This window comes from Pinus tabuliformis, chromosome 5_2, assembly GCF_031772625.1.
Source record: "Pinus tabuliformis cultivar Carrire ecotype Pingquan chromosome 5_2, CPIR1, whole genome shotgun sequence".
NCBI lineage: Eukaryota > Viridiplantae > Streptophyta > Pinopsida > Pinales > Pinaceae > Pinus > Pinus tabuliformis.
Window position 1 is genome coordinate 657,320,993 of NC_142306.1, and position 72,089 is coordinate 657,393,081.

The following is a 72,089-nucleotide window of genomic DNA, read 5'->3' on the forward strand; positions in this document are numbered from 1 at the left end:
TCTGCCCAGATCCTTTAGTACCCTGTCAAGAATTCTCACCTGAACTAGTTTTGTGAGCTTTGAGTGTTTTAGTGGTTTTCAACGAAGTTTAGACCTAGGGTTTGATTTTTGGAAAGGCTTTGTAGTGACTTTGAGCTTAGAAAGTTGTCCAGCCTTAGATATCTCTGGTTAGTCAACCTTCTTAGAAGTTGAGCCTGTCGTAAAGTCTCCTTGTTTGAGCAACTTGTCATTTGAGTTGTTTTGGGTCAAATTTCGCATTGCTTGTTTTTAAAGTATTGATTTCCATTTTCAAAAAGGACAAAAAGATTAGAATTTTGTTTTGACTAGTTTTTGATTCTGCAATAAGCTAGTCCTTGATTTGATTGTGATCAAGTAAAACACCTTAGAAATAATCATTGTTAGTTTTGGCCTCGTTAAGATTGCTTAGAGTAAATTTGCCTTTAGTTTGCTTATGAGTGCATTTTCATAGATTTTAAGAGTTGTTAAGATTGATTTTTGGTTATATTAGATTTATTTGCTTTATTAAAAGAAAAATACAAAAACATCTTCTTAAAAAGTCTTGTTTCAAGTAGCTTTTTGTTTTCAAAAGAAGAAAAGAGTTTTTTCGTGCATGTAAAGAGAAGTTATGTTTTTATGCTTGGAAAAGAAAAACGAATTGTTTCTTTGATTGTCTTCAATTAAGAAGTTGCTTTTATAAAGATTGCATTCTCTCAACTTTTTAGTTAAGCAATTCATCGAAAAAGTAAAGTAGTGGATAAATCATTTTAGGTGCATTTTGTAGTGGTTTCGAGTCGAGTCAACACACCACTAGTTTCACTTCCATCACCTTTTGACTTAAGAAACAACCTTAAAAGTAACGCTTAAATTAAAATCAATCTAGTAATCTTTATTTTTCTAGGGCTCTGAAGCACCAACATAGCTTAGGCTAGGGTCTTGGAGTAGGTGAGTACTTAACTCTCCAAGACTACAAAACCAAACAGATAGTCTATCTTGAGTAGAACAAATCCAATTGTTTCAGTTACATTCTGGGAAAGCTCCTCTTAAAGGAGAAACACGAGCTCGTGTCCGAACCAGTGAGGGGATCATTCCTCCCTCGTTGGGAACGACGCCAGGCAGTACGTATTACAAACGGTAAACCTCGGATTAACCATTGTCGAGGAGCCAGGGGTCACTTATCGGTAAACCTTGGATTGTTGTCAAGGAGCCGGTAAGGGGATTGGAGCTTGCTACTCTGCCCTTGCGTGCTGTCGGAGTTTAGACTGTTCCCCCAGGTGTAATTGTTGTGATTGGTAACCTTAGTGGCCATAATATCTAGGATTCTACCCAAGGTGACGGTGGAGGGAAGGTCCCACTGTACCTGGAGCAGACGTCGGTTATACTCACTTGGATTTTCTGGGGGGTTCGCTTCACTTCGAGACGGTTAAAGTGGAGGAACTTGGTCCAGTCTATTCATTAAGCAGGTTGCCGGGGTAACTGTTCCACCCACTATTTCTGTACTGAATCCTGCGAGGTTGGGCCTAATCACCAACTAGCGCTTTTGGTCCGGAAGACTACTGTTTGTGTGTGGTTTGACGCTCTAGATTATTTAGGCGTGTGCTTCAAATTTGATTGGTTCTTTAGAAGACTTTAGGTGGTTTGATTTGAAATTTTTTACTTTGATTTCGTGTGTTGTAGTTAAAATCTTTAATTGTGGCGGAATTACCGAGACAGTCCCGTAGACTTCGGGGCAAGTCTCCTGAGATTGTTACCGGAATAGATTTGTTAAGAAAACTCCGTAAATCGCGGGGTGAATCTCCTGAAGACATTCCGGGTCATTTAGAAGGGTTAAAGGTCCTTGTAACTCCTCCTAGTGGCAGTAGAGTAGGTTCACCTGAAGAAGGAGAATCTTCTTTGGTAGTCCATCCAGATTACCAAAGATTAGAAACAGGTTACAATCCCGAAGCTGTTACAGTTTCCGAGCTTGCTGGTAGTTTTTCATCTGCCAGTGAAACAGGCGAAGAACCTGAAATTTCAGAACCTGTTACTCCAACTCCTAGTGTTCCTGATTCACCAAGAATAGAAAGAATTATCACCGAAAATCTTCCTGTTGGATTAATTGCTATAGAAGAACTTGTTCCAGAGGAAGAAATAGGCGTTTCTGATTCTGAAGATCTAATTACCCTTGATCTAAGGGAGCGTGAATCCATCTTTTACAGTCCTCCTAGAAGTGAATCTTGGTACCTTGCATTAACCAATTTTTTAGACAACTCAGTAGGTTTTTCTACACCTCGTACTCCGGTTCCACCTAGAGGAATTCATTCTCCTGTAAATATGTCTGGTCAGTCATCTGTGTTTTCACAAAGTCCTGAATCATTTTTACATGGCGGTCCTTCTGTTCCTACTGGGTATCAATCACTTTCTGGTACCTTTGCGGGAGCATCTCCTCAACCTGTTGATCATGGGTTATTAGTTGGAAACAGTGGTAATGTACCATTGAGTATAGGTGAAGTTTATATGATGTCAGGTTCAACTCCCATTAACCAACCTCAAGGTGGCCAATTACCGCCTGGGGGGCAACCTTCGTTAATGCCTGGGGGGCAACCTCAAGGTACTTCATTTGTGACTGGGGGGCAACCTCAAGGGTATCAACCCCAAGGGTATCAACCCCAGCCTCAATATGTACCCCAAAGTCAACCTCAGTATCAGTATCAACCTCAAGGATGGCAACCTCAAGGATGGCAACCCCAAGGGTATCAACCCCAAGGGTATCAACCTCAAGGATACCAACCTCAAGGTCAAGGTCAACCCCAGTATTCGTATTTACCTCAAGGTTATCAACCTACGGGTCAATACCCTGGTCAAGGTTATCAACCACCTCAAGGGCAATCATATGGGACTACACCTTACAGTTATCAACCCTATCCTCAATACGGCTATGGATCTCAGTATCCTCAACCTGTTACGAGTCAATACCCTGGAATGTTAACATGGGATCCGTCACAGGGTCAACAGATGTCGCAACCAAGTATACAGTCGGTACCTCAAGCAGGACAACCTGCAGTTCCTGGTCCACCCCAGCAACCGCAACCTGTCCAGTCAAGTGTTCAGACCCCTGTAACTTCTGTAGTTACTCAGCCGCCAATTGCACCGAGTACTCCACCTCACACGGCTGCAGCAACTACCGCTTCATCTACCATGCTTACTTCTGGAGTATCGGCAGCTCCGGTTTCTACTGTCCCTGTAACCGCTCCTCAGACATCTGTACCGTTGTCTGGACCCACGGTTCAAACCACAGTCCAGATGCCTGCAGGTCAACCTGGTACAAGTACGGTTGTTACTACTCAACCTCAATTTGTTCAACCTCCGTACCAGGGACAGTATCAACCTGGGCAAGCTGCCCAACAACCGGTTTACCAGTATCAACCGTATCCTGGGTACACTTATCAACCACCTCAACAACCCCAGTACGGTCCGGTTAATCCTGGTTTTCCAGGAGGATATAATATCCCCAATGCGAATCCTGTTCCTAGTTATCCTGGATATCCTCCTCCTGGGGCTGGTATTGTGACTCAGAGTTTCAGAGATCCTAACCGGCAGTTACCATTTATTGCGACTTTAGATTTACCCGACTTGACGCGCCTAACGAACGATCCAATTCAATATCTTCCGTTCTGGCCGCCAATGCCAAATAAGTTGCCCAGCGATATACCCAAGTTCGAAGGTAAGTCTGGAGAGGATCCGTCTAATCACGTGATGACTTACCACCTCTGGTGTGCATCAAATTCCATCTCAGATGATTCTATCCGCTTACGTCTTTTCCAGCGTACACTCATTGGTCTCGCAGCCAAGTGGTACATTGAGTTGCCACGGGCTTCTTTTTACAACTTTAGCCAGTTAGCTACTTCATTCTTAACTCATTTTCAGTTACCAGTCAGATACGATAATGGTACAGAATTATTAACTTCGCTAAAACAATCGACATCCACGTACATTTCTGATCACATCCATGAGTGGAGACGTCGAAGGAGATTAGTGAAAGTTTTTATCCCGGACCAAATTTTAGCTGAATGGTTTGTAAAATCATTATTACCAAGAATTACTGAAGATGTAGCTAAGGCCGGCGTAGTTACTGAGGAGCAAGTCATTGCTCAGGCACAATACCTTGACTTAGTTTACACTCAGTCGGGTACGTTACACGAGAAAATTCCGGATCTTCCAAAGTCAAACCAAATCGCTGCTGCTCCTTCGGGATCTCATGCCGCTGATGGTATGATCGGTATCGTGACTACGAAGAGTAAGAAGAAGTCTTCCAAGACCTCCAATACTCCAATTATCACTTTGCCTGATTCTCCGACAGGAGAGTCTTCTCCTCCTGAACTTACCGCCGACATTCACGCTGTAGAGTCATCTACGGCCAAATCCAAAAACGGTGGAAAGAAGAAAGGAAAGAAGAAGGCTAAAGCAGACAAGGCTCCAAAGGAGAAAACGGAAAAGTCGGAAACCAATGACGAAAAGCGCAAACCTCGTTATCCTTGTCTCATTTGTGAAGAAGATCATTTTACGAGAGACTGCCCTCATCGGGCCGAGGTAGTGAAAATAGTTAAAGGTTCTCCGACTCCTGCTGTGTTAAAGAATCCATTCCCCGAGCAGGAAAATAAGATGATAGGTTCTTCTTCGAATGCCAGTGAAGAACCCATTTTGATGATGTCTCATGTCAGGATTGCGACTCGATCGCAAGATTATGGTAGTAAGGCTCCTGTTGATGGTAAAGAAGCAGAATCTTCTCACTCTAACCCATCAACCTCAGCTCCTGGTTCCGATCCACTACAGATCGAAAAACCTAACCCAGACTTAGTGATTAAGCCGCCCGCCAAGGGTGTACTTCGAAGGTCTGCTTTCAATCCACATGCGAGAGCAGCCCAGAATTACAACATTGTTGAAGACTTAGCTGTTTCACCTTCAGCAATGTCGGCACTCGAAGTGCTGCAATCATGTCCAGCGCAACGAAAATTGCTTTTGTCGGCTATTGGAGCTGTCGATGTTCAGGACCCGAACCTAATGATCTTTGATCTAGAAAGTAGTACACCGCGTCTCCCCCATCAAATGGCTTTCCAAATTCCAGTGATAGTCAAAAACAGGCCTATTCATCGGACTGTGATTGATGAGGGAGCTTCTACGTGTATTATGTCGATTCAATGTTGGAGATCGCTTGGTTCTCCTTCGTTGAACCAATCCCCCACCATCCTTAAGGCCTTTGATGGCCGTGGGTTCCGTCCGTTTGGTATTCTACAAGAATTGCCTATAGGGGTCGAAGGTAAAACCGTTAGTCTGGATGTGGAAGTGGTTGATGCCCCTCTAGACTACAACCTTCTTTTGGGTCGAAGTTGGTCATATGCTATGACAGCGGTCGTTTCATCGGTCTTCAGAGTCATTAAGTTTCCACATAACGGTAAGATCGTGACTATTGATCAGCTGACATACTTTTCATCCGACCCAACCTCTTTAGAAACTATCCAGCATGTTGGTAAAACGACAATCCCTTATAGGGACATTGGTGTAGGTTTAGTTAAGGATTCCGGTTTACTGGGAACTTTTCCTCTCCCTCCACTCAATGCAGACCCTTCGTTCGCAACAATTCATATGATCACGTCAGAAAACATTATTTATGATGATCCTTGGTATGTTCCCTCTGACTCTGAGCTAGACTCACTCGGTGATGTTATGCCGTTGAGTCCGTATGAGATTGCTTATGAAGCTCTTATGTCTTTTACCGACTTTCATTCAACCGACCAAATGAATGTGGTCAGTGAAGAGTCACTTTTCACCTCACCCTTAGAACGGATAACGTTTCCCGAAGAAGTGTCATCTGACGAACAACTTCGCGAAATCCTAAGTGTAGATGATCTACCATGGGAAGATCTCCATCACAGATCTTCGTTTTTACCTAAGGATGATGCATTTGAAAATGATTTTTCATCTATCTTTACCGCTGAATATGTCAAAGACGCTCAGGATCCAACGAAACATTCTGATTCAGAGCTGAATTTAGGGAATATTTCTCGTACTATTCCCATTGATATTTCAGTGAAGCCCGGAATCGAGGAGAACATTCATATAGGTGCCGCATGTACTGAAAAGAAATTGAAACTTACAAGGCCCTATTCCAAGAATTCCGCGACGTGTTTGCCTGGTCCTACGAAGAAATGCCAGGAATCGATCCTGCCATTGTTGTTCATGAAATCAAAACCTACCCGGATGCTAAACCCATTCGGCAACGGTTGCGTCAGATTCACCCTCGAAAAGCAGCTGCAATCAAAGCCGAAGTCGAAAAGCTGTTGAAAGCAGGTTTCATTTATCCGATCCCGTTAACGGATTGGGTATCGAATATTGTTCCCGTCAATAAAAAACAAGGAACAATAAGAATCTGTATCGATTATAGGGATATCAATCGAGCTTGTCCAAAAGACAACTATCCTACGCCTTATATCGATCAAATTATTGATGATTGTGCCGGAAGTGAGATGTTTTCCTTCATGGATGGTTTCTCAGGTTATAATCAAATCAATATTCTACCTGCCGATCAACCAAAAACGGCATTCATTTGTCCATGGGGGACATTTGCTTATTGCAAATTACCTTTTGGCCTTAAGAATGCCGGTGCTACTTTTCAACGGGCCATGTCTTATGCATTTCATGACATCAAGCACATTGTGCAACCCTATCTCGATGATTTGCCTGCTCATTCTTTACACCGAGCTGATCACCTTGTCCATTTACGAGCAATCTTTATGAGGTGTAGGCATTATCGAATTCGGTTGAATCCCCACAAGTGTGTTTTCTGTATAGAAACAGGTCGATTGCTGGGATTTGTTGTTTCCAAAACCGGCATTCGCGTCGATCCCTCGAAAGTCGAGGCTATCATCCAATTGCCTCCTCCTTCGAGTTTGCGCCAACTCCAAAGTTTGCAAGGGAAAGCGAACTTTTTACGCCGATTCATCCCTAACTACGCCGAGGTCACTAAAGGTTTTACACGGTTGTTGAAACAGAACGTACAATTCTTTTGGGACGAGATTGCTCAACAATCTTTTGATGCACTGAAACACGCGTTGACCCATGCACCGTTATTGCATCCTCCCAACTACAACCAGGACTACTTCTTATACCTCGCAGCTTCGCATTCCACCATTGGAATGGTGTTAGTTCAAGAAGATGAATTCAAGGCAGAGCATGTGATATATTACCTTAGCAGAACCTTAAATCCAACTGAGTTAAAATATTCGCATGTGGAGAAATTGGCCCTGGCAGCCGTTCAAGCTGTCCAGCGTTTTCGTCACTACATTCTTCTCCGCAAAACTACTGTTATTTCGGATTGCAACCCTATGATTTATATCTTGACAAAACAACTGCTAGGGGGCAAGTACTCTAAATGGATCGTCATCCTGCAAGAGTTCGACTTGGAGTTTGAGAAGTCCAAGTCTAAGAAATCTTTAGTCTTCGCGGAATTGATGTGTGATTTCCCGAGTGCTGACACAGAGACTGTGGCAGAGGAGTCCATTGCGGACGAATCTTTGTTTCTTATTAGCACTGTAGATCCGTGGTATGGGGATATAATCATCTATCTCCAAACCCAAACCTTTCGGCCTGAAGCTTCCAAGGAAAACCGTCGAAAAATTCGGTTTCAATCCCAGCAATACAGAATTATTGGAGATACACTTTATCGCCTGGGGGCAGACTTAGTTTTTCGACGTTGTTTAACTCACGATGAGGCTGAGAGAGTTTTGAATGATTGTCACTCTGGAGCATGTGGCGGTCATATGTCTGGGTATGCCACAGCTCAGAAGGTGTTGCGCGCTGGCTATTTCTGGCCGTCTATGTTTAAAGATTGTATCCTTGCCGTCAGAAAATGCCACAACTGTCAAGTGTTTGATCGCAAGATGCGCGCTCCACCTGCTCCTCTCCACCCTATAATTGCCGCTGGTCCATTCGCCAAATGGGGCATTGACTTTATTACTTGTAACCCTCACTCGGCCGGGGGGCATGCGTATATCATCCTTGCGGTTGATTATTTTACTAAGTGGGCCGAGGCGATGCCTACATTCGACGCAAGCGGCAAGACAGCTGCACTTTTCGTATTCAATCATATCATAACTAGGTTTGGTGTCCCACAAGCAATCATTACGGACCATGGAAGCCATTTTCGAAATGTCATGATGACTGAGCTTACAAGCCAGCTTGGTTTGCGCCACGATAGCTCTACACCTTATTATCCGCAAGCCAACGGTTTGGTTGAGTCAATCAACAAAGTTCTAGTCGTCATGATTCGACGGATCATTGGTATCCATCGAACGAATTGGCATAACATGTTATTTTCGGCGCTATGGGCATATCGAACTTCAGTGAAAAATTCAACAGGTTTCACCCCTTTTCAGCTAGTTTATGGCTTAGAAGCTGTGTTACCTATTGAGTGCGAAATCCCATCACTTCAAATGGCTGTCGAATTACTTCCAGCTACTTCCGAAGAGGAGAAACGGTTGTTATACTTAGCTAAATTAGATGAGACTCGACGTGACGCTACTTTAGCTATCGAGACTCACGCGAAACGAATGAAAGCTCAGTACGATAAAAATGTAACCCCTCGAAGTTTTTCGGAAGGAGACCTAGTACTATTATATGATCAAGCTAACGATAAGCTAGGTGCCGGAAAATTCGTTCCCATGTGGCATGGGCCCTACATTGTAAAGCGAAAGCTAGCAAAAGGGGCTTATGAGTTAGTTGATTTTGATGGGGACTCTTTGGGCAAACCCAGAAATGGACTTTACCTAAAGAGGTATTATGCTTAAAATGATGGATGGAGAAATTTTTAGATAGGTTAGATTTCCTTTCTAGCTAGCAAGTGTGTTAGTTTAGTCAGTGTGCTTAGCTTAGCAAGTGTGGTTTTTCGTCATTATTTTGGCTCATCTTGGTTTTACTCTTGATATTGTAGATGTCGACGCCTCTCCAAACATACATTGGATTTGCTGATGGTGCTTGTCGTAGTACACGGAATATCTCTTCCGCAGCTTGGGTTATCTATTCGCCCTCTGACGAGTTAGTTTCTATGCATGGGGTAAGCCTCGGTCAAACAACGAATAACATTGCAGAATACAGTGCAGTGGTTGAATTATTATCCGAATCTATTTCATTTGGAATTCGACGTTTGATAGTGAGGTTAGATTCTGAACTTGTTGTATTACAGCTTAATAGAGTTTATGCCATTAGAAATCCTGTGTTATTAAGGTTGTTTTTGAGAGTGCGTCTCTTGGAACGTGAATTTGATTACATTGAATATCAACATATTCCAAGGTCTTTGAATACATTAGCAGATGCAATTGCTTCTCGAGTGTTGGACAGACATTTATAATAATCATGCAAGTAAATTTAAAGACATTTCATCATACATGTTAAACAAGATAAGCCGGTAATAGTGATATATAGATATAGATAGAAGTGTGTCCAAAAATATATACATCGTCTTCGATCATAGGTTTAACACACCTTATGATCGGCAAAATGATAGTGCAAAAAGTCAAAAATGTCACATGTGACTACAAAAGTGACTAGTCAATCACTGGTGGTGCTCTCTGTACGACACCACTGCGCGGGCTACCTTGCGCAGAAATCTCCTAAACGGTCCAGGGACCGCGACCACGAAGCGCTGAAGCCTCATTGGAATATCATCCATAGTAGTCTCAGGTATATCTGCCGTGAGACGCTCTAGATCATGCTCCAAATCGGCTAGTACTTCTGCTGTCGCATCCTGTAGGGCCGGTGCCGGTGCAGCTGGATGTCGTCTGTCGTAAGGCCGGAGATTGGCTGGACGCTGTGGTCCAACATCTGCATTTTTAAAATTTTACTGTTACTTTGAGACGATATATATAAAAAATATAAAAAAATACATAATTAGAAAACTTGTGAAAATGAAAGTACCTCTGTCATCCCATTGTTCTCCCTGTGGAAGAACCATGTCCGGATCACCTCTGAAATCCATTCCGGCATATGGAAAGTCTTGTATCACAAAAAGCTGGCCCTCTAGCCAGTCGAAGTAACTGTCTGAGAATCGAACCACTGCAGCACCCTCGTCAGGATGCCGGGCCATCACCGCAACCCATCGAACAAGCTTTGGCTCCCGAGGACCCAAGTCATCAACAGTGAGTTGCTGAGGGATCAGCATAGGAACTCTCTCCAAGGCAAAGCTCACGACTAGAGGCCCATATCCAAAAGTCTTTAGTCGTCCGTTCTTTGCCTTGGTTAGTTGGCTCTTCATATGAGCCGACACAGCTTCGCACCAGTTGAAGATGGTGCCTTGGTAACAGTCAACTGCCATCCGCATTTGGGATCCGGAAGCAATGTGCAAGGCGGCCGCGCCACAAATCCTAGTGACCGTAAATGCAATAACTCTAAGTTCCGCCAGAGCGATGTGTTTTATCTCCACGCCTTTTTTATGGCGAGTCCCTGGTCTGCACCACTCCTCGCGGAGATCATCAAGGGATTGGCCACCCGGCCTGGTCCCCGCAAGGTTGAGTTGCTCACCTCTGTTTGGCAAGCCAGTGAGAAAGTATACATCCGAGGGCTCTATCTCGAGCTGGTGCCCTCCAATGTAAAAGCATTGATCTTGAACGTTCCATCGCTCAACCAGCCATTCCAAAAATCTTACCTGGCCCCTCATGCCCGGTATGGTCCAATATTTGTACAATCCACATGTTCTTAAGGCATCCAGAGAGGGTTGGTGGTTAATCGCAGCTTCATCGTCTTCTACGTGCTCTCTCTCTCTCCAGTCTAACATGTTTTGGGCCCTGCACATCAAAAGAGTCAATTAGAAATTAATTTGAGAAAATTTGGTGGTTTTTTGAGAGAGTTAGGGTTTTGAAATGCGCCCTTTGCGGAAGACGCACCCCGGCTTTTTAGCACAGGGCGTCCGGACGCAGCTCGCCTGAAGGCGGACTGCGTCCCCCGACCTTTTTCCCGTGTGAGAAAAAGTCGGGGGACGCAGGTCACCCGAAGGGCACCTGCGTCCGCCGAGGGGCGCATTTTGAACCCAAAACCCCCCCAAAAAATGAAACAGAGACCAAAAACAAAAAACTAAACGGATAAAAATGAAGAGTGGGATGTGTAAAATACCTCGGTGAAACGGCGTTCGATTCCGACGGTCAGATTTTCCGCAGCAACCACGGGAAGTTTCTTGTCAAAAGCTCCTTTTTCAACCTCAACAGTGAAACGGTAAAAATGACATGGTAAAAGGTCTTTTTATAGGTTTTTTGGATGAATTAGTTCATTTTTTACCATGAAAAGATGTTTTCGAATGTATTTTTGCCTATTTTAAACAGGTATGAGTAATGTGTCGCTTTTGTGCAGGACGAAGGGATTTCGAGGGAAATTGTAATTTTTCACAAACAAAATTTCAGAGTCATCTTTTAAGCCCTTTTCTGACTCCTAAAACATGAAAAGATCGCCGAGTGTTTCTTTTTCACTCGTTAAAACGGAATTAAAAGACGGTCCCCTTTTAGCTCTTTTCTGACCGCAAAATCAGGAAAAGATTGCCGGGTTTTTGTCGTTTCAAACTCGATAAGGAAATAAAACGACGTGTCTTTGATCGCTTTTTACTTTTCAGGTCAACGATACTATTATGAAAGTACTCCTTGGTCGCAAGATCAAGCGGTTCCCCCAGGTATTATTTTATACTTTTTCGGGCTTGAGGGACACAAATATACGAAAAAGTTCAACGTGGAGTTTCCTTAAGTTTTTCAGACTCTCTAAAATTGAAAAACGCCGAGTTTCTCCTATACTGGGCTCGTTAAACTTTTACAGTAAAGGACCTGTTCAATTACAAACAGGAACGAACCACTCCTTCCTAGGGTTCGCATTTAAACTAGGTTGGACTCGTCCGAAGGATGAGCTTATAATCAAGCATATGTTATCCTCCTCAAGCTTGTTAAAAATAAAGAGGTACTTGCCAGAAATGGTGGGGGAAAAAAGAGAAGAATGAACCTATTTGTCACCTTTTGCCTCAGAAGAAACTTTATTACCGCTCTTGAACACGACACTTTTCATTCACCTGGGTTGGGAAATCTTTTACCTCACAGTTGACTAAATCACTTTGAAAATCTTTAACCGGGTTCAGGGATCAACTTTGAGTTATTCGTCACCAAACCATCTGTTGTGTCGTTATGTGTTCAAGAGGTCTGCAAGCAAAACTTTCATCTGCAAAATACTTGTCATCCATTTGACCATCCCTGAGTCAGTCCTTACAGCAACATTTCTTCAACTTGAACAATGATTTCGTGTTGCGGGCTTGCCTGCAACGGGTCGCTTTCTATCGACATCGACACATTATCTAGAAAGATGACTTAGGAATCGACAGTACCTTGAAGTCTGCATGCATCAATGGCAGGTTTCTCGCCTTTGACGTCAGTTTACATCATTGACTTTCGATCAGAGGATTCCGTGAAGTGTTCGACATCAAAACATCTATTCACATTTCACGGGTTGTGCTTGGTACTTTGAGGACCATTGACATTACTGGTGGTTTCTCTCACGCTTGTTAACAGTTTACATCATTGACTGGTAATCAAGTGGTTTCTACCATGTTCGACATCGAATCATTTAATCACATGGCTAGAATCGTACCAATTCGGGAAGTAGAAGTGAAGACCCTGGATCTAGTTTCTACCATCCAGGCTGCGAGGAGTTTTGTATTCATTGTCTATGTAGACTATCATAAACAGATGGCTGCGTCCATACTGTGTCTACAAAAGTCTATAAAAATGATGTACTGCAAGATCATTCCTGTATCAGAATAGTTAGTCCATTAGTTAAAGTTTTGAATCTGAGTATGGGAATGCCTACCTCAGTGATGATATAATCTTATCCATGTATTTTGTGTTGAAAATTGCAGGTTCCAACCAGGCCATCCACAAGGCAATCCTTGAAATGATAAAGCGCTTCACCCTTCCTAGAATTACAAAACCCTATTCTATTCCAGGCTTCGCACTTTAGGGGGCAATCTGTTACACTAAAAAATGTCACCTTGACTACTTACAGTTAGTATGGCTCAAATCAACAGTCATGCTACCCTCTTAGGCAAGTCTCATGCCTCTGTTATCCATCTCAAACTCAAAGAAGAGAGAAAGTCTTGTAAAAATCATGTTTATCTCTGGGGTCGCAGGTTCTCTCTAGCCTTACCTGCGGGGACGCTGACCATGTTCACAAAATCTGCGTCCATGGACGCTCTGTATGTTAAGGGACAGGTGCGTCCCTCTGTAAAAGGCAAAATGCGCGAGTTTTATCTTGAAAAAGTTACTTGTGGTTACTTCTAGAACATTCTAGAGGTCGGTTTGATGAAATGGATGCGCCTCCAGTTGGTTCATGTATCTCTATTAAGGGGGAACTTATCCCATCAATAAGGGAGCTATCCCACCCATAGAGGGGGATGATCCCATTGATAGTGGACCTGAATAACCTCTTTACAGCACTATAAATAAAGGCATTGAGCCAGAAGGAAAGGAGGTTGGAGCTATACATTTTCTTTGGGTAAATGCTGCAGGATTTAGGTCTTCCATTAGAGCCTTTGTGAGGAGAGATTGTCTTCACTTGATTCTACTTGGGAGAGGGTGAGCTTTGTCAAAGTAGAGGAAAACCCTTGATGGACCCTGGGAGGAACTTGCACAACACCAAGGCCAGGTTGTAAGAGTTTCTTTGTTTCGTTATTAATACAAACTGGTTTATTTTTCTCAATAGCTTGTGTTAATGAGTTATTTCATGTGTTCCTTGGTCTGCATGTTGAATATATGTTTTATTATATGAAATGCAAGTGCTTGGTAATTGTTTGATTGTTTGTGGTTGCAGGAATTGACTTGAAGGAGGAGCTCATCCGGATCGTCAAGAACGGACTTCAACAACAGCGTTTTGGAATAAGGTAAGCCTAAACACTTGTAGTTTTCATGTTGTAAAAGGTGTATTTAGAGAAAGATCACTCCATTTTGTCTTGTTTGTCATTAGAATGTCTTAGACTTCTAGGAAGGTCAGTCGTGTCCGCACCCTTGACAGATTCCGTGTGACACATAGACCATAATCTTGAGTGCCTTGCAGATACTTGAAAACTCTCTTTACTTCTTGAAGATGAGTTTCCTTTGGATTTGCTTGAAACTGTGAAACTATCCCAAAAACATGCATAATGTTAGGTCCTTTACTAGTAAGATAATGCAAGTTGTCGATCATAAATCTGTATTTGGGTTGATTAACTAAAGGAGAGTCATCATTTTGAATAAGATTGCATCATGTTTCCATTGGTGTGAGTACACGTTTACAGTCTTCCATTCCATTCTTCCTCATAATTTTCTTGAGGTACCTAGTTTGAAAAATAAAGATACCATCTTTTGTTTGATGAACTTGAATACCAAGAAAATATGTGAGCTTACCAAGTAATGACATTTCAAATTCCTGTTGCATAGTTGAAGCAAATTCTTGACTCATAGATTCAATATCACTTCCATATATGATGTCATCAACATAAACCACTACCACCAAAATTTTGTCATTGTCATATTTGATATATAAGTTGTTGTCAATGGACCCTTTCTTGAATTCTTATTGTTGAATATACCTTTCAAGACGATAATATGATGCACGAGGAGCCTATTTTAACCCATATAATTCCTTCTTAAGTATGTAAACAAGATTTTTATCATTGCCAAGTATGAACCCTTAAAGTTGTTCAACATAAAGTTCTTCTTCTAGGTCCCCATTCAAAAATTCATATTTAGCATCCATTTGATTTACTCTAAAGTTACAAAAGGTGGAAAATTAAAGAAACATTCTTATGGCTTCAAGTCTAGCTATAGGTGAAAATGTCTCTTCAAAGTCTATCCCTTATTATTGAGTATAGCCGTTTCATACAAGTCTTTCTTTGTTTCGAATTACTTCTCCATTTTCATTTAGTTTTTTCTTGAACACCAACTTTTTCCCAATTACATTTTTGTCATGAGGCCTTGGTACAAATTCCCATGTATGGTTCTTTTCTATTTGATCAAGTTATTCATGAATTCCCTTAACCAAACATTCATATTTGCTTGCTTGATTCACACTTTTAGGTTCAATTATGGATAGTAAGGCTAAGTGACTAGATGTTCCAAGAAAAGTTCTTCAAGTTTGTATTTTTTCTTCCTTATCACCTAGAATTTCATATTTAGGATGATTTTTCTGAACAAACCTAGATGGAATCTTTTTTGACATACTTGTACTTTCATTTCCTTCTTCTGATGCTTCTCTTTCTTCTTCTCCTACAACTTCTTAGATTTGAGTAAGGAGAGGTTCTTCATATGCTTGTGCTTCCCTTTTGGTACTTGTGGATGCTTCATTAATCATAACATCTATACTTTCAACAATATTTTGGAGCCTTTTATTGTAACATTTATATCCTTTTCTTCTGGAAGAGTATCCAAGGAGGATTCCTTCATTAGTTCTGGATTCAAACTTTCCAAGCTTATCACCATTCCTCTTTATGAAACATTTGCTTCAAAATATTCTAAAGTGTTTGAAATTTGCAAACTTACCATTCTAGAGTTCATATGGAGATTTCTCCTTATTTACTCGAACATGATATTTATTAAGTATATATGTTGTCATATGTACTACTTATCCCCATAAGGTGTGCGATGTTCTTGACTCATCAAGCATGTCACATGCCCTTCGATGAAATATGTTGTTCATTCTTTCTGCAACTCCATTTTGTTGAGGAGTTTTAGCTATGGAATATTGTCTTTTAATGCCATGTTCACAAAAATTGAAAAATTCATATAATATAAACTCACCTCCTCTATCAGATCTAAGACATTTGATTTTTAGTTCTAATTCATTTCTAACAAAAATTTGAATATTTTAAATTGTTCAAATGCCTCATATTTATACTTAAGTAAACTAACACAATGCATTCTTGTAAATTCATCAATCAATAATATGGAGTATTGTTCACCACAAGGATACTTCTTTCTCATAGGTCCACATAAATCAATGTGAACAAGTTCAGGGGGTTTGATTGAATTACCTTTTTTACCTTTAAAGTGAACTTTGGATTTCTTACCAAATTGGTATGATTTGCAAAGGTTATTTTCAGGTGGAAAAATGTTGGGTAAGTCATGAAAAGCTCCCATCTTGATTGATTTGTATAATTGGGAAAATTGAGGTGCCCCAACATTCTGTGCCAAAGCCAACTTTCTCCATATTTGTTTAAAAAATAGTGCTCTTTTTTGCCCTTTAGGATGTAGACAATGCCTAGAGTTTTGGTTCTCTTGATTATTATCTTACCTATATTCAAATTTCTTACCATGCAATTATTTGATCTGAAAATAACTCCATGCCCATAATCACACATTTGACCAACACCTAACAAGTTATGGTTTATCCCATCAACAAATAATACATTTTTCGGCTTGACCTTTTCCTTTAATGGTAGCAGGTGAGTTATTACAAAAAATCACATTCTTTTATTTTTTAATTTCATTAATGGAAACAAACTTATATCTGCCACCTGTCATATGCTTCGAACATCCACTCTCAATGTACGATAGATTATCTTGATCTCCTACATACAATGCTAGAGAAAAACTTTCAGAAGAGGGAATTTTCTTTTTCCATACCTTGGGAGGTTCTATCTTCTGCTCATGTTGATAAGATGAATTCATCCTTATTTTGCATTCAGTTTCTTCATGACCAAATTTATTGCAAATAGAACATTCACTTTCATTCTGAAGAGGGGATAAAGCATTATAAGAAGACTTATTTGTCCTTTTTCATTATGTTGTTTTCTTGCTTCTCTAGTCATAATCATTTTATAAGCAACACAATCAACTTCTTTGTGACCAAATTTGTGACAAATTAAGCATTGACCATTGAAGTAAGAGTATGTGGGAGTATAATACCTTTTTTTTAAAACTTAACCTTTGTTCATGGAGAGATTGTTTTTCCTGAGAATAGTTAAACCCTTTATTCGTTTGTAGAGTCCTGTAATTTTGATGATTGCTTCCTTTTACTGCATTAACGAAGCTTTTTGTACATGTCCCAAAAGATTTCATAGGTTCTTATGTTTCACCTTATTGATTTGAGTTGTACCCAAGAGCCATCTTGATTAGAGGAGAACACTTAAATTTAATTATTTCTTCTAAAGCTTCAGATCCTTTAGAAAATATAATATTTAGAGGTTTTTTTTCTCAAGTTCCTTTCTCAGACCCACAATTTCGAGTTCCAAGGTTTCACAATTCTTTTCGCTTTCTTGGTCTTGTTTCTTCAAGTTTTCTTCTATTAATTTAGCCTCTTCTAGACAGATCTTCAACTTAGTTATTTCTTCAACAAGGGTGTTTTCTAGAGCATCCATAAATTAATCATTATCATACTTGTCTACACATTGTTCTTCAAATGCCATAAGTAATTGATGATCTTGATTTGATTCATCATCCTCATTATTGGAAGAACATTCACTATATTCATGAGTATAAACACTTTGTTTTCTATTAAAACCTTTTCTAACATTCTTGTTTGAAACACTCTTTCCTTTTTCATGATTTTATTTATAAGGAAACTTAGCAGCAAAGTGACCTACTCTTCCACATACAAAAAATTTAAAAGGAATCTTACCTTTGAACCCACAAGATCCTACTTGAAGCTTCTTCACAAAATTTGTTTCTTCTTCATTTGAAATGTAACTTTTTTCCTTAGGCTCTTCCTTTTCATTCCCTTTGTTTGTGGCTTTGAATGCTACTTCCCTAATACCTGATGTACCCGCTTTTCTCATTTTAGAAGTTGTCAAGATCCCATGGAGTCGTTCAATAATGAGATTCTTCAAATCTTTCATTTCATCAATGGTGTAGAGTTTGGAATCAAACTTTGGAGTTAGTGATCTCAAAATCTTTTCAACAACAATAGTATCCTTTATTTAGTCACCAAGATTTTTTATTGAGTTAACATTTTTTTCTACTCTAAGTAAAAATATTACAATGCTTTCATCATCATGCATTCTAAGAATCTCATATTGAATTCTATATGTTTTAAGTTTAACAGTTTTTACCTTAGTGTCTCCCTCATAGATTTGAACAAGCTTGTCCCATATAGTTTTTGTAGTGTTTAGCTGCATGACTTTCACAAACTCAGATTCAACCAAACTTCCCAAAATAACATTTACAACCTTTGCATTGATCTCATATTGTTTATTCCCTGCATCATCTGTGGGAATGGAGGTCGGGTATTGATATCCACTTTCAACAATTTCCCATACATATGCTCCTAGTGCCTGCAAATATGCTCTCATTATGATTTTCCAAAATACAAGGTTATTTCCATTAAACAAAGGTGGCATGATAGAAGATACTCCCTATTGGATTCTCATATTGATAGATATCCCTTTAAGCAATCAATATTCTTCGGAAGGGCCTACTTTGATACCAATTGCTAGGAAAAATACTAAGAAGGGGCCTACATACGTGACTTTAGTGAAGGAAACCAAGATATATCCAGATCATTAATTTTTCATATGTTACATAAGATGTTTATCTTTAATCATTGTATCATTAACTCAATAAATATCCATTATGTAGTAAAGGACAAGAAAATAAATCACAGCATATAAACAACACACATAGAACACCAGGATTTTAGGTGGAAACCTAATGTGGGAGAAAACCACTACTACCACTATTTGTTTCTTCTTCCTTATTATATAAATAAAATATCCATTACATTTATTATTAGTGCAGACTCTTAACAGCACGCAGGAACACACCTTCACGAATCAATGACCTCCACTCATTCCCTAGTACCCACTAGAAGGGAGCTACAACCCCTTAAAATTGTTTACCAGCTCCTAGTGGAAGGAAGCTCCTACCCCCTCACTGAAGGCTGCAACCCTGAACACCTTGTGGACTAGTTTTTAGAATGTTTGAAATTAGATCCACTTATCAAATAATCATAAAAAATCTTGTAGGACATCTTTTATCATATTTTCAAACTAGACCCATATCAACAATAAACCCAAACTGACATGAAAAACTGAAATACTGAATCTGGATCATTGAAGTACTAGAAATCAACTGAGTTTCTGAAGGATCAAACCACTGAATGTAGAACCCAACTAGAACAAATAAATATCATAATATGTACGTGACTATACTGAATAAAAATCATGTATGTCCATGCTTCCTCTATATAACACCTATGTATAGATCTTAAACTATTGAAAATTGAATCTTGAATAACTTTAATAAGAAATAAATCACTGGTAAATACATAGATCAATCAAATATTACTAAACTAATTACATATCCCCACACTGTAGCATCATTTCCAATCACCCAATCATTGTTAGACATGGAACATCAAGATAGAGACATCATCGATAGACAACAGAAAATAGTGCAAGACTCATCAAGTATCATCATCAAGGTGCACTGCAAACCCTAACATATATACATGATTTCCATAGAACAAATTAGTGTATGTACACGACTACCATGCTTGACACTAATGTATATATTTCAGTATACTGGGTAAATTGTCGCAGAATTTATAAACTTCCTTACTGAACTAGGCATGCGTATGTACGTGACAAATCAGAAGCTAAAAAGTGTATAGATCTTGAAATTACTGAATCAAACCCTTAATGAAATTCACAACATCTGTTAAACCTAGATATCGACATGCATCACTATATTTAGATCAAACCATCATCATTGCTACAAATCTAACATTACAAGAATAAATAGATCAAGCAAGTATTTTCATTAGTCTTCACAACAATTTCAGATCTATCATATCTTAATCATCTCCTTATTTCCTGGTGCACAACTATTCGAGATCAAATGACACAAAGATAGATCATTTAATTTCCTCCTTAAAACCTTGATCTCAAGCTACTTATATAGATTTACCCTTAGCCAATACCTTATGTAAATCCCTTGGAAATTTTGTTACTATTCTTTGATGGGATCAAATAATTGTTATCTCTTTAATTACTACGGGCCAATACCATGGTAAAAGCCCCAGGTATCTAGATGACCATGGTTAAAATTTTATACACAACTTTTACTTATAGGACCTACGTATGTACGCAACCCTTCTTTAGAGGACCCGCATATACTTTCTCAAGCTTCACCTTTAACATCCATCTATCTGAAATTTCTTTGTGCATGGCATATATAGCTTCTGTACCAATCTATATTAATTCCATAATCATCAATGTTGACATTAAATACATATTTATTAAGTGGGTTTCCATCAAGGACAACACATGATCCATAATTCCAACATAAATATTTATAATATGCCATCACTTTAACCTTGCCTTATTACTGTTTAATATTTGTAATGACTTGTATTACCTATACACTATTTGCAATATTGGTTCATAACTAGATTATGAACATGTGCTCTCTCATGTTTTAATAACATAATAGTTGGTGAGAGAAACTAAGGGTGAGTTCATCCATATCTTAACGCGAGAAGGAAGAACAAAATGCAATATTTGTTAGCTTACATTTAAATATGTATAAAGTGGTTGGATTTAATAGTGAAAAATAAGGAGTTGGTTATTGGACAAGGTTTAATTCTTGTAAGGGTTTAATTTAGAGTGAGTGTTTACATTGAGGTAATGGTCAAGTGTGTGATTGTAATAAAAAATGTTATATTAAATTATATCCTGATCAATGCATATATAACTAAAACAAAGTTTACTCTTACGCCCTTCAAATTTTAAGTTAAATTCTAATATCACAATCGATCTCGAAGGAACTTGTTCTATAAGGTGACCCTAACTAAATTTCAAAAATTCATTATATTTGTGAGAAGAGACCTAAAATCCAACCATGTTAGCCCATTAGATTTGGTTGAATGGTGGATGTCCCACACTAGAAAGTGTTCACTTACCAATATTGGGGCCTCACCGAAGTTCAAAAATCAATTAACCTACCTAGTGTGCTTATGGGTGATTTTGTTAGGCCCATCCATATAGGGGAAATGCCTTTGACTCAGCCTTGAGCCTTATTAGTGAGAAGAGGCAAGTCTACCAATTCTCCTTATACACTCAAAAAAGAAAAAGGAAAAAAAATCCCAAACATGTTAAGGGTTGGTGTGACCCATAATAAGTGGAATTCCTAGATGATTTTAACAACTTAAATTACCTTATATAGTTCTTTATGAAACCAAAATCTAATCGTACAAATTAGGAACACAGAAAATTCCTATATATATATTTATATATTAAAAATTTTAATGATTGAAATTATTATAAAATGGATAAAAAATTTATGACTAAAATTTTATTGATTAAATAAAAATAAATTTTTAAAATATTTATTAACATGTATAATCATTATTATTTATAATCCTCAACTCACTTCATTGTTCTCATCATTTTGCACATTTACATTTTTATTCAAATAAGGTCGCACATTGTAGCATAGTCCCTTCATATATGAGTCATACATTTGATAGTGTTATTAAATGAATAAACAATATATGTTGAAGGCAAGGAGTCTTTGACATGATCTGAAATGATTTTGTAATCTTTGGTAAAGTATATATATGTAACCTACAAGTATGATTGTGACTATTAGGTGTTGGCATTATGGCTAGTGTGTTGGCCTTGATGTCAACTTGGGTCATGATCATGTCACATTATGTCAACCTAGATATTATGATGACATTATTGGTGATTGGTATTAAAATTGATGTACCTAGCTACGTTATGACTTATGATGACATCTTAATGCTAGTAGAAGAGGGTCAACAGGTTTTGGGATGATTGCAGAGGATCTAGAAGAGGTTGGACAAGGTTTAAAGAAGTTGCAGAAGATTGGACATAGTTTAGATAATCTTAATTGTGAAATTTTGAGCAGAAGGCTAGGTAACACGAGTTTCTAAGAAACCAAACCTTTATAGTGCACCCCATAGAATATGTTACTAGAGTTATAATGCACTTCCCTAACAGAAAGGGTGTGTTTCTACTGTAAAGGAAGGAAAAACAAAAAAACCTCAAGCAGAACCATGGATTTGCACAAGGCATTCATGCGTGGAAGGTTGTCTAACATCATTTTGATCCCATAAAGCATTACCACCAACAAATCCTTGGGGTTTCTCATGGTATTGTGACAGAAGGAAAATTATAAGAATGTAGGAATTGGATCAGCTAGGTTGTGCTTTTTTTTTTTGAACAAGCAGCTACACTAGGGTGAAAGGGATCTTAAAGTATGTAATTGTGATAGGAAGGATGCCATAGAAATATTTGGAGCATGATTAGAGGAGAATTTCTTAGCAACTATTTTGTCTTTATTCTCTTTATGTTCTAGCTTAGAGTGATGATTATTGATTGATTTCCTTACTTGTCTCTAGTATGTTAAAAATTGACTCGAATATAGTTTGGAAACGAGATCTGATAAAGATATATATTGATACGATCTGATTTGGAAAAAGAGATAGAAATGCGAGGCATTTTGGTTCAGACATATTTGTTGCATTGACTAACAAATGCTAAAGAAATGAGTTGCATGGATGATCTAAATTCATTGTTCACATGAAAGAATGCATATCTAAAGACTAATAACAATAGATGAACCTTTTCTCATGGTTGGTTGTAGAGTATGAATGAAGGTTGAATGGACATGGACAAAGGTTTTTCTCAGTTTTATTATGATCATTTTGTTTAGGGTTTTGCAGAGACTAATAGTTGCTTGATTCCCATTGTGTGTTTGTCTTACTGAATATGTATTTGGTTGATATTCTTGATCTACTATTGCTAGATTTGAGATACTTTTGTATGATAAAGACTAAATTTTTATAGGCTTAATGTTACAGGATCAAGGAAGAGGATGATATACAATATTTTTTTAAGAGGTTATTATATGTTACTGCTTGTTCACTAATGTTTGATTTGCTGGATTGAGAGGTCAAGTGCACATTGAAGAGATCTATATGAAGAAGGTCTAGAATGTAATGTATGCAAGCTTGAAACTAGACTTAAACTTATTAATAGTTCTTTGAAGTTGGAATGCACAATGTAGTGGACAAAGATTATATTAAGATCATTTTTTTATTAATTTGATGTTGTATTAGACAAAGATATATATTGAATTAATATCAACAACTTGGTAAAGGAAGAAGTTAATTTGTTGTAGTGACATAAGTGTTGTGCCTTGTGTTCAGACTATCTTTTTCCGGGGAAAGAAAATTCATAATTTCATAAATAGAAATTACATGTTGTGGATGCCTGAAGGCATACGCTGTAAGCGTGGCAATGAAGTCCACTATCAAAAATCAAAAAATAAATATTCAGGTAACCCAGGGGGGTGTACTGTTTTGACGCATATATCCGCTATGTATAAAAACCAAAAATAACCCACGCAGGGGCAGTCAATCATAAGCTGATTCGCTTTGTACAGAGAAAAAACTAAAAAGATTCAGATTCATATAGCTGTAAATTAGAGGCCATTGCCCCTCAGTAATCCCTCATCTATGTATGGTCTGTGGAAATAATGATAGATCCCTACCGGTGAAAGTTCTGTGATCATCCATTCCCCTAGAGGACGATGCGTTGCTTCTTTTGATAACCTGTCAGCAATTTCATTTCTTTCCCTGTAGATGTGAGAAACAGAAATCTGATCAAAGAAGTTTTGAAAAAAAACAATTTCTTCAAATATAGATCTCAGTGAGTATGTAGTGCAAACAGCTGAATTGTTAAACCAATTAGTCACTATCTTTGAGTCGCCAAAAATTTGTATATTTCTGCATTGTTTCAGGATAGCAAAGCATAGCAGGTGGTGGAGTGTAATCACTTCAGCGTGGTTGTTAGTGCCAGGCCCCAGTCCCAAGCTTATCTGGTAGAAGTGTGTTTCAGAAAGGTAGAGGCAGATGCCGCCCCCACAGCCGTGTTGTTGGGCAGCCCCGTAACAGTAGGCCCACGTGATAGCTTTGTTGATCTGTTCCTGATGTATAATCCCTTGTCTCTTTTGACTGTCATCATTTGGGAGCTCTTCGTATGCTGCACAAATTTTTGGGGGGAGGAGGTTCCAGTTTACCAAAGTGTCATCAAATATCTTTTTATTTCTTTTGAGCCAAATATACCATGATACGAGGAGAGGCACGTTTCTTGATTTTGTGACAGCTGATGTATTCCACCAGTTCTCCCAAGCCGAAATAATATCAACCCCCTGCCAGTTTCTAGTCATATTAAGAGATCTAAGAACTTCAGTCCATATGCTTCTGGTGGTAGTGCAGGTGAGAAAAAGATGCTGGGTTGTTTCTTCTTCTTGGAGGCAGAGTACACATCAGGTAGGCCCCATGAAAGCCCACCTTTTCAGATAGGAGCCCGTGGGAACCTTATCTTCTAATATATTCCACATCAACAGCCTGGTACGTGGAGGAGCTTGTAATTTCCATAGGCTAATCCACCAGCTTCTAGTGATCTCTGGCTTCATGTTTGCTATGATTATGTTATACCCCTGCTTCAGTGTGTATTGCCCAGTTTTTGAGTGAGCCCAGATGAGTTCATCTTCAGCATTCCGTAATCTTATATGTGTTTCTGTGAGAGCCTGTAGGTAGAGGTGCCAACTTCTACTCCATTCATCTGGAATGTGCCAGTGCAGATCAGTTAGCCATGCTTGAGTATGGAAAGTGGTATTATGCTGATCCCCAATCTGTCCCAGATACTTGATACCTCTGTTGTTTAGGAGCTGAATCAGTCCGTCAGGTAGTATATGTGAGTTACCACATCCAATCCAAGGATCAATGCCAATACAAACAGAAGCACCATTGCCAATCTTCCATATTAAGCCATCCTTAATGTTATAGACATTTTTGGGCACTACAACCCCAAGCATGAAATGTCCATAAATCAAGGGCTCCTAAGTCCCTAAAAGTGTTGTTATAACCCCTAAAGGAACAAGGTCAACAGATTACAGCTTCTCCCAGAAGTTCTCCATTAAAAATTGCTCAGAATTGGTCAAAACAGGATCATTTCAGCTGCTCCACTGGCCAAGTGCGTTGCATCTCACCTAAATACACTGTGTGGGTGGATTGCATTTCAAAAATCCCTTCTATGGGGTGCAATGGGCGAGAAATGACAAATGGCAGTGTCATTCCGCGAGGTGGAGAGGCAATGGAAACTTCCAAAATCTTCTCCTGTGACACTTGCCTCACTTAATTCGACCAAGGATGAGTAAGAGATCATCAATCTCCAAGTGGAAGCAAGAACTATCAGAGGGAAGTCACTAATCAAATCATGAGCTGACTCATCTCCATTACAGATATCTATATATGGATCCCTCATCCCAGAGATCCAGAGGCTGGAATTTTTCATATTGTAAGGAATTGTTGTTGGTTTCTTGAGACAAACATCATATTGTTGGGTGATCTAAGCTTTGTTTGAGGTGAAGAGGGGCTTCTTAGCTGGGAGGTTGATGCTAGGTCAGAACAACTGGTTGTAACTCCTCTTGGCTCTTTCTTGTTTATCAATAAAAGCTATTCAAGTTTTCCTCCATGCTCTTGTGTCATTGATGCTTGCTACATTTGTATGGTCAATTTACATATGATCCTAGATTGTTTATGATTATAGATCCATGTCTTTGTATAGTGCTATGCTACTGTGATCTTACAGGTACTTTGTGAAGCTGGGCGTACAAGGGAGTAGGTAGCTAAAGACTATCAAAGAAGAGAGGAATCAAATTAGGAGTTTAGCGCAAGACAGAGGTTGGTCTTTCTGTTCCTCTCTATCTATAATTCTTAAAGGAAAAACGAAAGTAGCTTTTCTCTGTTTGTTTCTAAGGCAGCTGTCACACCTTAGTGGGATAGAGCAGTTCTATATAGACACTTTTCCCTGTAACAAAATGGCGACTCTGCTGGGGAGTAATTAGTTTGTTTGTTTATCATTCTTTGTTGTCTGTTTCATAAAATTACAGATAGCATTCGAACTGCATTTGCCATAACAAATGCAAAGTAGATAAATGCTACTTCAATCCCTCTACTAGATCTGTTTATGATTCAAACAACTAATTCAAAAACTATCTGATTGCCCTTGTGATAGCTCTTAGATCCTCCTTAGATCTACCCCTGATTGTTGCATTACTGATTGCTTTTTGCTCGGCCAAAACCCAAGAACTGAACTGCAAACTGTGACCCAGAACCCAAACAGAATCTCGTTTCTAGCCCAGCGCAGGTACTGTTTAGAGAATCTGAACTTCAGCGCACTTCCCGAGTGGACAAGGTGCGCTACATTTCAAATTCTCTGTGTTACAGGTGCGCTGATCAGACTAGGCTCTATGCAGTTTTGGTTTCTGTGATTCATTCTTTCCAGTTCTATTCCTGAATTTTGCTGCCTGTGATCAGCAAATTTCTGTTTGAAACCCTTTTTCCTTACTGTTATTCTGCCTCCTTTGTACAAAAGAACTGTAAATGTTTTTGTGTGTTTGTTGAGTCATTTTCAGTTCTCCTTTGCAAAAGTAGCATAATCGTACTGTCATCCTTTGATTTGAAACTGTCGCAAGTGTCGATTTCAATCGTAGGAAAGAGTTTAATTGTTGTTGATGGTCGATTATCCTATTACTATTGATTTTTGGTCTGAATTTGTAATTTTCCAGTGTCAAGAACAAGTATTCATTTCAAAATCGTAAGGTGTTGTGATCGTCTCCATTTTTTATTTCAAAAAGAAACTTGTTGATATTTGTCGCTTGAAAAGAAATTCAGATTTGTGCATCAACTTTCTTTTTATCATTCATATACTAAGAAAGTCGAAAACAAATACATGCATGTGCATTTACATATAGACAGTCCGATTGGCTTGATTTAGGAAAGTGCATTTAGAGTGTGCTCTTTACTCTTTGTGAAAAGATTATGTCTTTCTTTCCTTAGTAGCTAGGATTTTCATTGCACAAAGAAGATAAAAGTTTGTTTATCATCTTAGATTGCATTTTAGGAATTACATCTACATCTCGCGGTGAACCTGAAAGGCAAACTTCATAAACAAGATCAACTTAAAATAAATTCAATGAATCTAACAACGCTTTGGAACTTAACGCACAACATTTAGAAGTCTAGGCTAGAGACGTATTCCGGCATCCTAAAGCCTGGTAATTTTTGTTCTCATTGATGTTTGGGTGATTCCTCCACTTTGAAGCAATAAGTGCCAGTACGGACTTGTGCTCCCATGTACCGTCGAGTATATTTTGGGAGACCCCAATAGGCTTAATCCTTTATCCATAGGAAGCTGTGTCTGCCACCCTATCGATCGCAATGCACTGAACACAGCATTCGGGAAGATTGACTGCCGTACCGTAAAAAGTATTCTGCAGTTTTGCGATTGGTTTGGTAATCCCTCTATCTAGATTTCCAGAGCAGTCGCTTTTGTTCCTTTTCAGATTCCTTAACAGAAAAGGTCCATCTGAGCACTTGTCACTTCAGGCTCATTAAAAATCGAAGGAGACTAGAGTCATCTTTTGTTTTTTCTCGACTCTTAAAAATTGAAAAAACAAGTTGTGTCAAAGCGTCTAAAATTTATTTTAAACAGAATACTCATTACCCTTTCCTACGTTGATCTTGGGTTGAGAAAATGGAATCCACCAACCAAGGAATTCCCCTTGGAGGAAATCCTAGTCCCTTCTCCTCTTGGGGAGATGTTGGTGCACCCCATATGGCCACATTGTCGCTTCCAGGACTGACAATCAGCTTTCCTGTATGGCTCTTCTCAACCTCTGTCGTTCAGAACACCGCAATTCCTGAACAATCGAACCAAGAACTAGACGAGTCGAGAGTTACCCACCAACCTTCTACTTCCTCTAATTCCTCCTCTCCTCCCTCTTCTTCGCTTGATGGGGCTGGTAAAGCCAAAAGTCAAGTACCTAAGAAGAAGAAGGAAAAGAAGAAGAAAGTGAAGAAGAAAGAGAAGAAGAAGAAGGAGCCAAAAGTGAATGGGGACAAACGAGTGTCGTCTAGCGAAAATCCACACACTACACTGACCAGGCCTAAATCGCCATGTGTCATTTGCAAGGGAGACCACTCTCATAGAGATTGTCCTTGCATCCCTCGGATCTTAAGGGACTAGTCTCCTCGTTTGCACAACCCGGTGTCGTCAACCTCTGATGATCATGTTGAAAACACACCGTCGACTAGTGAAAGTGAAGCCCCAGGACAAAAAGGAAAATATAGATTTCCTTGTAAACTGTGCGAAGGCAATCATGCCGTCCACCATTGTCCCGTCTTAGATGAGGCTAAAAGAGTTTTGGATGATCGTCCGGTTTCACCGCTACGACTTCCTCCTGGATATAAAAACTCTTGCCGAGTCCATCACTAGTTGAAAATCCAGCTGGCCCACCCAGGTGGTCGGCTGAAGCACCTATCATTGAAGACAAACCATCTGAGCCCATACCAGACAAAAGTCAAAAGGTCAAAGTGGAAGTTGTCCCGGTCTTGCCTTCAGAGGTTCCATCTTCAGATGATACAGTCACCGAAGAGAATAAGGATAACACCGTCCAAATTCTTTTCATAAACACAGACTCCAATGAACATGGGGGCAATTTACCCGTTCCTTTACCGCAGGAAGGAAGTTCGTCAAAGTCATACCCAGCCATCTATTCGGTCCCACCTCCAAGCAACCTAGTTGTCTCCTTCGACTGGAATCAACTAGGCAGACCCTGTTTACCAGCTAGTGTACCATTCCGAATCATTGTTCAAATATATAGAATGGTTATGGTTGGTACCATCATAGATGAGGGGGCTTCTGTGAGTATCCTTTCCTCGACTGCTTGGAAAGCGCTTGGTTCACCATCGCTTTTGCCTGAGATGAGAAATCTAACAGGTTTTGATAAAGGACCCAGTCGACCGTTAGGGATCCTTCCCAATGTGCCCATAACATTGAGGGGGAAAACCGTTCACATGAACGTAATGGTAGTTCAAGGACCCCTAGATTATAATCTACTCCTTTGATGAGACTATATTTATTGCATGGGAGCAATTGTCTCCTCACTCTTTAGAATAATGTGTTCTCCGCATGAAGGAAGAGTGGTCAATCTCGTAGACCAGCTTTCATTTCCCAGATCATACAGAGCAAATAGTCATATACCATCCCTAAGTGGTCTTTTCACGGAGGAAATGTCTCAATCTCCAGTCCGCCCGCCTGATGAGCGCGAGTGATTCAGGGGACATGACTGAAACCCAGGGGGCATGCACCCTGGTCTGCTTCGGCAGGAAAACTTCGGGTATAGGGTAGGTTTCCGCGAGAGAATATGACTAGTCTGTACTCCCGTCCGTGATTGGAAGAGGGGGTTATTCTAGAACAAGATTCTCTTGTCAAAGTTACGTGAGTGGAGTAGCCTCCTTCACTCACCTTTGTCTATTTCGGTAAACATCGCTGAAGAAGTGTTTTGTTTGTGCTGTGAATAAAACAATCTTTGGGTAACATGTAAGAGGTAGGCCTCTCCCGATAAAACAAATGTTTTAACGGAAAAAAGAAGGCGTAACCTTGAAATTCTGTTTTATACCTAGGGGCATGCAAGCCTTTTGGCGTGCAAGCGAAGAGCGACTATTTTTTTTTAAATTTGTAGGTCCTCTAACCCTTTAAACTCATAGGATTGGTTGTTTCCTAACTTGCATAAAGAAAGGATGTGGGGCAAAACTCTAAAAATTGCCGATTTTATATGGGACATTCTTATTATACGACTGGATTAATCGAGCAGTGTTACCGCAAGGTTCAAGCTCATTAAAAAATAAACCCGCATCGAGCGGTTTTAGCACATAGTTCAGGCTCATTAAAAAATAAACATAAAACATGAGCAAATGTTTCCCCCCGCGTTTAAGCTCATTAAAAAATGAACTATTCACCGGTAAATAACCATCGTGAATGTAGTACTTCAGCCATTAAAGCCTTGGTCGTGTTTGCACCATCACCTCCACTTTTGCATTGGCCGATCATTCACCTCCATTTGATTGTTTACCCATTTTGAGGAACAGCTGCGAAGAGTGATTTCACTAGCCATCCTTGTAACACTGCCGTGATTGGAAAATTCCAAACCTTACCTGGAATCAGTTGCTATCCATTTTATCACTCGTTCCTCAAAAGACGAGTCTCCTTTAAGCTCTTTTCAACTGACTCGTAAAATATGAAAAGATTGCCGAGCCATTGGCCTCTCCAGCTCGTTAAAGGGACCGGAAGTGCTATCTCTCCTCTAGATTTTAATCTTTTTGGACCTGAGAGATTATTACACAAAAAGATCGAGCGCTTGTTTTGTTCGGCTCGTTAAAAGTATCGAAAATTCATCCCTTCTGTATTGTTTTATACTTTTTCGGACTTAAGGGATTAGATGACGAAAAAGGAATTTTGGAGTTACCTTTACGTTCCTTTTCAGACTCTCTAAAATTGAAAAGGACCGAGTTATCTTTGTCGTTAAACTCGTTAAAATTTTAATAGCGACAAACTTGTCTATAGACGAGAATGTGATTCACTATCGCTAGGCTCGTTAAAACATAGCGATGGGTTTGCTCGAAGGGCAAATTATAGAACAAGCATATGTTATCCTCCTCAAGCTTGACCAAAATAAAGAGGTACTGGTCAGCAATGACTGGGGAAAATTGGGAAGAAAACTTGAAGAAACTTTGTTGGTAGCAAGTCGCTCTTGAACATGACACTTCCACTCTGTGTCCGAGTTGGGTTGGGTTGTTTCATTCACCGGTCACATCACCATGGTCCCATCATACCATCCACATTTGGGGTTAATGCTACCAATCCATCACATCAGTGTCGCCGATATGTTCAAGAGAAGTCATTCAGAGAATTCACCTGTGTCTCACCCACTACCATACATTTATACTCCATTCTTTCATGACCACCACCCTAAACCTTATATCACCAGATCGTTTTCACCTCCATTAAAATCATTTGCTCTGTTCCGTGTCATTGATGTGGGATTCATTAAGGCCCTCCTGTGATGGATTGCTTCTTGTCGACATCAGCTCATTATCCAAGAAGTTGATCTAGGAACACCCCATTAAGTACTTTGAAGCTTGCATGCCTCAATGGCAAGTTTCTCACTTCCGGCGACAGGTTTACATCAATGGCCTTCGACTGCAAGATTTTGCGTGGTGTTCGATGCCAAGTCCTTTATTCACACCACATGAATTGTACTGCAGTACCTTGAGGGTCACTATCATTATCAGTGATTCCTCTCGCGCTTGTTAACAGTTTACATCATTGGCTGGTAATCAAGCGATGTCTTTCCATGTTTGACTTCAGAACATTTCTCACATGGATCGACTTGTACTTCGAGTGAAGATTGAACGAGATTGAAGACCCTAGGTCTAGTTTCATCCATCTGGGCTGCGATATATATTCAGGGAAATAAAGACATCAAATGTACATCATTTCCGCACAGATAATCATCCAATCAAAAGGATGATGGCTCTATCAGAATCATCAGTCTACACTCAGACGATTGTCTGTCCTATGTACATGAAAATGAATTTATAGAGCTGAGCATGGGAATGCCCACCTTAGCTAGATCATGAAAATATTAAGAAGATAATGTATTGTATTGTATCTTATTACAGATCTCCTCCCAGCTTGAAAGAACTTCGGATCCTTATAATAAAGCATTTCACCCGACATCAAAAGATTAATGAACTAATGCTTTAGGGGGGAATTGTTATAGAAATTTTTGGGCACTACAACCCCAAGCATGAAATGTCCATAAATCAAGGGCTCCTAAGTCCCTAAAAGTGTTGTTCTAACCCCTAAAGAAACAAGGTCAACAGATTACAGCTTCTCCCAGAAGTTCTCCATGAAAAACTGCTCAGAATTGGTCAAAACAGGATCATTTCAGCTGCTCCACTGGCCAAGTGCATTGCATCTCACCTAAATACACTGTGTGGGTGCGTTGCATTTCAAAAATCCCTTCTATGGGGTGCGATGGGTGAGAAATGACAAATGGGAGTGTCATTCCGCGAGGTGGAGAGGCAATGGAAACTTCCAGAATCTTCTCCTGTGACACTTGCCTCACTGAATTCAACCAAGGATGAGTAAGAGATCATCAATCTCCAAGTGGAAGCAAGAACTATCAGAGGGAAGACACTAATCAAACCATGAGCTGACTCATCTCCATTACAGATATCTATATATGGATCCCTCATCCCAGAGATCCAGAGGCTGGAATTTTGCATATTGTAAGGAATTGCTGTTGGTTTCTTGAGACAAACATCAGATTGTTGGGTGATCTAAGCTTTGTTTGAGGTGAAGAGGGGCTTCTTAGTTGGGAGGTTGATGTTGGGTCAGAACAACTGGTTGTAACTCCTCTTGGCTCTTTCTTGTTTATCAATAAAAGCTATTCAAGTTTTCCTCCATGCTCTTGTGTCATTGATGCTTGCTACATTTGTATGGTCAATTTACATCTGATCCTAGATTGTTTATGATTATAGATCCATGTCTTTGTATAGTGCTATGCTACTGTGATCTTACAGGTAGTTTGTGAAGCTGGGCGTGCAAGGGAGCAGGTACCTAAAGACTATCAAAGAAGTGAGGAATCAAATCAGGAAATTAGCGCAATACAGAGGTTGGTCTTTCTGTTCCTCTCTATCTATAATTCGTAAAGGAAAAATGAAAGTAGATTTTCTCTGTTTGTTTCTAAGGCAGCTGTCACACCTTAGTGGGATAGAGCAGTTCTATATAGACACTTTTCCCTGTAACACTTAATGATAGAAATAGAATTTAGAATGGCTCTCCAAATCACTGATATGCCTTTCCTGTGCCAAGATGGGCTTCTGATCCAGTCAATGATAGTCAATGGCCAGATGTATTTATGTTGAATAACCTCAGCCCAGAGGTTGTTTTGTTTGAGGAGGAGCCAACTCTGTTTGGCTGCCAAGGCTTGAGAAAATTCCGGAAGAAGTTTAAGTCCCCAGCCTCCCCACTGCTTCGGTATAGCAATTCTTGTCCATTTAACCCAGGCAAACGGTATGCCCTCCTTACTACCATTCCATAGGAATCTACAACATATTTGTTGTATTCTATGAAGTATTCCTCTAGGAATCCAGGCGAGCGACATCCAGTACACCGGGGTGGCTTCAAGGACTATTTTGATAAGGACAAGTCTGCCTGCCCTAGACAGGAAATTCTGACACCAACAACCAATTCTCTTCTCCACTTTTGTAATCAGCCAAGTCTAGTTTGCAATCTTGTAGCCATCTGGTTTTAGTCTGAAGCCCAAATATTTTAATCCCCCCATTAGATCAGTAGCCTGAAGGGGAAAATATTGAGTGGACAACTGAGATTCCTGTAGGGTGCATTCAGATAGAGAGATGGTGGATTTTTCTCTATTGATCTCCATGCCCATGGCTCTGCAGAATAAGTTTAGAATCTCATTCAAAGAAGTCGAGTCTCGGATACTACCATTTAGGAAGATTAATATGTCATCTACAAAAAGTAGATGTGTCAGGTAGAATTGTTCCATGATTTTTAGGCCTTGTAGGCCTCCCCTTCTTTTTTCTGTAGCTATAAGTCTGCTCAGTCCTTCCACGACTAGTAAGAAAAGAAGTGGTGATAAAGGGCATCCCTTCCTGATCCCCCGATCAATATTGAAGGAGGGAAATGCCGAACCATTTGTGAGAATAGAAAAAGAGATAGAGGATATGCATCCCATGATCCAGCTGATGAGTACTGGGGGAAACCCCAAATGAGTAATAATCATCTTGATGTATAACCAATTTACTTTGCCAAAGGCCTTTTCCAGATCAATTTTAAGAGTGAGTCCCTTGAGATTTATGAGTTTGATGGAGTGGAGGGCTTCTTGGGCTGTACCAATGGCATCCTAAATATGTCTATGGTGGAGGAAGGCAAATTTCTCCTGAGAGATATGATTGGATAGTATGGGCTTGATGCGGTTGGCGATGATTTTTGAGATGATTTTGTACAGACAGTTTCAAAGGGATATAGCCCTAAATTCATTAAAAGAGGGTGGCGAATCAGTCTTAGGGATCAAGGCCAAGTAAGTGAAGTTGATGAGGGGGTGGATGTATCCCGATGTTCTTCTTTCTTCGATGACAGCAAGTAGATCCCCTCCCAGAAGCTCCAAAAAAGCCAAATAGAACTCCACTAGACAGCCATCAGGGCCAGGACTCTTATCCTTTTTGAACCACTTGAGGGTTCCTTCCAATTTTTCCAGAGTGTCCGGTTGATTTAAGTCTTTTGCCTCTTCCTGATCCACAAACCTTGGAAAGTGGCCAGCTAGATTGATGAGATCCGGGAGGTTGATGGCTATCGGTGTAGTGAATTGCCTCTTGAAATGTGTAATCCCCAATCTAGCTAATTGTGGGTGAGTAGAGGCCCAACCCCCAGACTCACAGGGCATCTGCCAGATAGTATTAGTGGCATTTCTTCCATTTACAAAATTGTGGAAGAATTTCGTATTACCATCACCCGCTTGGAGCCAGGTGGCTCTACTTTTCAATCTCCATTGTTCTTCTTTTTCTAGAAGCATCTCGTTTTTCTAGTTCTCCAACGTAACAAGATTCATTTTAGTCTCCTCTGATAGGAACCCTAGCCCCGGATCATCCATTAACTATGCAATCTATAATTCAATATCAGCAAGATTCTAATCATCTCTCGTCTTCTTCCTCTTAGACCACTCCTTTGTCATTGTCCTGAGTTTATTTAGCTAGTAACAGAAGTCCGTAGCCAACCTCTGAGCCCTCAAGGGTGGTTGAGCTCTCCAGAACTCAATCAACATGTTAACGTATTCAGGATCTTTTAGATGCCCAGCAAAGAATTTGAAGGGGGATTGTGGCTTTCTTGATGGTTCAGTAATTTGTAGAAAAATGGGTAGATGATCAGAAGAGCCCCTAGTTCCCACCCATTGTCGATACAAGGGAGGTAACGGATAAGGTTTTCATGAATCAAGAACCGATCCAATCTTCAGCCCAGGGCGACCTCCCCAGTCCGTCTATTGTGCTAGGTGGGCAGCTTCTTATTCATAGGAACGTCAACTAAATTGCAGGAATCCAGTAGAGTACACATCTGATCAGAAATAGGATCGAGTTGAGCTTGGTGTCCCCAGGATTCTTCCATGCCCAATGAAAAGTTTAGATCCAACCCTATGATGGTGGAGTTTGTGACAAGATCATGTTCCAACAAATGGTGCCAAAATTCCATTCTGTTCCGATTAGGAGCATATATGTTAATCACTTTTAATTGTAGTCCCAGCTCCCCAACGAAAATGTCCATGCCCATGAACCCCATGCCCCCCCAGGTGGATATATGCTTAACTGTTTTAGGGTTGATTCCAATTGTGAGTCCACCAGATCTGCCAATGGCATCCATCCCCTGAAATTTCTAGCCTGGTAGGATAGAGTGAAGGGTTCAGATAGTATCTTCAGAAGAGCCAAGAGTTTCTTGAAGGAAGAGTATGTCACAGAATGTATCCTTTAACATTCTTTTGAGAGCCAATTTCTTTTTGGGGTTGGCTAGTCCTTAGCAATTGTAGGAGAGCCAAATCATGAGGGACCATGGGCAGTGGGCTCCAATGCTCTAAGCGCCCTCTCAATGGTATGTTTTCGGCCCCTTGCAACATCCGCCACCGCAGACTTGATGGCAGATTTGATCTTTGATGGGCGCCCTCTGACAGGTTTGTGGAGCTTGGTCTTTCCAGGGGATCGACCCAACCCAAGGTGCGAGTTTTTAGATCGAAGACTGGAGCGGAGGTTGTAGGGATGGGGATCCTGCCTAGATGAGGAGGAATTGTGAGAAGGGAGTGTGGATAAATCTCGGTGGGTGGTGGGAGTGATGGAAAAAGTGGGCGGGGGCACTGATAAAGAACAGGGGATGGATGGAATAGTGCAAAATGCAGATGAGGGGGAATACAGAGATGTATGCAATACATTTAACATAACATCTGAAAAAAGAGCAGTGGATATGGGGATAGTCTCATTACCCGGCATAGGAGTAGCTTCCGCTGCAGATTTGGAGCGTGTTCTGGGAGGAGATGGTGGAGCTTTTCATCGGCTCCTAGTCTTCTTTGAAGTCTCCACCGCGGTTTTAGCCGGTTCCCCTCCATGTTCCTGTCCACCCTTGTTCTGCTCCATAGAGGCCTAATGCTTCGTCCACTTTGAGTTTTCCGTGGTCACCAAAGAATTTAGGGGGAAATCCTTGAATAGCTGACCCACTTTGTGGCACCTCTTACAATGAAAAGGGACTCCTTCATAGTCTAGAAGTTATTTGCGAGAGAAGTGTCTTCTGTGGAGAGTGATTTTTTCCTCCAACCCATCCCTGGTGTCGAGATGAACCAAAATCCTTGCCATTGTCATGATTCCCGTTTTCTCAAAAGACTTTTCATACTCTAGGTAAGTCACCAGTGCATCTCCGATACGTTTGAAAACCTGTGGAGTCAAAAACTGCATAGGTAGTCTGGGAAGTCTGACCCAGATGGGTCCAGCGCCGAGTTGCTCGCGTTCAGGATCGAAAAGAGGATCCCATCATTTTAACGAAATAGGTGCGAGCTCAATGTGCCAGTAACATGACAAGATCCATTCGGTGTATTCCTCCCTACGAAAGCGGAGGGAGAATAATCCTCTGGCCAGCACCCAGATGAGAGAGAGTTCTTTCAGCAAGGAACCCCATATCTCCACCATCCATTGACGCAATCTCTCCACTGAGTAGTTCCTGCCTTGAACACGGCCAACCAGGACTTTTCTCACCATATCCATTCCGTCTGCCATTTTCACGTCCTCTCCATAGGTCAGGTTGATATCAGTGTCGACCACTCTGAGACACCGACCCCTTTTCAGCTTTTCTGAGCGCCGTCCCATAGGGTATTCTTTTAGAAGGTCCCTGCACAGTTCTGAAGAGCTATGCTGCACCGAAATAGTGGGTCTAGGGTTATGGATAGGAGTGTTAAAACAACCAAATAAATATGGGGAGAGTGGATTGAGACTGCACTCTCGCGGGTGAGTAAAAGCATGCGCCGGTTGCGAGGGGTTTGACGGGCCAGCCTGAGCCAGGGAGATGGAGGGAGGGTACATAGGCAGTGGGAGCTGTGGGGAAGGGGGGGTTGCTGCAGATGGTAAGGCGAGGGGGAGTCGAAAGTAGGGGAGGTGTGTAAGTAGGAGTCGAGAAGGTTCAGAGTAGCCAGGGAAAGGGGGGGACATTCCAAGCCTGGAAGGTTCGCGAAATTTACTGCAAGGTGTTGACGCTTCCCGGAGACGGGCGGGTGTGTCTTCGATTGTTTGGCATTTTTCGACCATTCTAGATTATTCTGCAAGGGGCCCTTGACCGATGTGGAATTGTGCGCCCATATTTTCTATTCCAGCATGGGGTCCTCCTCATAGTTCACAAGGTCCTCTTCCACCATTTTAGCCAGTTGCAAGCCTGTCAACCATGACCAGGGGGGAGCGGGCAAAGTTGAACATGGGTAAACAGTCGTAGAACCGGATGTGTGAAAAACCCACGGCACAGTCACGCGAATGAAACAAAAGGAAACTCCGACCGGCTCGACAGTAGAGAGCAGGGACCATTAAAAAATGATGCATGAAAAAGACCGCGTTCAGAACTGCGAGCATATCCATGCTGCCTCCACCATTATCTCTCGCGGTTGCAGTGCCGTAGTTCTGTCAATAGCAGAAAACCCTAGGGTTCTGCCATGGTCGCCTCTCTTACCAGAATTCTTTATGGCCCCTTGTGTTCACACTATCATAATGTTTATATATATATATATATATATATATATATATATATATTCTTCATCTTAGATCAATGATATTGGTGATGATGATTATCAATAGGTAAACTATATGGGTCACAATGCCACTCTCCAGATTATTAAAATTGACTTTTCTCACATTTATTTACATATTTTGTTATATTTTTCTTAGTGAGAAGGGTGAAGGTGAGTTACTATGTCATGTGGCCTAATATGTACTAAATGTAGGACTTGGAGCAATTTTGGGTTGACTTAAGTGAAGGAACTCAAAGTGGGAAACCAAGAGAGATTTTAGGAGATTGGTTTCCCTCAAATCCTTAAATCATTCGAAGATTCCTCGACCATATCTCATCTGCTCGGAGTTACTAGAAGCCAAGCAAGCTGATTCCATTGGAAACCAAGCTAGTGACAAGTAAGAAAGAGTCATTCTGAATTTAGGGAGCCAAGCCTCCCTATTTTCTAGGGAGTTGTTGGGAGCTCCGGTTTTCTATAAATAAGAGAGCCAAGGGACTCATTAGGATTCAATTTTTTTGTTGTAGCGAAGAGGCCATTTTGAGATAAAACATTGTGACTATTATTTTTTTGTTGTAATTGACATTTTCAAGAAAATGAGAGATTTTGTTTTGATCTAGCAATGAGTTAACTCAGAGGGTTGAACCTCTTGGATTAGGGCCCAACCCTAGTAGTAGAAGTTCCTCATTTTTCATTTGTATTCTTAGATTAAAATCATAGTTAGTTGCTGAAGTTTATTTATGTTTTGTTTAGCTTAACAAGTATTTTAATTATACCTTAACCTAGTTTCCATTAGTTTGAAGAGGTATATCACTGGTGCAGTGGTGAAGGAAATTACTTCAGAAAATCTTGTGACAATGGCTTCTATCTCATATCCCTCATGGGATCATAATTAGAGGACCCCACTCTCACAGCCTCAAAAACATAGTTTGTCTTTTGGTCATTAAATAGCTTAGGTTTCATTCTTATCTAGATCAATGTTTATGATTTCTTGGAAGAACCTACAATTGTTATCTTGTTCCCTTAATTTTGTTGTAGCTTCAAAGGCATTCTGTTTCACAAATCTAGTCCTTAACAATAGATAGATCAAATTTGTCAAATTCAATTAATATTTTCCATGTTGACATGTAGTGATGCATAAATGAGAAGAAAAACAGGTTTTTTTGTAGGGATTGTTGATCTGTAGGGAGGAAATCATCTAACCAGATTCACCTAGGTCCTCTCCACCTTTTTCAAAGGCATACCATCTCATAGTCTAAACCTCTATTTTGCAGCCACCTTGAGCAAGCCACCTTAGGAAAATCCAACCGCCTTGGAGTGATGGGCATATTATTGGGTAACGTGCACCTTCCCTACACCTTATATCACCATCATACATCTATCCAACACCTCATATCACTTTTATTCCCCCCTACGCTCTTCATCTAACTTCCTCTAGCAAACCAAGACATCGTGTAGCAAACCAGGATATCCTGTAGCAATTTCATGTAGCAGCTACAGGATCTTCTGTAGTAGCCTGTTTGACACTGTTTTGACTAAATATGGTAGTATAAGAGTAGATTAGGCCCTCATCGTGGATTCCATGCCTATCAGTGCCACCTGAGATCATCTCTCCCATGCCTTGTTCCTCTGCAAGATCAAATAGAATCACATAGCATTTACATTTCTAAATTTAGAAATTAAAAGATTCTTTTTTCTGCAAGTAAAATGAGATAGTTAGTGCATGTATGTATGAATCCTAGAATGATAGAAAAACTTTCCATTTCCAAACAGTCCTAATAGTGAGAGGATAAATTGTAAGGTTAACATAGTTATTTTCTGCAAGTAAATTGTGTCATTTCCTAGCTAGATGATTTATGGCATTACATAGCATTTACCGTTCAATAACATTAATTCCCTAAATAGGAAATAATTTACTTTCCTACATTAGAAAGAGCTTTACATTCACTGTTAGTAGTCAAAATCCTTATAGTCAATAAAAGATTGGCCTGCAACCCTAGTGGTCTAGCGCCCCAGTTGAGAAGTGACAAGAATAGAATGTTGCAATTACTGTGTATATAGCATTGTCGCCTCCAAGTTTGTATGAAACCCCGGGTTGATAAAGTAAAGTTGGAATCCCTAGCAGTTGCAGCATCCTTGCTGTAATATTGAGGCTCATCACTTTTTGGCGCTATTGCCAGGAAGGTGTCTAGGTAGATGTAATTTCTATTTTTTTCTTTCTAATTTTCATTTAGTAAATAGCTGCAATTTCTGGTTTCTTTCTATTTCACAAGTGATTCTGAAAAAGACCTAAAAAAAGGAAAGAAAATCTATTTCATGCCTTGTAGGAGTAGAGACAATTTAGGGATATTTTTTCCAAAAACCCCCACACCATCAAATAGTCAACCTTCCCTCTTCTTCGATTGTTTTCAGCTTCCCTCTCTGACTGCAAGGGAGTTAGAGGAACCATTAGGTGAGAAACCAAAGATCTTTGAAGAGCCTCTTGGGGAAGAAGAAGAAGAAGAAACCATTCCACACACTTACAACATGGATGAAAACAAAAATAGGACTGAAAATAGAAATGAAGTTTCTTTTCGCATTAGAGAGACTAATGGGGATGATAAGATGAAAAACATAAGCCACTTTGCCCTTCCTCACTTCCATGGCTTAACCTCATAAGACCTTGAAACCTTTTTGTTTGAGATTATTGTCATCTGCAGAACTTATGATTATACCTCTGATAACCAGAAGTTGAATTTGTTCCCATCCACCCTTAAGGATGCAATTACACTGGTTCATAGGTTCACCTGGTGACAACATCACTAACTAGGCTCAAATGCATTAATCCTTCAATGGCAAGTATAAGGACTACTATAGGTCCAAGGCAACCAAATAGGAAATCTTCATAATGACCCCGGGACATGATGAATCCTTGGAGGATTATGAGGAAAGGTTCCAACTCAGCTACAAAAGGGATAGATGCACCCTTGATCCTGAATCACTCAAGTTAGTCCTTCTCAGATGGATCATGGAAGATATCCTAGAAACCCTAAACATGTTGTCTGGAGGGGACATCTCAGCTATCTTATGATGATATCAAGATAGTTTTTAGAAATCATTCTAGGGCTACCAGAAAGAAGGGTGGGGCTAGTGAATCTTTTCTCGGTTCCTCTTCCTCCAACACAACTATCAAGAGTGAAATTGGAAACATGTTGGAAGAATTTAAAAGTGAAATGTTGAATACTCTTGCTCTACAAATGGACACCATGCAGATCAAGAGGAATTAGAGAGAGCGTTAGCTATCTTTTCCCTAGATGCACTAGAAGGCACCCCAGAAATGAATGTGCAATGAATTTTACAGAGGTTTTCTTGGTCTATGAGGAAAATCACTCCACAGATAAGTGACCTTCTCTGCCTGGATTAAAAGTCTTATATCAAGGAACTAAAGGTGGGGCTGATCAACTCTATTATATCAATCAAAGGAGTCCTCAAGGACCTCGACCATACCATAAGGGCATGCAAGGGGAATCCTATTCATATTACAATCCCAATCAGAATGCATCCCTTTTCCCTTGGTGTTATCCTACTCATCCTTTATGGTACACACCTTCTCCTTGGTCTTATGCACCTCAATACCCTTCCCAAACTGACAATCAGTCATTTTAGCCATATGCTCCCCCACATCCTTAGTGAAATACCCCATTAGAGGGGTGGAATCCCCCATTCAACCAATCTCCAACCTTACTTCCTCCACCTCCATCTCAACCACATCTCCTTCATCATGGTCCACCTATGAAACCTTAGATGCCTTCTCAACCAAATCCGAACCCGAAAAACAAATAGGCACAACAAGTCTATAGTGGAGAGATATCCTACCTTGCCTATGTTGTGGAAATTCAAGAAATCAACCTCGAGTCTAGAAGAGTGCTTCCAGATAACCAACCTCCATCTCCACCTAAGGAAGTTGAAGAGGAAAAGGAAGAGAGTGTTCCTAAATCCAATCAACCTCATTTTCTTGAAAAATTGATCCATCCTAGTCTGCACACCCTAGAAGAGACTGAACTTGTGGGAGAACTGAAAAAATTGTGTGTTAAAATCCCACTCCTCCAAGCTATCAAGGATGTCCCCATCTACAACAAGTTAATGAAGGATAAATGATTCAAACATCCTTGGAGGAGAAAGAAATACACCCCTACCATTAATGTCATTGGACAATTATTTGACTTAATGCTGGGGAGAGTGATTTTCCCAAAGTATCTAGACCCTAGAGGTCCCATGGTAGATGTGCACATTGATGGCATCATTTTACCCCACACCTTGATTGATCTTGGGGTTGCCATCAATGTGATCGCTAAGGAGACCATGCTAAAATGGAATCTCCAAGGATCATTGAGGAAGACCACAAAAATATTGCAGATTGTAGACAGATCCATAGTAGCTCCTGAGGGAGTTGTTGAGGATGTGATGGTCTCTATTGATTCTTGGGAGTACCCTGTTGACTTCTTAGTTCTTTAGCCGAAAACAAATTTCAATGGTTATGCTCTCATCCTTGAAAGGTCATGGCTAGTGACTATTGATGCTTAAATAAGTTGCAGAGTTGGGAACATGACCATTAAGAATGAGCATTTTTCCAAATAGTTGGTCTTTTATCCTCCTGCTCAACCATCCCTAGAACACGAATTACCCTTATGGTTGGAAGAGAAACAGGAAGATGAATTATACCATACCATAGCCTACCCAATTTGTACTCTAGATACTATTATAGAATGGGGGCAACCTGATGAAGATGACCTAATTGATCAAATCCTCCAGAACAAGCCCCCCAACACGATGCCTCTTAATGAGCTGGTGAGGAAATATGAAGATAACCTTTGAACTGATTTGTTCCTAGTTGACACAAGTCCTGCTCATATCAAAATGGTAGAATTTGGTCCATCTAAAACATTGAAAATCAACCCCTCTCTCTCAGCCCATCAAGAAGAGAAGTTGTGCAACATGATGAGAGAGCACTTGGATGCTTTTGCCTGGAGTTATAAGGAAATGAAGGGAGTGCATCCTTTGGTGTGTACTCACCACATATACATAAAGGAAGGATGAAAACCAATGTGCTAGCCTCAAAGGAGAATGAACCCAGCCCTCAAAGACACAGACAAAGAAGAATTGCAGAAGTTGTTGGATGTAGGGTTCATTTACACCATCTCCGATAATGAGCGGGTATATCCTCTAGTTATAGTCCCAAAGAATAATGGAAAATGGAGGATATGTGTGGATTACAAAGAGTTTAAAAAAGGCACTAAAAAGGCCATTTCCCTCTACCTTTCATTGATTAATTCTTGGATGGTCTTGTAGTAAAGAAGTTGTTAGTGTCAGTATTTGCATACTGCCATCAGTGATCAAAAATCACCTTTTCATATCATATTAGGGTCCCATTCTGAAATTTTTGTCATTCCACTAGGTCATCATGCAAAAATTTGGTCACTGAAGGTTGAATTAGGGTTTCCTTTACTCCTTTTAGAAATTTACCCCTTGCTGGCTCATTTCAACCTTGTTGAGTATCCATTGTCCATAAAGTTAATGACATCATGCCATCACATCAGTCATGTCATCTTGAAATTCGGTACTTCAATGTCTCATTAGCTCTTTTAGGGTTTTTCAAGATTTCATTAGGTCATTAGGGTTTCCAAGGTTTCAATAAAACTCCATTCCATTGCATAAGACCGGAAAGTAAAGGGTGATCAAATAACATCTCTTCACCATGTGAGGATGATTTGTAAGGAGAAATTCTTATTTCATCATGTAATTATATGTTCAGTATATGTAATAAGTATTGTTCCTAAGCTGCCAACTCAATCTCTATATGCCAACTTCATTAAAGAAAATTCAAATTCAAAGAGTTCTCAAAGACCATCAAAAGATCAATTTTTCAAAGGAAATAGTCAAGTGAAAGGGTAATGTTTCAAAAAGTTAAGTGATTTCCAAAGGGAGTTGTCTTTTCCCAAGCGTGTCCAAATAATAATTTTCAACAAGCACTAAACCCTAATTTCCTCTCCCAGTGAGCTAGGTTTGGATATGGAATCAGAGACATCTGAGCAGAGGAGGCATAAGGGAGGTCATTTCAACAAGTGTGAGGCCATTCCAACTCATAAAAATCATGCCTCCATCATTTTTCAAGAAGTCATTGGAAGGGACAAATCATTTTCCACACATAGGGCCAATTTTTCTTCCAAGTATGTTTCCAACCACACAGTGATGAATTTTACAAAAGTGAGAGAGGTTTTTGTCTTTCCTAGGCAAAGTATGAACAACCTCCTTCAGGTTTTGCACTGATGTCATGGTTTTTGGAAATGTCAAAAATACAGTTGCTACAAGAGAGTTGTTTCACTTTTGGAGTGACCTTGGGAAAATCAATTGTTCGCCTAGCTGGAGTATCCAAATGACTTTCTTGATGAGTCAAATGATAACTAGAGAGAAAGATATTTCCAATAATCTATCATGAGATAAATTTGGAGTTGAGTAAAACCTCCGAAAGTTTCATGCAAGAGAAAACTTCATTTTTGTACCCTCATTCTGCACTTTTTGACCAGTCGTGGGAGAATCAACTTTTGGAGGGTCAAATCAAGTCCATTTTGAAAAAAGAAGGTCGATTTGGAAACCAGATAGGACAAGATTTCCAATGAGTTGTGTTGGGCTCAATTTGAACACCAGGAAGGCAGTAAAATTGAACCTGCAAGTTGGAGGCTGCGTTCTGAACTTGGAGGATGCATTTGACCAGAGTGTTGTGCATTTGCTTGAAATTTCTATGCATTTCCTAAGGGCATTGCGTGCTTGGAAAGAGAGAGCGTGTTTGACCATATTGTTGCATGTTTGCCCATAAACTTCCAAAGGGTTGCTCAAAGAGCACAACATTGTCTCCAAACTTCAAAATGTGTCACAAACATGCTCTAACACCACAAGTAGGTTGAAATCACATCACTCCTCTCCTCCACAATTGAATTATATGGTGGTTCATTGTGTTTTGTTGTCCTACTAGATTCAAAACCATAGTAACATAATATCATTCCTAAATTCCATTTCCTAACTTCCCACTGCCATTCCTACATTTCAAAACTACCCCCTATCACCTCCCTCATATCACCCATCCCCATTTCCATCTCCTCAATTTCTCACACCATTCCATACTCTCTACACCTACATTCCATTTCATCATCTCCTTAGGGTTTGACTCTAATAACTCATGGCAGAAGAAGAGAACATAATTCATAGTGAGGAATTAGGATAGGAGAGGAGGCTATCTAAGAGAGGAGGAAGAATCATTAGACATGAGCCAACCAATACCAGAGAACTCATGGCATCTCCCATCACTATGACATGCTTTAACTAGGGCAAAACTCAAAATATCCCATGTAAATATTGAATCCTTGACCAAGCAAGAGGATAAAAGGTGGCTAGACTTTCTTGCCAAGGCATCACTCCATGCCTCAAATATATGATCAGCCATCAGCCCACCAATTTTGACAAATTTTTAGCAAATTTTGCAAGCTATGATTTTCTGTGTTTTTTAAAGCATTTTTAACACAATCAAAGGGTCAAATGCGCAACACCTAGGGTGCTTCACTCTTTTTTGAGGCATCTGATGAAAAAAAGGCCAGCATATTTGGATTCAGAGTGATGAGGACATGCACCCTGTGTATTTTCTAAGCATTTGGAGGTAAACAGGTCAGCCCAAAAGGTCAAAAGCCACTAAAAACCCACCTTTTTGCCTCATTTTTGGCTTGGGTGCTCCGCATTTACCACTCTTGGGAGATTGAGTTTTTGATAGGGAAAATGAGCTCCAAATTGAAAAATGAAGACATATCTAGAAAGTGGACTTGAAGGGATTTTCAACGAGCTATCTTAGAGAAACGTTTGACATCGAGAAGGCACCTGAAAGCAGCCTTGAACTTGGAGGGCATGTTTGACACTAAAACGGTGCATTTGACATTCTTCTCCAAGTTTCATTGTTTCTCTCCAAATTGATTTTCACCTATGGGAAATTGAAGTTTTACTGATGTAATTGATAAGGATGATGTAATTATTATGTTTTTTACTATTACCTAGGGTAAATACATTAGTTAAATGGCCTACATGACTTGTAATGAATCAATTGGCTTAAGTTAGGGATGAGTCACTTTCACCATCCTATACTCTAGCTATCAGTTCAGTATTTCTTGCAACTGCTCCTCCTCTCATGGATTCAACCCTTGAGGCTACGATGATTTGATTTGAGGGCTATATTATGTATTTTCATAGTCATTTATAGGTTGGAATCTCTTGGATGTTGTAATAGGTTTCAGACATTGCCATGGAATATATTGGATGAAGTTGCAGCTATTTTGGTGGGATTCCTGTGGCATGGTATTTTGATCTTGTTTCTTCTTCAGTTTCATATGTGTGAATTTTTTGTTCCTTTCATGATCCATTTCACTCTAATTATGTTTGATTTTCAAGGTGTGATAAGCAAAATTCATATTTGTATGCTATGTTTTGGGAAAATCATCATAGATTGTTTCATTTCTTTAGTTTAAAAAGAATTCATGACCCTCATGCACTTTTTAGCATCTCACTAGTCTAAACCATCTCATCACTATACTACAAAGTTTAAAGTACCTTGCCTACCTTGCCCCATTAGATGTCTGCAATTCTGATTCACTTTGCCCTGACCTAGTTCATTCTCTGACCTAATTCACTCATCCTTGTGACTACCCAACCAAATCAAATCAAACAACCCTCTGCACTTTACATCTAGCCTAAAACCCTAATCTATCCAACCCTCTTTGGCTTGGTAGGGATAGCTACCAAGTCAAAAGATTGGTTTGTGGTTACCTCAGCTGGACTCTTCCTCAGCCTTGGAGATCCGGAGGAGTGATAGCATAAGTTATTCTCTTTCCTAGATGGATTCAATGGTTATAATAAGATCCATATTAGCCTAGAAGACCAAGATAAAACTACCTTCACTTGTCCTTGGGTTACCTTTTCTTATAGGGTCCTTCCTTTTGGATAATGTAATTTCGCTACCACTTTTCAAAGAGCAGTTCTAAGCATATTTGTTGAGCTAGTCCATGACTCTATATAAATCTATATGGATGATTTCACTCCCTATGGGTGTGATTTCCTAGAGGCTCTCTCTAACCTGGGAAAAAAATTAAATAAGTGAATTGAAATGAACCTATCACTTAGTACTGAGAAGTGTGAATTCTTGATGAATGCAGGGACTATTTTGGGTTGCTCAATATCTAAGGAAGGATTACAATTGGACCCAAATAAAATTGTTATCATAAAAAGGGCCCCGACTCCTCAAAAGCAAAGGGATGTTAGGATTTTCTTGGGCTTAGATGGATACTATAAGAGATTCATCAAAGACTCTAGAAAATTAGCCTCGCCATTGTTTGGACTTTTGGCCAAGGACACTTAATTTTGTTGGTCAGAAAGTTGCCAAGAGGCCCTAGAAATCTTGAAGGACAAGTTGACTACTACACCCATACTCAAAGGTCCAAATTGGGCACTTCCTTTCCACATCCATGGTGACATATCTAAATATAGGAGAAGCTCTAGCCCAGATAGATGACAAGTTTCATTATGCCACTTCAATAGAAAAAATATGTCCAAGGCTGAATTGAACCACACTATGACTGAAAAGGAAATCCTAACTATTGTTCATTCCGTGAACAAATTTAGACACTACATCATTGGTTATCAAACCTTTGTGCATACTGACCATGCTTCCATCAAATACTTAATGAACAAACCTAATGTGAATGCTAGAATTATTATATGGTTTCTTTTATTACAATAGTTTGATTTAACTATCATTCATAAGCTAGGTAGAGAAAATGTTGTTGCAGAATTTCTGTCTAGACTTTATTTTCCTACAGGTGAGGAAGGAATGGTTGATGATCAATTTCCAGATGAGAATTTACTTGTTATTTCAGTTCTCTCCCCATGGTTTGCTAACATATCCAACTACCTAGTTGTTGCACAGTTCCCTCCAAATCTGTCATCCAAGGAAAAGAGAAAAATTGTAAGGAAGAGTGCCCCATTCACTTGGATTGGGCGCAATCTCTTCAAGTTAGGCCGAGATCAAATTTTGAGAAGATGTGTTAGGGAGGAGAATGTCTTTGACATACTTCTAGCCTATCATGATGGGCCTTGTGGAGGTCACTTTGCAGCCAAGAGGACAACATTCAAGGCACTGCAAGCTGGATACTACTGGCCCACTCTTCACCAAGATGAAAGAATATACTTTAGTCGATGCGATCGGTGCTAGAGAATGGGGAAACCTACTCCCAAGGATGAAATGACCTTTTAATTTCAGGTGGATCTAGAGCCATTTGACAAGTGGGGCACAGATTTCGTTGGGCCCATTGATCCACCATCAGGGCAGAAAAAAGTACATAATTGTATGCACTCACAATTTGACAAAGTGCACTGAGACCAAGGCTATCAATGTAGAAACAAAAGAGAAAGTGGTTGAGTTTGTTAGGTTCCTATACCAATAGGTTTCATTTTTCATGATTGACTATGGAAGTGCCAAATATGTTCATCCTTTCATGCTGCAAAGGTTCCATATTTTGTATACAGATAAAAAAAAATTAAAAAATGAAAAGAGGGTATGCCCTAAAAGAAAAATCAAAGGGCAAAAAGAGTAAATTGGTCAGAAAGAATAATAGAAATGAACCCCAAACCAAAAGACCAGGAAAGTGGCCAGTCAAATTTCCACTGCTATCTTATTTGCAAGATCACAATGTGCAAATATTGTTGCTTATCACACTTGATGGATGGCCCAACAGTTCAATATGGACCAGTCCATATTTAAATTGCCTGTTGTAGAATAGAGAATGAAGGTCTTTCCAAATAGTTCAAGCTTGGCAGATGACTAGATAGGTAGAGAAGCAAAGGAGCCCAACTGCTTAATCTGGGCCTTGGGAAGAGATAAGGGTAGATTTAGATAGGAGGGTAGTCCAAAGAAAAAAGGAATTTCAGGGTTTGCTAGTTCAAATGCACCTAATTAAAAGGAAGAAAAAATGCTAGGTGTAGGTTGGGAAGGTAGTTTGGGGTTGCAGAAGCATGGTTATGATCACTTTTTGTCTTGTCAAAAAAGACTCATCTCATCAATGACATTGGTACCATGGCAGTTGTTTGGCTGCAGAACAATGGAAGCATGACTAATTCTCCCATCATTCCCCCAGAAATCTTTTACTAACATCCCCTCAAGGACCTTGGGATCTTCCCAATAGTCCTGTTTCACTTCATTCTAGGAGAAATGCTAAGTTGAACTCTGAGTTTACTTAGTGAAAAGAAGCCACATTTCTTGTGTAAAAATCATCATTCCATACTCCTTTCATTTTCTTATGCCTAAGTTTTCACTTTACAAACTTAGCATTTGTTCATGCAGTTTCATTCCATAAAGTCATACTAACATTTACTTTTATTATTTAGCTCCCTCAATCATTTTTCCCACCCCTATTTTTAAAAAAACTATATAAAACCCAAAAAATCTAAATATCCCTACCCATTGGCAATTATAGCCATATAATACAAAGTTTGGGGAATATTAAGTTCATTTGGGACTTTATATTAACCCTTCCACGTCCGTAAAACCTTGGGGTTTATTTAACCTCTGGTTAAATAAATAACCAGGCTAACCCCCGCACAAACCATACATTTATACCCTCCGCGCATGTATAACAAGGAATTCATTTAAAAGTTTGGTTAAACGATAACCATGCCCATCTGTATAAACCACAAAACCCATAAACCCAAATTTTTTAACCCCCGCGACATTTTAAAATATTAAATATACGAGCGGTTCCCTGCGCCGTATCGTACCGGCACCTGCGCTTCCTGTCAACTGTTGGATCGCGCCCGCCAGATCCAACGGCCTGCATTGATATCGAAGCCACCACGTAGTATGAAAGTTACCTCCTAAGAGAAAGCATTTTTGCCACCGTACGCAGGGATGCGTGGCCCATTTCTATTGCATTGGGCCCGCTCTGACAAAAACCAAGTTCCCGTACCAAAAGTGGTCTGATGCAAACCACTTACCGCTTGTCCTCCCTGCCGCCCACGTCATACACCATGCCACCACCCGCGCTACTATACAGTCCGCCGTGGCCGCCCCGTCACCCATCCATGTCAGTTGCCACGTTAGCCTCTGTACCATGCTACAAGACTAGGTGACGTCATGCTGACGTCAGCACAAAAAGCGCCAAAAAGTCCAAAAAACCACAAATTTTCGTTAAAACTCACGAAAGTGATGTTTTTGTTTATTTTTATATGACCAATGGTGAAAGTCTGTGCATGAAAATTACGTCGAATCCGCCATCAATGCCCCAGTCTATCACCTAGGCATGTTCAACCTGCAAACCTGACCTCCTCGGCTCTACCTGCAACTGCATTCCACAACAAAGTCTCGAATAAACAGGTATTTACCCGGGAATGCCCATAAACCCTGTTTTTTCATAATTTCTCTGCAAAAGATCACCAATACAGCTAAATTCAATTCAAAGACATTATCGCCTGCAAGCTCCTCCGCTCTGCCTCACTGTGTAACCATACTTACGAGCAAAACCTGCCAATTCTGTGACCCTCTGATAAAATTGTCCATTAAAGCTTGAAATCCAGCTCCTGTTCGCCTGCAAAACCACCAAAAAACCTGTAAAATCCCCGCTCTTTCCACTGTTTTCAAGCTTCCTCGTTGAAGAATCCTGCAGACTCTGTATTCCCGTTGAGTTCCACTCAGCAAGGACACCTTCGCACAAAACTGAAACTGCAAATTTCTTGCTAGAAAGCCCTCTGTTAGGACTCTGTTTCTTGTTGAAATATAGACCAAATCCAACTATAATCACAGTCAATCATGGAGGCTCCAGTAGCCCTAAATATTGCACCATTAAATGCACCTCATAAAGAGTTAGAGTGGTTGCCTCTTGCTGACAGAGACTATCAAATTGATGATATGGAGGGAGACAAGCCTCACCTTCAGGCTTTCTGTGAAATAAGGAATAACTTCAGAAACAAAGCTAACCTATTTGGAATATGGGAATCTAATATGCCTATATATTACCTGCCCTCAGTGAATGTCTTCCCTGACCTCATCCATCAATGTTGTGCTAATTATGAGCCTTCTCAAAGGGCAGTGATGGACCCTGCTGGAAATGTCCTCTTTTACATTACCCCTTAGTCCATAAATGAGATGTTGAAATTCAAGCCAGCTCAGCCTTTGGTCCCCCTTTCCATGAAACAATTGCTGGATCAAGCCTCAAAGTTGTCCTCTGCAGAAGTTGACCGAATTTCCAAGATTTTTATGCCACCAGAGTGTTACTCCATATTCAAAATCCCCTATCACCATGCTTGGTTTACTGAGGATGGAAAAATGCTCATAGACATGATTTCCTACATCTTGGGATTCAGAACAAGTGAAATTGTGGATGAGACTGTCTTTGCTTTGATGTCCATGTTTACTCCAGGACAGTCCTCTGCTGTCAAGTATGATTATGCCACCTTCATAGCTAACAAGATTCATGAGCAGTTCATGAACTTAGAGAGGGAAAGGGTGTTCAAATACACTTCATATATATATCATTTGCTACTGTACTATCAGTCTGATAGTTTCCCGGTTTTCCTTAAAAAATTGGATGCTAGGGGGGAGCGAAGGTCTGTGATATTTTGGTCCTCAGTGTTCCATCATGTTAATTTCTCCCCATACACATACTGTGAGTTTATTGACCTTTTTATCTGTCCAGCCACTTGCTTATTGTCAACAAATCCTCCTCCTAGGCTCACTGCTGAAATGCATAGAATCCTACATCTCTCAAAGGGATATAGCATTGGTGACTGGTACTTCTACCAAAACCACACTGTAATCAGGATTCATGGCTGTGAATTAGCCCCCTACAGACTACCAAAATGTGTCCCCATGAGACTCTTTGCCTTGGAGTACTATCGGCAATTCAACAGTGTAGATTTAACTCACTTCTATGGTGCTAGGAAAAAAGCACAGCTCAAGATAAGACACCAACTAGGCCCTTTTATCTTTAATAAAAGGGAAGAAGCATGGAAGGATGCTGACACTATTCTGAGAGAGAAACTTAAGCTCAAACTTAAGCTCAAACTAAGTTTCCAGTGGTCACCATATGACCCTGAACATTTCATAAGCTTTAAAGGAGTTAAAAACAAGTTCACAGGTTATGTGCACCATAGAATCCTTGAAATTGAACAATATGCAAATCAACAAGAATGGGTAGAGGGCACACTAGTGGAAGAGCTTACTGAGGAAGAGATAACAAAAAAAGCAATCAAAGACCTTGAAAAATCAGTTGACCTGGAATCTTTTGAACAGGTTTTTTGCACATTGCCTCGACACCTTGGAGCGGGCACATCATCTGCCACGACTTCCCAACAACCTGCCCAAGTAAGTGATCCACCTACAGGAACATCTAAAGGAAAAGAGGTGCAGCATTCAGAGCAGCAGGTGCACCATTTCGAGCATCAAGAGACAATGGCAGACCAGCCAGTTTCAACAGATGAACAAAGTCAAGGGTAAGACCCTTCAACACAAGCAAAGGTGATTGAAATTCCTGTGTTATAGACTCCTCTTAATGAGGAAAGGGCCAAGAAAAGGGATAGACAAGAAGAGACACCCACAGGGGCATCTACAGATCAGCAAGGAGAAAAGAGACAAAGATTAAATCCTTATTCAGAAGAAGAATTGCCAGAGGGGCCTACTAAATAGCAAGTTCCCCCAAGTATGGAAACATCAACTAGCTCCTTTTAGCCAGAGCAAGAGAGACAAGAAGGTGTGGAGGTTACATCCACTAGGCAACAGAGCAGACAGGGCTCTGACATCAAGAAGGCATTCACTGATATCAAGTCCAGAAATGAGCCAGTAAGGTTCCAACTCTATAACCAATTGCTAAGAATGGCTCCCACTAATCAACAAAGGCTAATGGCAGCCTATGACATCCAAGAAGGGAAAATGACCCTCAGTCATTTCAGACCTACAACACAGCAACCACAATCAGCTGCTGACTATATCAGAACCAATCTAGAAGTTCTCTCCAAAGACATCCATCCAATGGACCAGATTGAATTACACAAACAAACTGGTGAAATGGTATATTCTACCTTGGCAGACAAAACATTATTGGCTCATAGATTGCAAAATTCATTGCACAATACTTCTGCCCAACATTAGAGAAGGCCTCCTCAATGGCTAAGGATAATAGAATCAAATCCTTGGAGGAGATTATTATAGAGTTGGGACATGATCCCAAGGATCCTAAGGGCATTCAAGCCTTGATAAAAAAGAAAGAGGAAGACATAGTAGCCCTCAGAAGACAACTCAGGCCAGCTACAATACATCCTCAAACTATAGAGGTAGCACAACAAAAAGAAGAGGAGGATGTAGTAAGCTTGCTCATGAGGATGCATAAAATACTGATAGAAACAGAGGGTGCCTTAGAGGCATCAATGTGAGGAAGACAGGAAGAATTGGCCTCTCAGCCAGCTCAAACAACTCACATTCTTACAGCTGCTCCTCCTACGGTCACCGCAACAGTCCCCCCTATTGATCCAACATCAATAGCAGGTACCTCAACTCCAGCCTCAACTTCAGCAACAGTTTCAACAACAACTACAGCAACAACAGAGCAAGAGGCCAGCCTGAGTATGGAGGAGATGATGAAAGAAATAAAGGCTCTGGAAGTACAGATGGTAGAATTGAAAGAGGCCAAAGAAAAGCTGGCCAAAATTGAGGTAAGATATGACAAATCAAAGATGGATGTAGCAGAGAAGATAAGGGAAGTAAAGGCCTTGGAGAAAAGAATAAAGGAGCTGGAAAAGGAGCTTACTCTTGATAAGACTCTAGCTGAAGTCAAGAAAATTTTGTGGGCCAAAATTGGCCAATCCATTACTGACCAATGGCAATCAATTGAAACTATACATGAGCAAATGGAATTGATAGGCTTAGCTCAATTCGAAACTCAAAAGGCTAGAGCATCACTAGGAAATATGCCTGAGCAAGCCAATAGAATGATTCAATTTCTAAACACTCATACCAAAGAGCAGTTGGCAGCAATAGGTATCAGGAACAAGACATATACCATCTTACTAGTGAAAAGGGTGCTGACCCTAAGGAATTTTGTGCAGACTCTGGAAAGAAAATGCCAAGAAATGCAAGCAGAGATAAATGATTTAAAATCAAGTTTGCAATATTGCAGAGCAAAGGGCTACCTAGTTTATTAACCAATGTTGGAAGACTGCTATCACATGAGCAATATGCCCACAGGGTAAATAACTATGCCTCCAATCAAATTACCGCATCCTCAAGCACCTCAAAAGAAACAGGGCCTCCATCTGGACAGTCTCTATGACAAACTAGAAAATCTGTTCTACATTGAACATGAGATAAACCACCTTTTCGAAGTCCAGCCCAACTTTTATAGATACACTGAAGCTGATGAATCACTGATAAAGATACAAAGACATCAGTTTCATACAGAGGATTGGTGGAAAGGAATGTTGGAGATATTGCTCAGGTAATTTTGTTTTGATTTTTTTCTTTTGGTCAGATACAGGTCAGCAAATATAGAGGCACGGCCCACCTGTCAAAGGTTAAAAAACAACAAAAAGCAGAAAATGAATGGTGACTACAGCTCGTTGATGAAAACCGAGCACTGATGACAAGGCCAAGACAGCGGCACAACAACATAGAAACATCAAGGCAGCAAACGCAGAAGTAAATGCGCAACAACCAACCGACTCACTTAGTCCAAAAGGTCAAATATCTCTGACAAATTGGACAGCCAGCACATTACATTTACTACAGCATTTATTTCCCTCATTTACTTCTTCCTAAGATTTGGTAAAGGAAGTTATGACTTTAGAACTTATCTTCACGATATTTTGTATCTCCCTGTTTGTATAAATACCTCCCCATAATATGTATTTAGGGTTGGTGATTTTCTCTCTGGACCGCGCTGTAAATTCTGAGACTGTTTTAATACAAAAGCTGTTGAAGTTCACTATTGCTGACCGTCTGGATGTGGATTTGATGTTTTGGGACCTGCTACAGAATTCCTGTGTCATTCTATGGATCAATAAGTTATTCTAAAACTGTGTTTTATGTTTTCTGTGTTTGCAAATTTCATATATGTTCCATAATCTTGGTAACAGAGAAGAAGAATAGCCCAGGATTTGTTTAAAAGAACCCTGTGTTCAATCTCTACTATTAGTTATGTTTTCTTCAGAATTAGTCATAAATATGAATTCTTAGTTGCTCATGTTTGCACTGATTCTTTCACTATGAATATTACCTAGGAATTCTTTATTACTCCTTAATAATATTCATGCATGCCAACATAATGAAAGATTCTTGATTGCCTTTCATTCCCTGACTTCATTCCATCAATTTCAGATTTGAAAATTGTTCGAAAACTGCCTATCTTGCTCTGTAGCATTACCATTTACCCAAGAAACACTTTCAACAGGACAACATCATTGACTCCATTGCCCAATAGTATAGACTGTTTTTGGGCTTGCATCCCATCTTTGCCTGATATCACCATCCAACAAACTTAAACAAAACCCTGTACATCATAACTAGCCTAAAATATTTCAAAACAAAGCTAAATTACAAAGAGAGCCCTTTCTGGTTGCAGATTGTCTAGAATCTGCAGCTAAAAGATTGGTTAGTGGTTACCTCGGCCGTATTCCCTTCAGGAGGCAGGGAACAACCTGAGTGATAATAGAGTTCTTAAGCGATAATTTATTTTACAAGTTTGGGTACCCTAGAGAACTAGTGAACAATCAGGGATCTCAATTCACATCATGTATGCTCGAGAATTTGTTGGAGCAACGTAGGATAAAACAAAGGAAGTCAACTGCCTATCATCCTTATGCCAATGGACAAGTAGAGGTCACTAACAAATCATTGGAAGGCATCATCACCAAGGTTGTGAGCATCAGCAGAAGAGATTGGGATGATAGACTGATGGAGGTCACTTGGGCCTATAATACAACCTAGAAGACAACCACTAGCTTCACCCCTTACGAATTGGTCTATGGAAAGAAGGCTTTGCTCTCCATTGAGTTTGAGTACAACACTTTGAGAATGGCAACACAGTTGGATTTGGATGTTACAAAGGCACAACAGGAGCAGCTGCTCAAACTCAATGGTTTGGATGAATTCAAGATGCAGGCCCTCCTACACATTGAAGTTGTCCAAGTACAGATGAAGGTTTTGCATGGCAAGAACATTAACCACAATATTTTTCAATAAGGGGATTAGGCTCTACTACATGACTCCAGGTTCAAGGACTTCAAAGGAAAATTAATGACCAGGTGGTTGGGCCCATATCTGATACAGAAATGCCATGACAATGGAGCTATGAAAATGAAGACCATTGATGAGGAAGGTATTCCCTTTCTTGTCAATGGATACATATTGAAAGCTTATAAAAGACCTCTATCCATGGAAGAGTTCATAAGTACCATTAGTAAGGAGGTAAATGTGATTGGAAGTGTCTTAGCTTCCAAGTCACACAATTCTTGAATATTATTTTTATTTTTATGAAAAAAAAAAGAAAAAAAAGAATAGGAGGGCTAGATGAAAACCTTTGTGAGTCATCTGAGACCAACTCTTGGGTTGAAAACCTCCTTGAGGCAGCCTAGGAGTGAAAAAAGAAAAATAAAAAGATCCCTGGGTGAAAACCTCCTTTGAGGCACCTAGGGTAGGCAGACAGGATGAAAACCTATTTTGGGATGACTTGTATGTATTTAAAAGAAAAAAAAGAATCCAAAATTCCATGGAAAGGACCTAAAACCTGCCCACTAATAAATTTTGTGATTTTACAAGTTTTTGAAGGAAATAAAAGATTTAGAGGTACGGGGACAACATGCCAAGAATCATCTCATTTTTTCCTCCAACCACTTCATTTCATTTGTGCCTACCATTTCCCCATCACTCACCTCCATTTTCAAGCATCACAAATCATTTTTATGGAATTTTCTAGCTTGCTACAAGATGTCCTGTAGCTGCTACAGGAAGATCCTGTAGCACTACAAGATGTCCTAAAATGCTACTAGAAACCGGCCCCGATAGGAAAATTAATATGTAGGCCTATTCTAGGTTGATTTCAGACCCTACCTCTCATCAACCTCACCCATCATCAATGTTCCAATCCATCATATCCATACCTAGCTCTATGTCATTCAAAAATCACAAGAAAATGTGAAAAAACAAAAAATCAAAAGAGGCCCAGAGGACATGTTCTCCCTTGCTTTAGCCATTCACCACTCTATCTGAGCCTTCATCATCAATCTCCAACCCCTACACCACTACCCAGCCTCCCTCTAAGAAAAAAACATTGAGTAACGAAGAAAACAACAACTACATGGTTTCATGTAGCAGCTACAGGATCTCCTATAGCAGCCTATGCCATCATTGCAACTAGCTTGAGTCTGCATTCGCCTTCACAACCAGAGAAAAGGAGAGCACCATCATCTTTGAAGACCTTATTTCTCCTAGCCAAAGCTCCACAATAACAACAATAATAAGGATGTACCAAGCACTTGCACACATGGAACAACAGGCAATCAACTACATAAGCAGGAGGAAATAAACAGGAATGACAAAAAGGAACACTTACCTGAGCAGCAGCATAACAGGCCAATCCTGCAACATGCATTAATCAACAAAGGTAGGCACAAGTATGGCCACTCATCCAACTCTTCCCCAAGTATGATATGATGAAAATGTATAAATGTTGAAAAAGTTCCCTTTTATTAGTTGGAGGTGGCCAATTAACTTGGCCACCCTCATCTTGTGTTCAAAAAGAGAACTTTGAGTCATTATGCCACATTAGAGTGTCAAATCAATGGGCATTAGCCAAAAATTTGGTCGATTTAGTTATGTGGAAGTGGGTGATTATTATGAGGGGAAAGTGCATGATCACCAATGGTGGGCCAACGGTCCCAATTAGGAAATATCGTACCACTACCAACCAGCATATTGCTCCAAGCCTCCACAATAAATAACATAAAATTCCAAACTTTCATGTACTTATTACTCATTTTGAAATCAGAGAGATTCAGACCATCTAATAATAAATCAGAGATTCGAACCCTATTTTGGACACCCTACAAGAAACAAAGCTACAGGAAGCTACATGAAACTCAAAAAGTTATAGGAAACACTAGGAGTTCCACAAGAAGTCTACCAGGGGGTGCCTAGGGTCAAATTGGTCAACAATTCTCATAATCCAAAGCATCACAGTGAAAAGTAAGTGGCCCATCTCTCTTGTGTTCATGATTTGATAACTAAAATGAAAAAAAGGAAAAGACTCTGCAATATTCTAGTAATTACAGTGGGCTAGAGAATTAGAAAGAATTTTTGGAAATTTAAGGAAATTGTGTGGATATAAAAAATGGTATAAATTGTAGTCATTGACCAAAAACATTTAAAGCTCTCAGCCACCTTGAAACTCATACTAAATCTAACCTACAAAACCTCCTGCATTTAGCTATAAACAAAGAAGAGAAATGGGAGGGGGATTCAATAGAAGAGAATCCACAGATACATCAATGATTCGCCTTCAACCCCTGTGGTAGATATCTTTAGGAGGAATCACTGGTTGGGCTTCTTTAAGTTTCTCAGGGGGTACGATCATGATATAGCCCATGAGTTTGCCATGGAACTCAACCCTCAGACAAGAACAAGTGCTACCACTATGGGGAGAGGGATGTCCATTACATTCAACCTTGAGATAATCAACAGAGTAACCACACTTCCTCAAGGGGTACAATGGAGGACGAAGGACAAGGCTAGAATGACCTTTGCTAATAAAAAGTTCTTCCTAAACGATGAAGAGCCAATTGAATATAAAAATGGGCTCAGGAGGGAGAGAATTCCCTATCCTTGGGATGAGGTGAGATACCACATCCTCAAATACATTTCTTGTGAAGGGAGGCTTAGTGGAGTCTATGGCTACCAAATTAGACTCCTCCATGAGTTAAGGTTGAGAGATGATTTGCCCATAAACCAAAGGCTCAGTGTGCCTTACCTCCTTTCGCAATCAATTATAGACATGAGCAAGAAGGTGCAAGAAGGGAAACACCCAAAATTAACACATCATGGACTCATTAAGCTAATAATGGAGGATGCCTTGAGCTAATTGAGAATTCATGTTCTCTGGTCCATAGTTAGAGACATGGATAGAGAGGTTGTCCTTGAAACCCAAGCCCTTGAATATGGTGGGACCCCAACCTCTAGCGATGAAGAGGAAGGAAAGGAAGAGGAAGGAGAAGAAGCAGAAGAAGAAGAGGAGGCATAAACATGCAAAACATAAAAAAGAAGGAGAAGAAGAAGAAAAACAAGAAGAGAAAGGAGAAGAGGAGGAGTAGAAGGAAGAGAACAGTGTTGAGAAATGGACTAAATAAGGGGATAGATCTCCAAGATTGTCTCCTAAGCTCACTAAAAGGTAGGCAATTACTGCCTTGGCTACCTTGAGCACACCCATCAAGTCCAAGAGGAAAAGACAAAGGTAGACTCTCCTCTATTTGAAACAAGAAGAAGCACCAGGATCAAGTATGGAAGATCTAGGTTCCTTGGGAATGAAGAGTGAGGAAGTCAGATCACAACAAGCAACCCCAAAGGCTCCCATCACCTATGTTAGGAAGCTTGTCATGAGGTCAACATTAGAAAAGCAAACCAATGCCCCTGTGACCCTCTTATAGAAAGGAAAAAGCCTACTACAGGATCCTTAAACAATGCCACAGGAAACACTTTTAGTGCCATAGGAAACAAAGAAGGTAGGGAAGAAACACCATAGGTACAAGAGGGGGAACTTCTCCGAAGACATTTGAGGGATATGTTCCAAAGTTGTAGGAGTCTAACCCATAGCCAAATCTAAGTTCTTACTACAAGTTTATTGAGGGAGGCAGAGTAATACCACAGAAATTTTCAATCCCTCTCTTCTTTGAGCTTGAGAAAGAAAGAGGAAGGACACATCGCTGGATGAAAATTGACAAGTCAAATAAAGTAGAAGATGTGGACCATATGGAAGAAAAAATCCTATAGATGGGAAGGGAGCTGAGTGAGATGAGAGATAGAGAATACATCATGAGATCTCAATTAAGGGCAAAAAACTCATGGTTGAGGAGGCAGTTGCAAGAAAAAGAGAGCTACTTGGCCACCATGGAAAACCTCTCCATGGGGGCACTTAAGTGAAGGATGCCATCCAAATCATATGCACTATACCTCAAGGATCAATGGCTGCAATTTCAAATTAAGACATTAGCACAACAGGGGACCATGCCATTCCAAGACTATAAACAATTTATAGAGATATGTCACAAGAGAACCCTGGAAGACAAGGCCAAAATATCTGAATTTTACCTACAAAACTTTTCCTTGATAGATTTGAATGTGTGGGACCCCAATGAGAATTTGTGGGACTTGCAGCTGATGGTCCTTGCTTCATGGATGAGTCATGAGGAGGCCAGGGTTGAGGAACTGTAGGGAATAGTAGAAAAAGAGGAAAGAGAGCCCCTTTACACCAGAGCAGAACAAATAAATTCCATGGTTGTCATTCGTAACCACAATATCATTTGTAATGATGTTCAACTTACACCGAGATACCTGGATACGCAAGAATAGACCATCTCCCATTTTGGGAACACTTTAAGATTGTTGGGGATTGAAAGCCAACAATCATGCTAGAGGAGATGGAACAAACTTCCACACTATATAAGGATCAAAGAGTACCACTCACCTGAGAGGATGAGAAATGAATTGGAAAGGACCCCCCTGCATAAAAAAGCCATGCAAAGACTAAATATCAATTGGATTGGAATAAAAATTAGTTCACCTTTCTGTTGGGTTTGTTAGATGCTAGGAAGGAAGAAGAGGAAAGAAAGTAGTGGGAAGAGATAGAGAAAAATGAAGGGTTCTATCCTCAAGAGGAAACTCCATCAACAGAAGTTTGTGATGTCAAAGAGGCCACAAGAGCTATGAAAGATATGGATATAGACTAAGTTTCTCAGAGGATGACAAACAATTTTAGTAAGGAGGTGATGATGAGGCTCGTTAATAGGTATAATATATGGGTCACAATGCCACTCTCCAACTTATTAAAATTGACTTTTATCACATTTATTTACATATTTTGTTATATTTTGCTTAGTGAGAAGGGTGAAGGTGAGTTACTATGTCATGTGACCTAATATGTATTAAATTCAGGAATTGGAGAAGTTTTGGGTTGACTTAAGTGTAGGAACTCATAGTGGGCAAGAAAGATAGATTTTAGGAGATTGGTCTCCCTCCTTAATTCCTCAAATAATTCGAACATTCCTCCACCATACCTCATCAACTCGAAGTTACTAGCAGCCAAGCAAGATGAGTCCATTGGAAGCCAAGCAACTGACAATTAAGAAAGAGTCATTCTCAAGTTAGGGAGCCAAGTCTCCCTATTTACTAGGGAGTTGTTGGGAGCTCCTGTTTTGTATAAGTAAGAGAGCCAAGGGACTCATTAGGATTTGATTTTTTGTTGTAGCCAAGAGGCCATTTTGAGCTAAAATATTTATTGTTATTGTTATTGTTATCTTGTAATTGACACTTTTAAGATAAAGAGAAATTATGTTTTGATCCAACATTGAGTTGACTTAGAGGGTTGAAGTTGTTGGGTTAGGGCCCAACCCTAGCAGCAGAAGTTCCTCTTTTTGTATTTGTATTCCTATATTAAATTGATAGTTAGCTGTTGAATTTTATTTATGTTTTGTTTAACTTAATGAGTATTTGAATTAGTTCTTAACCTAGTTTCCATTAGTTTGAAGAGGTAGATCAGTGGTGCAGTAGTGAAGGAAATTACTTTAGAAAATCTTGTGACAATGGCCTCTATATCATCTCCCTCATGGGATCATGATTATAGGGACCCACTCTCACAGCGCAAAAAATTGAGTTTGTCTTTTGGTAATTGCATAACTTAGGTTTCATTCTTAGCTAGATCCCTATTTATGATTTCTTGGAAGCACCTGTAGTTGTTATCTTGTTTCCTTAAGTTTGTTGTAGCTTTAAAGACATCCCATTTCACAGATCTAGTCCTTAATAATGGTAGATCAACTTTCTCAAATTAAATTCATAGTTTCCATGTTGACATGTAGTGATGCATAAATGAGAAGGAAAACAAGTTTTGTTGCAAGGATTGTTGATATGTAGGGAGGAAATCATCCAACCAGCTTCACCTAGGTCCTCTTCACATTATGCCAAGGCATACTAGCCCATAATTTGAACCTCTATTTTGCAGCCACCATGAGCAAGCCACCTTAGGAAAATCCAACCTCCTTGGAGTGTTGGGCTTAGTCTTGGGTAATTTTCACCTTCCCTACACCTTATATCACCATCATACATCTCTCTGACACCTCATATCACTTTTATTTCCCCCATAAGCCCTTCATTTAACTTCCTCTAGTAAACTAGGACATCCTGTAGCAGTTTCTTGTAGAAGCTACACGATCTCTTGTAGCCACCTATTTGACCCTGTTTTGACCAAATATGGTAGCATAAGATCTAGTTAGGCCATCATCTTGGATTCCATGCCTATCAGTGCCTCTTGAGATAAACTCTCCCATGCCTTCTCCCTTTGCAAGATCAAACATAATAGCATAGCATTTACATTTTTGAATTTAGTAATTAAAAGATTATTTTTCTGCAAATGTAAATGAGATAGTTATTGCACATAGGTATGAGTCCTAGAATGATAGAAAACTTTCCCTTTCCAAACAGTCCTAATAGCTAGAGGATAAATTGCAAGGTTAGTGTAGTTCCTTTCGACAAGTAAATTGTGTCATTTCCTAGCTATATGATTTATGGAATTACATAGCATTTACCATTCAGTGACTTCCATTTCCTAAACAAGAAAACATTTACCTTCCTGCATTAGAACTAGCTTTACATTCACTGTCAATAGTTACACTCCTTCTAGTCAATAAAAGACTAGTCTAGAATCTTAGTGGTCTAGCACCGCAGTTCAGAAGTGACATTAGTAGAATGTTGCATCTGGTGTTTATATAACACTCTCACCTCCAATTTTGTATGAAATCCTGGGTTGATAAAGTAAAGTTGGTAGCCCTAGGAGTTGCAGCATCCTTGCTGCAATATTGAGGCTCATCAATTGGTTTATGGGACATAGTTATATATTTATGAATTTGGTAAGTGAAAGGATTGTTATTTCTTGATTTCAGATTAGATGTCATATGATAAGGCCACCTTTATTTTGTTGTTGTGTGTACTATGCAGAGATATGATTTGAAAACTGTACAAAAGGCCTTTACTCACTAAGAAAACTCTGTTATGTTGGTTGATGTATTGAGTCATTAGAATTTGGAACAAATTTTGATATTCATTGATGTATTTGTTCTAAAATTTACTCGTTAAAGTGATGATGATGGCTTTCTATATGATGAATGAATTCCATGTGTATGCTCAGGTTTGTGTCAGAATTATGAACTAAGAATGTTGCTACTAATAGTCATCAACATTATGCAAAGGTAAGTATTGACAAAGATGTTGTAGAATTTTGAAATGTTTAATGGGATGTTTCGATTTATGGTTGCATTGATTTAATGGCCGTTTATCACGGACCTTGTTTTACATTCAAATATTGTATTTGTTGTACATTGCTGAGAGTTGTTGATTTTAAAGGAAGGTTTTGATGAGTATGTTGATGACATTTGCTTTCTGAGCACAGAGTATGTCTTGGCATTTGACAATATTGATAAGCTAGGGTTTGATGGTCTAATGGTCCTTTTTTTGTCGATCATAGATTTATTACAGAGATTTTTTGGTATATTGTTATTCCTATTGAGCATAATGATGTATGCAGGTCCAATTTGAAAATTGGATGAAACCTGCCCTACAACATGTGTGTTTGAGTCAGTTGGATTTATTTCGAAAGATTCTAAAACATGGTCCATGAAGGAGTCCTAGGGTTGGAGCCTTTAATGAAAATTATTCAGGATATCCATGATTCAGAATTAGAGGAAAATAAAGAGGTGTTGACACCTAATCCTCATGATTGGGTGAATATATGTAAATAGATAAATAAGTAATATGAGCAGTCATCGGGAGATGAACTGAACAGTCTCTCCCTCATGTATATAATGAAGACCTACCTGATGGAATAATACAGACAAATCATTTTTTCCTTGAGGAGTTACTGCCTGGCCTGACATGGTATCAGAGCCAACTCCTTTTTTAGCTTTTATGCCCTTTGTAACTCCCTATTCTACTCCTCTGCTCTCCATTTAAAAGCCTGCTCCATACAATGCGTTGCTCCATCCAAAAGTGCTGTCCATACTGCCATTTCCCCTGTCTAATGACTGTCCATACAATGACTGTGCGTGAAATGACTGTCCATACAATGACTGTGCATGAAATGATCCTTTCAATGGAATAAAAGTGTTGTCCTGACATTCCTTTAGCGAATACCTCGGCGGCAGTAAGCTGGGCGAAGCGCTGTGTGTTAAAATTTTTTGAAGGGCCTGCGATTCTGTTTCAAAATGGCGTCACATGTATTCATAAAGGTATTCTATTTCGTTGGCTTTCTTGGTATTCACATTGCGCAGCAAATGTTGTTGGGTATCAGAGGAGCTCTCCGTCCACAGTCTAATATGTTGAAATAACGCTTTTGTATTATATTCGATGTCCATTGTGACCTGACACCATCTCCATCCCGTATTTCTCCTTGTCTCCACCTTCAAAATCATCTGCGTCTTGGGCTGCAACTCTCCATCTCCATCCCGTATTCCTCCTCGTGGTTATAATACCATTATCCATTATTATACCATTATCCATTTCGAATCTGATTGCAGGTGTTCACTATCTCTGTGGTATCTATAGAACCAGTGACACATCAACGGAGGCTCGATTACTGGTAGAGATTGTAGTCTCTTTGCTTGATGGACAATATTTGAAGAAATGGAATTTCTCTCTAAAATTGAATCTATTCTTAATGACTTGCATGCGGCCTCTTGAAGATCTCAACGTTGGGTTATAATCTTAATTGGGTTTCGCTCTTCATTTTGAAATTAAAATTGGGGTTGTGGCATTTCGCCATAGGGCTCTTAAATTAAAACATTTGCACCTGCAAGACACTTCGATATTGCTAGGGAATACATCTGGGAAATATTGTAATGTTTGCATATGTTTGTAGCTCTTCCTATGGATGTCTTGTTGATACCTGAAGTAAAAAAAAAAAATGAAATCTAGTGTTCGTCCAAAAAAAAAAGGAAGAAACCCATGTATATTTTGAATAGTGCGACCGATATATATCTCTGGGGTATTGACATTTGCTGTCAATTTGAGTTTGTTGTCCAGTCACATCAGAACTATATTTTTTTCCATTAAGAGTAAAAGTTTTGTAGCATAAGTTTTTTTGTTACAGTATGCATTCAATCATATCCATGGTGGGAATAGTTCTCACTAGCAAGGAGAACTATCGTGAATGGTCCCCGATGATAAAAACACACCCTCATTTTCAATGAGTTGTGGAAAGGAGTGTGTGTCGGAGATGGAGACAATGAACCAGTACAACCTACCTCAGACAAAGAGCTCGTCATTTGGGAAAACAAGAACAAAAAATATTATGCATTAATCGCAGCATCTGTAAATGAAGAGGTGAGTCGCCATATTTCATCATATTCAACTGCTTTTGAAGCCTTACAAAATCTGAAAGAACTCTATGACTCACATTCTGCACTTGAAGTTGTTCAACTCATGATTAAACTCTTCACTCTTGAACTACAAAATAATGATCCTCTTGCTCTTGCATCTGAAGTAAAGTCTATAATGCATGATATCAAATCCACTAAGGTTGAATTGGATATTCCTCTTATCACTTTTCTCAAGGCACTTTATCCTACTTACTCCAATTATCTTGAGTCATTGCAAGAAAATGGAAATCTCGAAGATATGACCTTTGAATCTCTTGTGAAAAAGTTTGCTAAAAGAGAGAAACCTATTGGAAAGAAGACGGCCCCTAAATCTTCTGAAGAGGCTGTGTGCCTTACTCACAAAGAAAAGCATCCTACTCAAGATTCTTCAAGAGGAAGAGGTGGTCAAAGGGGAAGAGGAAGATATTTCAGAGGCAGGGGGGAATGACATTCTCAAGGAGAAAAGGAAGATTTGCACTACATTCCCTGCAAAAGAAATGGATCACATGATTCCTCTACATGCAAGCTACCATGGGACAAAATTGAGCAGAAAAGAAACCAACAGAAAGGTAAAAATGATGATACAGACAAAGGTAAAGAACCTAAATCCGCTCACTATGTTATGGCACAATGTAACATTGGAGTAAATGAATATTTATTTAATGCTTCACTTGCTTCTTGGAAAAATGATTGGTTGCTTGATTCAGGAGCAACATGCCACATGACTCATAGAAAAGATTTTTTTGAAGAATTTACTAACAATGTTGATGGAGCAGTATACTTTGCAGACCAATCAAAAATCAAGCCATTAGGGCTTGGCACAATCAAGCTTAAATTGCTTGGTCTTCCAGAATTTCTTCTGCATCATGTTCTATATCTCCCACATCTCAAGAGAAACTTGTTGTCCTTGGTCCACATCTACCAGCAAGGTCACTCCATTCATATGTTTGATGGCAAGCTAGAGGTAAGAAAAGCATCTGACCACTCACTTGTTATGAGGGGAATAGAAGAAGAAAGACTTCTCAAGCTGCAAGGAACCTCTGCTCGTGCACAACATTTCTCATACAATTCTCATCATGAAGAAAGTAAACTTCCATCAAGTTTCTTATGGCATGCTAGATTTGGACATTTGAACTATGACAGCCTCCACTTGTTGAAGAAAAATGGTGTTGCTGGTTTGCCTACAATTCCTGGGAAACTTAAGCAATTTAATGCTTGCATCCTAGGACAGAATAGCAAACAGTCTTTTCATGATTCACATTCAAGAGCACATAGAAAACTTGAACTCATTCATTTAGATTTATGTGGTCCAATGCCTGTTCCTTCCGCAAATGGAAATAAATATATGATGACATTTATTGATGACTACACCAGAATGTGTTGGGTTTATTTATTGAAGAAAAAATCTGATTCTTTTCAAACATTCAAGAATTTTCATAAATGGATTGAAATGATGCACAATCTCATATTGGGTCTATTCGCACTAATAATGGAAAAGAATACACATCAAATGAATTTGAAAACTATCTTCGCCAATATGGGATCAAGCATCAAACAACTGTACCTTATAATCCCCAACATAATGGTGTATCTAAAAGAATGAATAGGAAAATCTTAAATATGGTATGATCCATGCTCTTCTTCAAAAATGTAAAGATAATGTTTTGGGCTGATGTTGTTCTATGTGCTGCATATATAAAGAATAGATGTCCATCTAATGCTATGAGAAACAAGACTCCATATGAAATGTGGTATGGACATGTTCCTTCGATAAAGTATCTCAGGGTCTTTGGTTCCACCTGTTATGCCTTGATACCAAAGGTACGTAGAAACAAACCTGGTTCTAGAAGTCGTAAGTGTATCTTTCTGGGGTATTCAAACACCTCCAAATCATATTGTCTCTATGATGAAGTAAATAAAAAGTTTGTCGTATCTAGAGATGTAATTTTTCTTGAATCATCCAAAGCTGAAAATGTTGTTGAGCTACAACTTGATCGCTTGGATAGATTCACAAAAGCAAAATCATTTCAAGAATTTGATAATCAGATTCCACATCCTGAAGGGGGGATTCCTATACTAGATCAACATGTGGAATCTTCTTCTGAAGAACACTCTCCCCTGCATGAAACTCAAACAACGGATGATGCTTTAAGTGATGTAATTGATAGAAATGGGAGACTCAATCTTGATTCAGTCCCAACTCAATCAACGGAGCAGCCTAGACCATCTGAGAAAGGTCCCCCAAAGTGGCTAACAAAGACACTTGAAAGTGTTCATCCTAATGAGGTTTGAAAGATAGGAACTAGAAATTCAAACCGGCAAAATGGAGGTGATGTAGATGACTCTAATTCACCTGTTGATATGGATGTTTCTTATGATTGTGAATTGAACTTTTCTACAGATTTTGAACCAACTTCCTTCAAAGAAGCTACTTCTCATGAGGAATGGAAAGAAGCAATGCAAAACGAGTATGATGCCCTCATAAAGAACGGCACATGGAAGCTGTTTGATCCTCCATTAGGAACTAAACCAATTGGCTGCAAGTGGGTCTACAAGAACAAGTATAAAGCTGATGGCTCACTTGACAAGCACAAAGCTAGGCTTGTTGCAAAAGGTTTTGCAAAGAAGGAAGGGGTTGATTATGAGGAGACTTTTACCCCCATAGCAAAATGGGCTACCATCCAGACACTCTTTGCACTAGCAGCTTAGAACTATTGGAAAGTCCATCAAATGGATGTAAAAACCACTTTCTTAAATGGAGATATAAAAGAGAATGTTTTTATGTCTCAGCCTGAAGGATTTTTTGTGAAAGGACATGAACATAAAGTATGCAAACTTGTGAAGTCCTTGTATGGCCTCAAACAAGCACCACGAGCATGGTATGAAAAACTAACTAAGCATCTTCTGAAACTCAATTTCAAACATTATGATCTTGATGATGCAAATTTATTTGTCAAGAAAGTTGGCAAAACAGTTGTCTATCTTGTGGTATATGCAGATGATCTTTTGATGACAGGGAACAATGAAAGCTACATTGCATCCATAAAGAAGGAATTGGGGAAAAGCTTTGAAATGACTGATTTGGGCTATGTTCATTACTATCTTGGCATTGAAGTAACCCAACATTTGAAGTCCATATTTATTTCTCAAAAGAAATACATTGGAGATTTGTTGAACAGGTTTGGCACAACAGAATGCAATCCTCTTACTACTCCAATGGAACAAAACTTAAAGCTCACATCTATTGAAGGAAAATAATTTGAGGATGCAACAAAGTATAGACAGCTTGTAGGAAGTCTCAACTACCTAACTACTACCATACTAGACATTTCATTCGTTGTTGGAATCCTCTCCAGGTTTATGCAAAAGCCTTGTGAGGGACATTGGTCTGCTACAAAAAGAGTTCTAAGGTACTTGAAGGGAACTCAAGACTTTGGAATCAAGTATACACAGGTGGACGACTTCAACTTGATTGGATACTCTGATTCAGACTTCTATGGAGACAAAGAAACTGGGGTATCTACTTCAGGATATGCTATGATTCTTGGATCAGGAGTTGTCTCCTAGAGATCACGCAAACAATCAGTTCCAGCAGATTCCAAAACAGAAGCAGAATACGTGGCAGTAGCTGAAGCAACAAAAGAAATTGTGTGGCTCAGGAAAATTCCTGAAGATTTGCAGGTAAAACAAGTACAATCAACTCCACTCATGATTGACAATACCTCTGCAATAAAGTTGGCCAAGAACCCAAAGTTCCATGATCGAACGAAGCACATCAATACTAAATATCATCTGATTTGACATCATGTTGAGGCCAAAACAATCCATCTCCATCGTTATTCCACAAATTAGCAAATTGCAGACATCTTCACCAAAGCGCTTGGAAGAGAAAATATTGAACGATTCAGAACGATGCTTGGACTCACCAACATCCCTTCAGATTAAGGGGGGAATGTTGACATCTAATCCTCATGATTGGGTGAATATATGTACATAGATAAATAAGTAATATGAATAGTCATCGGGAGATGAACTGAACAGTCTCTCCCTCATGTATATAATGAAGACCTACCTGATGGAATAATACATACGAATCATTTTTTCCTTGAGGAGTTACTGCCTGGCCTGACAAGAGGTATGGGATAATTTACAAGCCATCCATGAAGGTGATGGAAATATAGTAAAGGAATTAGAAGCTTGATGATTAGGTAAACCAATAGGTAATATTTCTTTTAAAATGTTCAATGCATTTGAGGAATAAACTTGTAGCCTATTAGAAGATGAGTGTGGCCATGAAAAAACCCTTATCATATCGGATGGAGTTACATATTCAAAAGAATAAAGACTAGAGGAAGTATTTAAACTTGGAAGAAAACTTGTTTATTCTTTGAAAAAGAATGACAAACTCAAGGTTAAGTTGCAGTTATATGAAAACAAGTATCATAATGAATCAAAAAACACTACAACAACAATTGAACAAGTTATTGAAAGGAACTGATATTGTGAGGGACTTGAATATGAGATCATGTCTTTGAAATATGATCTAGAAAGTCAATTAAACGAAATGATAAGCTACTTCTAGTATTTGAAGAATAATAAAATGTTTTGAAAGAAGAAATATTTAGTTAAGAACACAGTTGGAAAAGGAAACAAGAGAAAGAAGGATGAGTTAAGATCATTAAGAAGAAAAGTAGTAGAAAACAACAAATAATTGAGACTTCAATATAGTACCAAGATATTGGACAATCTTCTTAGTAGTCAAAGTTCTCCCTCCATTAAATAAATCCTTGGATTTCATGAATTTGTGAAGGGAGAATGCAACTCACAAGCATGTACAGGTAGTTTCGAAGACAACAAGGAAAAATAGCAAAGCCATAGTAAAGAATTAAGAAGGAAGCTAAACTAGAAACCAAGAAAAATGATTTTTCAAAGTAAACCATTTCCTCCCAATGAGTATGGCATAAACAGAAACCATAATTCATGTTGGGTGTGTGTTATATTCTTTCCACAATGAGATTCATGCGTGAAGTGAGGGGTTAGAGGGGGGCAACAACTCCCCCCTCATAGTGACAGGGGTTGTGGGGGGGTCATGGGGGGGCGGTAGCCCCCCTGTTGATGGGTTTGAGGGGGGTGGTATCTCCCCTCTACGGGGTCTAGGGAAGCACCCCAAGAAATTTTTTTTGGGCCCCTTGTTGGCTTGATGGGGCCTGACCCAGGTTCAGAAGTGATTTAGCCAAACAGATCCTAAAACTACCGGCCATTTCAGCAACAGTCTGCGGTGCACAGACTGAGGTCTCACCCGAGGTAGTATGGGAGGGTGCTGGAACCAGGTTTCCACACCCTAGGGATGTCTTGATGAGGTCTTAGGAAGTTCTCGAGCCCAACCTGTGCACTTGCACTGCTCCGCGCAGTCGTCTAACCTTCGCGACTAGCACGACTGCTTCCGCGTAGCTTTGTAAATAGCGCAAAGATGTGCTACCTAGATCATTGATCTTCACTATGCTATTATTATAGATCTTGACTTAATTGTGTGTACCCAATATTCTTATTAACCATTCAACATTCATACCAAGTGCGCACAATCATAAAACCATAAAGCGATGAATAAACATAACAGAAGCATGAACACATAGATCTATGAGCAAATGCACAATATTCTAGAATCAACTTATCTTTTATTAATCCTTTGTTAAGATAGAATCCCAACTCTGCCCTACGCACTCAGTTGTAGGGGTCTGCCCACACAACTACAGACTCTACCAGGCCTCTATGCACACAATTGCATAGCCTCTTCCTACTGCTACAACCCAAGACTCGGACTTACAGACTCAGAGCTTAATCTCTTAATCAAAACCCATATTACTTCTCAAGACTCCAAAAACCAACTTCTACACTTAGAGCCTCACTCTATTTATACATTCCCATGGTTTGCGGACCATGGATAGGCTGACACTTTCTATATTAAATTACATTATTTTAGGGCAAACAACCCTATACTCTCGCACTCTGCGCTCGCATTTTGCGGGGTCTTTACATTACAATGATCAAAGTCAGGCTTTAAGCCCCAACATTGGCTATGGGGGGATCCGCTACCCAATAGGCCCCCAACATAATCATCGTGACTCATCCTGAGTTAATCGGCTGGTGCGGTGATCTTCGCGCAGAGTCCATCCAGCAACCTCTGCGCTTCGCTTATGTCTATATCACATTCTTTTGTTGTCCACTGTATCAGTTGTGTGTGATTCTCTGATGACTCATTGCCAGGTGCAATTCCTTACTTGAGTGCATACATGCCCTGCATCTGTGCCAGCTTGCCCTCGATCTTGGTGATGACTCTAAATGCTTCCATGAGCCAATGCTGGATGTGTGATTTAAGCACTATTTCTTTTTGACATGCAGTGTCCACCTATTCCTTCAGAGCCTGCGCCTCCCTCATCTTGGCCAGTTGCTGAGTAAGGGCAACCATCTGCGCAGTTCCCCAGACATTGTTATAGGCCTACTATAACTCCTGCGCTTTGGTCTCTAAATGCTGTAGCATTGGGTCTTCTTGCAGTGAAGTGAGGTTGAAGAGTGACTGATCTAACAAGCCTGTGCAATCCTGTATGGCTTTCTCTATTGCTTCCAACCCCAATTGAATGGCGT